Source organism: Cucurbita pepo, chromosome 20 (assembly GCF_057944985.1).
Source record: "Cucurbita pepo subsp. pepo isolate OVF chromosome 20, ASM5794498v1, whole genome shotgun sequence".
Lineage (NCBI taxonomy): Eukaryota > Viridiplantae > Streptophyta > Magnoliopsida > Cucurbitales > Cucurbitaceae > Cucurbita > Cucurbita pepo.
This window is the reverse complement of record NC_141817.1, coordinates 8828175-8881802: the sequence shown is the minus strand read 5'-3', so window position 1 is coordinate 8881802 and position 53628 is coordinate 8828175. Positions and strand designations below refer to the sequence as shown.

General features: G+C 35.5%; 4 protein-coding genes across 7 annotated transcripts; 1 reads left to right on the top strand and 3 right to left on the bottom strand.

The window, feature by feature from the left end:
• Positions 1–5392: 5392 nt before the first annotated feature.
• LOC111782580 (recQ-mediated instability-like protein) lies at positions 5393–9996 on the top strand. 2 transcript variants are annotated; one of them, XR_015414615.1, is made up of 6 exons: positions 5393–5551; positions 5627–5738; positions 5842–5903; positions 7353–7422; positions 7866–8000; positions 9648–9996. XR_015414615.1 is itself a non-coding variant. In XM_023663352.2 (5 exons), the coding sequence occupies exons 1-4, from the start codon at positions 5432–5434 to the stop codon at positions 7977–7979; spliced, it is 408 nt and encodes a 135-aa protein (XP_023519120.1). In that variant the 5' UTR covers positions 5393–5431; the 3' UTR covers positions 7980–8000; positions 9648–9996. The 2 variants fall into 2 exon arrangements, 1 of the variants encoding a protein (XP_023519120.1); XM_023663352.2 differs by lacking the exon at positions 7353–7422.
• Positions 9997–11523: 1527 nt separating this feature from the next.
• MGT10 (magnesium (Mg) transporter 10) lies at positions 11524–32435 on the bottom strand. 3 transcript variants are annotated; one of them, XR_015414660.1, is made up of 15 exons: positions 31984–32435; positions 31053–31125; positions 30710–30780; positions 30469–30554; positions 30284–30374; positions 22742–22810; positions 20416–20496; positions 20100–20265; positions 19954–19999; positions 15388–15468; positions 14876–14958; positions 12405–12448; positions 12178–12291; positions 11940–12003; positions 11524–11869 (listed from the first exon to the last, which is right to left on the bottom strand). XR_015414660.1 is itself a non-coding variant. In XM_087120455.1 (14 exons), the coding sequence occupies exons 1-13, from the start codon at positions 32359–32361 to the stop codon at positions 12196–12198; spliced, it is 1365 nt and encodes a 454-aa protein (XP_086976581.1). In that variant the 5' UTR covers positions 32362–32435; the 3' UTR covers positions 11524–12003; positions 12178–12195. The 3 variants fall into 3 exon arrangements, 1 of the variants encoding a protein (XP_086976581.1); XR_015414661.1 differs by having other exon boundaries at positions 11524–11796; XM_087120455.1 differs by having other exon boundaries at positions 11524–12003.
• A 1603-nt stretch (positions 32436–34038) lies between these two features.
• On the bottom strand, positions 34039–40722 carry AGO5 (Argonaute family protein). Its single transcript, XM_023663675.2, has 22 exons — positions 40147–40722; positions 39350–39564; positions 39107–39256; positions 38878–39011; positions 38699–38805; positions 38503–38606; positions 37818–37956; positions 37590–37706; positions 37387–37494; positions 37230–37301; positions 36496–36618; positions 36240–36402; positions 36022–36143; positions 35802–35939; positions 35587–35729; positions 35418–35480; positions 35266–35329; positions 35059–35182; positions 34894–34967; positions 34710–34804; positions 34596–34627; positions 34039–34503 (listed from the first exon to the last, which is right to left on the bottom strand). Exons 1-22 carry the CDS (start codon positions 40654–40656, stop codon positions 34340–34342), a joined length of 2961 nt encoding a protein of 986 aa, XP_023519443.2. The 5' UTR covers positions 40657–40722; the 3' UTR covers positions 34039–34339.
• Positions 40723–49944: 9222 nt separating this feature from the next.
• Positions 49945–51176, bottom strand: LOC111782651 (large ribosomal subunit protein eL34). The gene is made up of 4 exons (XM_023663444.2): positions 51018–51176; positions 50783–50862; positions 50242–50351; positions 49945–50140 (listed from the first exon to the last, which is right to left on the bottom strand). Exons 1-4 carry the CDS (start codon positions 51094–51096, stop codon positions 50047–50049), a joined length of 363 nt encoding a protein of 120 aa, XP_023519212.1. The 5' UTR covers positions 51097–51176; the 3' UTR covers positions 49945–50046.
• Between the last annotated feature and the right edge of the window lie 2452 nt (positions 51177–53628).

Genomic DNA, 53628 nt, shown 5'->3' with positions numbered 1-53628 from the left:
AAGTTACTAAAAACATAAAAAATACAAAAAAGAAAAAAAAAAAAAAAAACAACCTTAAAATACAAGAATCAAAATGATATTTTCATCATGTCAACATAAGTACAACTCAATTATTGTAAAACACGTACTTTCGATCGAGAGATTAGAGACTTAAATCTTTTCCGCATTAAAAAACATATATTTTAACCATAAATGAGTCGAAAAATAAATGATAAAAAACTATGGAATTAACGAAACTTAGGCTCAAACCACAGTAGTGAGTACTTAATCTCAATTTTTTTACCCGTTAATTGATGATAAGGGTCCTAATCAATTAAACCACGATCAAGTTAACGTTTTAATCTCAAATATAATTTATACCATTTATCGAGATTGAAGTATAACATTTCTTGAACGGTACGAGCGCTATTTTAGGTCTAAGATGGCATAAAATTGAGTGATGGGTGATTAGATGGCCCCAATATGTTTGGCGCCGTTGGTGATTTGGAGCAGAGTGTCATTTCAAGTTTGTGTGTCTTTTCTGGGACATGGGACTTAGGTGCTGCATTGGATACCATTTCAGAGAACACACACTTTTGGGGGCTTTTGTTTTGCATGTCTGAATGTTATTCCCTACACATTCTCAATCGTTGATGAACCCAGAATAAAGTTTGGTACTTCGGGCATCACACTCTCTCCCCCGATCTAGTTTTTCAACTAGATAGTTCATTTAATGTGAGATTCCACGTCGGTTGGGGAGGAGAACCCAAGTATTCTTTATCCGGGTGTGGAAACTTCTTCCTAACAGACATGTTTTAAAAACTTTGAGTACAATATTTGCTAGTGGTGAGCTTGGACGGTTACAAATGGTATTAGGGCCAAACATTGGATGATGTGCCAGTGAGGAGGCTGAGCCCTAAAGGAGGTGGACACGAGGCGGTGTGCCAAGACGATGGGCTTTGAAGGGAGTGGATTGGAGAAGGGAATGAGTGTCAACAAAGATCCTGGGCTCCAAAAAGGGGTGAATTTTGATATCCCACATCAATTGAGGAGAGATGATGTGCCAACGAGGAGACTGAGTCTTGACTAGGGAGGGATGATGTGTCAAAGAGGAGGCTGAGCCTCGACTGGAGAGAGACGATGTGCCAACAAGGAGGCTGAGTCCCGAAGGGAGGTGGACACAAGGTAGTGTGCCAGCAAGGACGCTGGGCTTCAGAGAGGAGTGGATTGGGGTCCCACATTGATTAGAGAAGGGAATGAGTACCAACAAAGACGGTGGGCCCTGAAAAGGGGTGGATTGTGATATCTCACATCGATTAGAGAGGAGAACGAAAGACCTTTTATAAAGGTGTAGAAACCTCTCCCTATCATACGCATTTTAAAATCTTGAGTAAAATTCACCATCGAGTTGGGAGAGAGAGCTCATGTAAGTTCCTTGGGTTTGGGTGGTTGGACAACAATTATAGGTGTGGCAGTTGAAGATAAGTGATGCTACAGGGTTATGGCAACCATTTTTGGAGTGAGCAACACTCTTATGTTACTATATAAAAAGGAACTTGGAGCCCAGGCAAGTCCAAGACAAGGAGCAACACTCTTATGTTGTATACGATGAATTGATATGTTGAAGGTATGCTCGAGATATGTTATGTGACTGTTATGATATATGATATGATATGTGCATTGGACCGTTAAGTCTGAAAGCATGAAAACGTTATGATATGATATATGTGTGACATGAATGATATGATGTGATTGACATGCAAAATGATGAATTATTGTGTGCTCATTCATCGGGGGATACTCCTACTCCTTCACCATAGTACGAACGCGTGCACTACGAGGCAGGTGAATGATCATTATGTTTATCATAATGTTGTCGTGATGGTTGCTATTTCTAACAGGTGTCCGGCATCAATAGCTACCAGAGAATGCTCGCCTGACTGGAAAGGGGCCCAGAAGATGTTGGAACCGACTGGTGGGCATACTCGTACGTGTAGACCATGCGTAGTGAAATTAAGTAAACATCCAAGTTGCCCTTTAGGATAGCCGCCATAGGAAAATAGACTGTTATAATAGGTCTCGTTCATGAAATTCTATGGGTTTGCATTTAACCTTGATAGAGGGTCACTTACTGAGTATTTCTTAAAATACTCACGTCATCTGCTACTTTATTTTTTCAAGTAAAGACGAGACTCCCTTGTCCGGGCGACAGTGACATTGCAACTACGAGACCGTGGCACATGCATACAGTAGTTGTACTTAATTTTAATGCTTATTTATTTCATTTAGTATTTTGTAGTGTCGTTTTAAAAATGTTTTCGGACACTTAAGATCATGACAGTGTTCTAAGATGAAATTTATATTTTATAATGAAGTTTCAAATGATTATTTCCGCACAAAATGATTATGTTATGATGACGGTAAAGACTCAGCTCTATTAAAATTAACTCAAGTTGCAATCAATTTCACATTCAGAAAAATAAATCTCGTGTATGCAACAAGAACTTTAAGATACTTCAAATATGGTTTCATTTATGGTTATGCTTACAAATTTAGGAGTGACGATTAAAATCTAGATTTATGGTTTTTGTATTTTAAGTTTTAAAACTTTTTATTTATTTTTAAGTTACATTAAAACAGGTTTGTGCTTTCTTTAGCCATTGACTAAGTTTCTTTGCCATAACGGGTAGTTTTGGATGTTTAGAATCATTCAATCTGGACATGACCAATCTTGCGATTCGAATCTCAAAAAAGCTTTCTTGCCTTAACGTAACGTTTTAAAAAATAACAATACAATATTTGGTCGCCAAAAAACGTGAGATTAATAGCGAGGCACCAGAGATCGGACTCCGTGACAAAGGACACAACCATCATCCTTGAGGATATAACGGTGAGTTAACAAGTTTTTCGTGTAGTTTCTGAGGTAGTATCGTCGCTGGTGAAGAGGAACTTATTTTTGGATAAAAAAAATAACGTCGTACTTCTCTATTTTAGGCCACGTGAACGTGCTAACCGCCTTGGTGTGAAGGAGAAGTGAACAGAGAATTAAGACGGCAAGATTTGGAAGGAGGAACGACGAAGGATTGTCGAAAGCTCTCGGGAAGAAATCGAAACGAGATTAGAAAATTTGCGTGGAATCAGGCGAAGAAGACGAGATCCATTGAACTCGAATCCGAGTCGAACATCGCCTGCAACAACCCACAACCCAAAGGCCAACGAACCAACTCCGCTCTAACAGCTAAAAACTAGTTATTCGGCTTAGGTTAGACATTTTGACACCGATTCCTATGTTTTGGACTCTCCCAAGCTGAATTTGATATATTTAAGGTAATTAAGGTTAATATAGAACTACTAAGGAAATTAGGTGAATGTTCGAATAGGGCGAACACCTCGACGATACTTGGAACAATTTCAAGGGACGAAATCAAGCATATTTGAGCTGAGGGAGAACGTTGACTAAGGCCGTCCAAGTACTATCGACATGGTTAGAAGTTGTGTTATGTATGATGACACTAGTAACGTGGCTTTGCATGTATCATATGATTGATATGTGAGGTGTTTATGAAATGATATGTCCATCATATGATATGTTTGATGATATGATATATCTAATGAAATGATGCTTGTTATGACATTATATAATTTATGATATGATATGTCCATGACGTGATAGAATATGTTGAAGGATATGTTATGAGCACGATATGATATAATACGATGTACAACCTAAATGATACTCAATAAATATGTTTTGACATGATATAGAACCCCGAAACATGTTTTAAAGGCTATGTTATAAAATGATATGATACGATGGGAAGTGGAAGGGGTTGTCTTACATGAGTTAATTAATGTGAAAAATGTCGGGACCTCATGCATCGGGATATTTTTTTCGGTATGATGTGCATGAACACATACATTATGAGAAGAAAAAACGATTGTCATGTTTAATATGATGGTACGACGGCCACTACTCCTATCAGGTGTCCGGTAATAATACTAGAGAATGCTAGCCCAACTAGAAAGGGACTTAGGAGGTGTGTGAACCGACTGGTGGGTCCATACTCACACGTATGGGTCGTGTGTTTAGTAAATACACATTCAATGACAGCTTACGATAGTCACCTAAGGGAATACAGTTTTAAATGATAGGTCTCATTCATGATTCATGTGTTTGCATCTAACCTCAAGAGTGGGGTCACTTGCTGAGTATTTCTCTAAATACTCCATGTGCTACTTCTATATTTCAAGGAAAGGCAAGACACTTCGATAGTCGCATTTAATTTCGTAGACCTTAGGTTAGTTTAACGACTCTAGATTTCTGCTAATCTAAAGTCGCTATCATCTTCATAATATAACCTCTTATGCCGAATTAATCATTTAAAAACATTTCCATAAAACAATGTCATGGACTTACGTGTTTAATAAGGGTCTTTAAAGTAACACAATATTAAATAAAATAAAATAAATATTAAAAGTAATAACACCCTACACTAACCTAACGTCTAAGAATTTAAAAATACTTAACTACCCCTCAAGACACTGTGTGAGAAATCAAAGTTTTTATGAATGCCAAGTGACAAGATGGTTATAAAAGATTTATGTATGTACCCAATTGTTGAGGACACGTAATCCAAACACAGTGACCTATCCTCTAAACAACATAGCATGACCTTGAGCTCTTTTGTGTCTGAACAGGGTTGGATGTGTGTTACTTCCCTACACATGGCTCCCGTAGGCGCATATGGACCAACCAAGCGAGCTCGTTTACGTACTCCATAGGGGCTGGTCAACAGTTAAACGCGTTGACGCTCTGTCATACACCATAGAGGGAAAGACATGCATGATATCATGGCAAACCTAGATATCGAAAGTACGTATCCGTACTAGCTTGGTTATGATATGAATGAAAGGAAGAACGAAATGATTCTACATATTATACATAACATAACATCATAGGTTATACATATTATACATAACATAGCATAACATTCATAATTATGTAAGCATACCCTATATCGAAATGAGTGAATTTCAGCTTGTATGATTATATTCTTTGCCCCGTTTAGTACGAAATAGGTTATATCAATTAATGTTATTAAGATAAAGTACCTGACCTTATTCATATACTATAAACTTTTTAGGTCTATTATTTGAATAAATTTCGCACATAATATATATTGTTCAATGTTACGTTCAAACCTTTCGACCTTCAGAAATATAGAATGAATATTAGAAGTAAAAATAAAAACTTAATAACTATTTTATAAATAACAAAATATATTATTTATATACAAGTTAAAAAAAAAAAAAAAAAAAAAAAAAAAAAAAAAATTAGCTAAGGACAAGTAAAACGCAGCGTTTCGGCCATCACTTAGCTTCCGGTTCGGTTCAGTTGAAAACCAGGCGGCAAAACCTGGAAGTGAAGAGAGCGAAAGAAAGAAGCGGAGAAATGGATTATAGCTTAGCAGCGTTGAAGCTTCTGTGCAGGCAGCTCAACGACGCCCGCCAAGCTCCGTCCAACAACGCCGCCACACTCGGCGGCATTCTCTTCCAACGCGCCTGGCTTCAGGTCCTCTCTTCCACATCCTTCCCTTCTCTTCCTCTCTCTTTCAATCCTTTTCTCTAATCAGAGCTCTCCCTGCAGGGGATTTTGGTCTTCGTCGACAGAGATAATGGTAAGCTGATTCTCGACGACGGCACCGGCACCGTCGAGCTCTCTCTTTCTGGCGACTTCCGCCAACGCCCTTGGAGCCTCGGTACTTGACCTCCTACTTTCCGTTCTCTCTTTCGTTTTCTTTTCTTTTATTTCTGCTGCCTTTTGATTTGGTTTCTCTCGCTTTCTTTGTTCGTTTTGTACAGGAATGTATGTGATGGTTGTTGGCGCTTATGTCGTCCGGACGAATGAACCGTCCATTATTGCGGTGAGATCGAGACTTCATCCTCTATTCCTTTTTGTTTCCTCCGCTCTCTCTTGCCTTTTTTCCTTGATGATCGTCCTGTGCTTGACATATAGAGAAGACTTCATTGTTTTCTTCTTAAGAGAACATGAAGTACTGAAAATTTGACTCGAACGTCAGCAGTCTACCAATTTTGTTGTGATGAGATCGCTGTGATTCTAATGATTTCTTTTGACTTTAATGTTTTATTTACTAAATCAAATTGTATTTGCTCATGTAGTTCCCTTCATCGTAATGTATTTCCTTGGTTGAACATTCTTGGCTTTCAGTTTTATTTTTATCTACAAAGTCTTTACAAGATACCTTTGCCGGGTGCGGGCGTATTCAGTAAAGAAAGCACTTCTGAAATCGGGCTTTCGTATCCTCGAAAATGAAACTAGTGCCTGGAAATGACGTAATGAAATGAATCTATAAAAATTAGAATACTAGACAAGTTATATCTATAGAAGATTCTCATAGAACATAGAAGAGATCCTTTTGATAAATGCCTACTTTGATTACCAGGCTAAAACAAGGACCATAGAGCAACGCGTCTTGGTTTCTATTCTATTTCTCTCCTTTGAATTCCATTTGTGTTGTGACGAAGACTTGGTTTGTCTTAACTTGGTGCTACACCTCAAAGCATAATCCGATCTGAAATGAATTGGCTTGGCCGCAGGGCCGGGGATATCTTCACCCTCATTTCTTTATTACTTATGAGTCATTCATTCAAAAAGGACAAGCAAATCATTTAGGTTAATCATGTTCGAACTTTCATATTGTATCTTTGGTTTGAGCACAATGGTCGTATCATTACAAATAAGAGTCGTAATATCAACTATTTTATAGAAGCCACCTCTCTTTTTAGCTATTACTTGAAGCAACTCGTTTCCTCCCTCTTGTAATTTTAGCTTATCTACCATCGTGAATCAATTGAAGTGCTGTTTTGTAATTATTGTCTGATAGAATCTTCTTCTGTATTACCTACTTCATCATATCAATGAATGGTTTTTGTTTTTTATCGAAAAGTTTTCGAATGCATAATAAGAGGTTGATGCTTGGTTTTTGGATTATTGAACTGCATTTTTGAAGACACTGTAACATGATGATTCCACTACTTTCGAGAAATTTATTGAATGATTCTTTTGAAGATGTATGCAGCCATTTAAGTTTACAGCCTAATGTCTCTTATTACCTGGTGGAGACTTTTTCGTAATCCACCTTTGGTCGTTGGGAACGACCACCCTCCCCTTTTATAAATCTCATTCAATCAATAAACCTCTGTTACCCTCAAAAAAAAAAAAATAATAATAATTTGATATGTTGCTGTTGTACTTTATGGACATTATATGTGGTCTTTCTGGGTGCATCAGCTAATTTTTGTAGGTTTCTACCTTTTGTAAAGCTTGTTGATTGGTTTCCTATATTCTCCAGGTGGTGCGAGTTTTTAAGCTTTTTCCTATGTTCATGGGTGTAGTAGATAAGCCAACAGCCATAGAAACATGTTGGTGGATAATTCAGTATTTTCAGATGATTCTTTTAGCATTCGATTAAATTTCTATTGCTATCTTTGAGATGGTTGGCTTCTCTTAATTTCAAGCAAGTTTTATCCAAATAAGTTCTACATTTTAGCTGTCTTTGCCTCTCTTTCCATCATTTTCTTTGTACTACACCTTCATTTGCTGGTGTTCAACATGTAGGTGTGATGTTTGTTCCATTGGCATTTAGTGTCCCATGCGCTGGAGATTAACTCTCATAGGGCTTTGTTGTCCCCATAACATGACAACAGCCAACTTTTGTAGATAACACTAAATTCCTTACCATGTCTAATACCGAGGAGGAAAGACAGTGTTCGTAACTTAAAGTTACTTAATAGCATAGAGTTTTGATATCTACCATCAACAAGAACTGATGTTAGTTAGTTTTGTGATTTTATGTTTGCATCAGGTCCACAAGATTGTTGATCTATCAATGTTTCCTGGTCGAGAGGCAATGTGGTACCTTGAAGTCATGGAAGCATACAAAATGTTCTATGAACCTCTGGTTGAAGAATTTTCGTAACTCGTTTTGCTGACTCAACAGGTAATGCTTACTGTATTTTCATGTTAATCCTGTAATGAAAATGCATCAATTTATTGCAAGCTCACAGATGGGTTTTTTTTTTCTCTTATTACATACTTAAACTCCAATTGAAATTCTCAACTCATGTATTGTTAGGATGATCTTTTGATCTCGTAAGATCACAACTATAAGTTAGAGAATCCGAGTATTATCCTTTCGTAGGCGTAATAGAGAAAACATAAATAGATAAGGATAGGCAGATTAGGAGAGCCAACCCTGTTGCTGTCTCTGATGTTATAAAAAGGAATTACCATAGTAGTTGAGGTAATCCTTGGTCTTGTCTTTTAGTTTCTTTTCAACTATTTAAATGCTTGGTTTGTTGTAAATGTGCTATAAATAGAGTGTTTCTCTCTTGTGATCAATAACATTTGGATGATAATAAAGAAACGATTCAGATTCTTGGAGACTTCACCTTGAGGCTAGTTAGGCTACACCATTTTGCCCCATCAGAAACATTTGTAGTGGACATATTAGAAAATTTCTATAACAAAGTTTGATCAAGGAATACATACAGAGTACTCGACCTAAGTTATGGGGTGATGGGTGTCATGGTCCTACCTTTTTCAGTATTCTGCAATTTCTTCTCGCATAGTTAGTAATAAGAATTCTATTGCCTCAATAATCAACAAAACAGTTTCAAACTAGTTGAACTGGGTAAGTTCTTTCTCCACAAAACCAAGCCCACTTATCTTGCATGTTGGATGGCACCCAAATTAACCAAGCTCTCTTTGCTTTTAGATGGCTTAATCTTAAGCTTATAATGACAACTTCCATGGAGCTTGAATGGCCCTTGTCTTCTCTGTGTCTCGAGTTGTCTCACCTCTTCTCCATGCCAAGATTTCCGACTTTAGTCCTACCTCTACTTTAGGCTGTAGGGCTAAGACTTTCTTGAACTTAGCGTCACCTTGCTTACTCAAATATAGCCCACAATGTTCTTTTTCTTGACTATTTGAGACACCAAGATGACTGTTAGTCCCTCTCTGCCTGGCGAAAATATGCATCAATCCTTGCTTAATGATAAAGTATCTTGATGCAATTTCCAGTCTTAAGAAGCACACATATGATATGACATGACATGGACGTGGTGACACCCCATTTTTTTAAACCTAGGACACTGACTCAATAAGGACATGTTTGTTAAACTATAAAATATATATCATTTTTAAAGTTAACAAGTTTTATGCATTTATTTGATTCAGAAATGATTTTAATCTATTTCCTTCTCAAAATTTATTTAAAGTTAAATATTCGACGTGTCTAAAATGTTGGACCTACATTAACTTCATATAATTAGTGTCTAACCCATACATTATGTCAATAGGTGTCAAATGTGTTCAACGAGTATTAGAGTGTTTAAGGGTCTAACATAGTTGGACATGGACATACTAGCCAAACTAAAGTGTTCGTGCTTATTAGTATCCATCAACTTTGAAACCGTTTATAGTGATATAGAATGTCAATCATGTCTCTCATGCATACCTACTGCTAGATGCCTATTTTTGAGACTAGGCCATAGATTGAATTGAACCTCAAGCCAATATCGAGTACAATGTCGAAAGGAATCTTTCACTCCCCTTTGGAGATAATGAATCTTTTTTTTTTGTTCAGGATGTTCACGCATTACATTCCGAAGTTACTCTCCATGGACTGACATACTTTTGTGAAAGATCAAACTTTGTCTACCGAATGGTTCGCTTAGGGAGAGGGACCCCGTTTACCTTACCCAATGATATGCCGAAAGGTCCATGCCATAGAGTTAGAGCCTTCAATTATTATGAATATGTTGGGAGGGGTGATATGGAAAAACATTGTTTGACAATGAATTATTTGAGGTACCTAGTAGATTGGGACATATATAGGAGAATAGGGAACAATTATTTGTTTTACAGGAGCTGGCTAGTGTATTACAGCAATTGTCTACAACAATCATTTTGAAAAACCATCACTTTCTTTCCCATGTTAACTTCAAAACCATCATATTCTTCCTACTCTTCCTCCTCCTTTTCTCTCCTCTCGCATTCCATCATAGTTTGGGCACTCACAATTCAAATGGATGAAATATTAAAGAAAAATATTGTGTAATCCAAATTCTATCAACCTATCCTGAAGCAGAAGGTTTTTTTTTTTTTTTTTTTGGGGGGGGGGGGGGGGGGGGGGGGGGTGGGGTTTGAGATGGGTTAAAAATTTTAAAAATGGGTTGGGTTGAGTTGTTTCGGTTCACTATTTCAAAAACTAAAAATTTTGGTTATTGGTATATGTGTGTATCGGTATTGACTAACCGTAGAGTTTAAGCATAGTTTGTAAAGGAAAGCAATAAAAGAAAATAGTAAAATTTCATTGACAGTCGATCATTTGTTGAAGGAGGAAGGCAAGGTTGTCGACTCGTATTCAAGTTGTCAATTTAATTCTTTTCACAAATCTTTCAAACTTGACTTTCTCTTTTGTCGTGGATTGAGTATGAAGGTTTAAGCAGAGGTTCTTTTGAGTTTGCAATAGCAACTCTCATATTTTATATATGCAATAATCTAAGGGACTATATCTTCTTTAATCGTTCTTAGATTTGACTTTTACAAATTATAGATCTTTAATCTTTCTTAAGGACGCTGGTTTGAATGAGAAAAGTCTTTTACAAACCATCATGACCTTAGAAATTTCTCATTTTACCATTTAGCTTAATCATTTAATAAATCATATACATTTCATAAAATATAATTAATTAATTAATTATAATAAATCAATAGTAATTTATTTAAATATCTATATTTTTATTTTATTTTGACAATAAATGTCAAGTACACACATTGCCCTAAAGACTTGGCTTGATGGAACCAAAAAAAAAAAAAAGAAAAAACTTAAAACTACCTTTCTTGATATATTTTTTTTATAAGTTGTATAACAATTTTTTTATTTAACTATTTTGACTTCTTTTTATAACAATTATTTTACTTATTGACTTACTAAAATAATTGTCTGAATTGATTAAGTATCAACTTTGCCAGATGTTTGACTTTATATATACCAACCCTCATGACAAATATAACTTTAAATACTAAATCATCCCTTAATTCATGATAATTCATACCAAATTACCAAGACAAAAGAATAAATCATCCACCTCCGGGTTGTCATTGCTCAATCACTTCCTTTTCCACTAAGTGAATGCTTAGGGACCTTAGCGTACGATCTGGGTTGTTTCCCTCTCGACTTTAGATCTCAGCACCACAAAAGTTTGTCTATGCAAATGATCTAGGCCTGTATTCGGAGTTTCTTTGGAGTTGGTAAGGTGAAATGGGGCCACCCGCCCATTGAGTGCTCTACCATGGGCCTCAACATCATGCTCTACTGAAATAGTTGCGGAAAACCAACTATATCCGATCTTGGTTGATTTAAGAGAAATGTTTCAATTAATTTTGAGTGATACAAATATATATTACATTCACTTAATTATTTTCTAAACTAAAGCATAAAAACAAAGAGATCTCAATGCACTTCAATCCAATACATTAAACAAATTTAAAAATATAGATATTAAAGATTTTCCAATGTGGATTAGTTTTAACATTTCAAAATGAATGTTGAAGGCCAACCGAGCATACCTAAGTGAATAAGACATTAATCACCATCTTAAGGGTCGATATTTCAATCTCCCACTATGAAACAATACGATGAATGGAACTCCACCCTCTCCCCCATTTCAATTGATTTCAAACTCAGGATGAGCATCCAGGTTAGGAGGCAGATTCAAAGATTTCTCCTCCTTTTGTTTCATAAACCAAACTGAATCAGTATGGGGATGGTACCAATATTGGGCTATAGCCTAATAAATGCAGCTGCCACCATATCATATATATGAGAAAAATGATTATTCATATGATACACATAATGGATATATGGCCATACCCTTAACAATTTGCTTTCCCATCGGTGGGATATAACAGCCCCTCCAATATTGAATGTTGAATAACCTGTGCAAACTTATGAGATTAGATGAATATATTTTGTTGTTTAATACCCAAATATGTAATCTGATTAAAAGCTTAAATTCTATTATACCCTACAAACTTTCATATTTATAGTATGGTAAATGAATGAATAAAAGAGATTTGTGATGAGTATGAAAAATTAGTGGGAAAATGATACCTGAAGAAGTATTTAGCTACAGGATTCTCCTATCTCTGAGATACGAATACATGAGAAAGAATGCCACAACAGCGCCAACAATTATCCCAGCTGTTGTTAACCAGAAGGCAAACTGCATGCATCATGTCAAGTGCATCAAATTTACAACACATACAAAATAGAAACAATTGACGATGTTGCATGAATTTGAACATTGTTTTATAAATTGGCTTTTAGAGAATGTACCACGTGTTCTTCGAGGTACGATCGTAAGTTCATGCCGAATATTCCTGCAAAGTGGACGTAAAAAACAATGGCTAAAGGTAATTTGTTCCCGCCAAGAAAAAAAAAAAGCACGTGCCAGCGCCAATAAATTCACGAGAGATTATTTGTGAAATAGCTTCATTGAGTCTCATATTATAGAATAAATTCCTATAATTATGAAATCTATGAGACGGAGGAATAAGCCATTCTTTTTTTAAAATTGCATCGACTAATTATGCCCTACTATGATCAACCAGGGTGAAAGGGGCGTGGGGTAATAATTTCATATTGATCCGAACCAATCTATATGCTCCTGTATCGAATAAAATTCCGGCTAGAAGCATACACGGGAATAAATTCTTTTGTTGAAGTTATCCATGCAACATGTTTCTTTTCTCTTTTCTTTATTTTACTGCTTATTACAGAAGCAGCTCGACTGCATTTTCATACTCAAAATTTACAAGTGACTCAGCCCAGCCTCAATTAGAAAAAGAAAATCTTGGTTGAATCGGGATCGAAGATACTTGGGTTCTGTTATAGGAATAAACTGCAGCTAACAAAGTTTGATTCTTTTGCTATATTCCTCTTACCCTTTTTGCTAGATTAGGGTAGGTTTTAGGAGGCAATCCTAGGAAGACCAACTTTTTTTATCATTGCTTGTACAAAAGGCCGTCTCATTAGGGTTCAGATGGAGGTCTTTGGAAATCCGCCATTTAGCAGGGTGGCTTTCTTTTTGCAACTCTTAGAAGCCTTTCCATAGAGAGAAACAATAGGACTTTTTTAGAAGCCTTTCCATAGAGAGAAACCGTAGGATTTTTAAAGATTTTGAGAGATTGAGAAAAGGTTTCATTCCTGTATATCACATTTTTATTTGGTCATCAATTTTCATTATTTTCAAGGATTTTTGTAATTGTATGCTTTCAACGGTGTACTTTCAACCGTGCAGTGTCGTGATCTTGACATGCTCGTGACAAGTCTTAAGGGGGACTCAAGCCCCATTCACATTTTTCACATGGCTTCGTCGAACCTTAGGCGGAAATTTATCTTTGCCAACCGAACATCACTTGTGCAGAATCTAAGCTTGTTTGGCCATACACGCCGCCTACGCGTGCATGTTCAATCGTCTGTGACATAGCAACATTGCATCTCATCGTCATCTTAGTTCCCAACAACACGACCCATGCATCGTGATGTCATCCCAGTTCTCGAGACACCTTGCCATCTTGGCTTGCTCAGACACATCCATTGGGAACTGACCCATGTGTGGATCATCTCGACGGGACATCCCGAACATCCATCCATTCAGGTTCTCTCGATCATTGGACTCTACTGTGTCCATGCTAAACTATTTACAGGCACACATTCCAAATAGCAGGTGCCTAATCCAACCTCCGACACATGGGTTGGGGCACAATACCAACACACCCGTGCAACCCTTTTCAAAGGAAGCTGCCCGAGACACTCACCCATGCTATGACATACATACGTGCCACAGGGTAGCTCGCTTAGGCCACAGGCCCAGGGGTGGTGGAGAGTGAACACTATGACTCCCCCTATAGTACATTTTGAGGCATTTCTGTTCCTTCTTGAATAGACGTCATTTTGGCAAGCGAACATACGGCCTCGTGCATAGTCCGGCAAGTATTCGATTGACACCAATTTTGGTGAGCTTTCACCTTCCATATCAACGGACTTAATTCTCGAGTTGCATGTTGAAACTCAAATCGAAACCCCAACTTCTAAGGTTATGGCCTGGGGCTCTACTTAGCCCTCTTCGAGCTTGTTTTCGACACTTGTGTCGCCTCGTTCTCTCAAACTTTGCATATGTCTTGACTTAGCTTCAATGTACACTCTCGATGTTTTGAATGATGCACCATCCTCGATTGCATCATGACATTTCTCAATCTTACCCCTCACACGGCCAGATGAGCGTCAACTGAGGGTCACAACCTACTGAGGATGTGACTCAACGAGGATGTGACTGTGACACTGGCATTTATCTTGTATGGGTGCTTTTTTTTTAAGTTTATCTGTTTAGTTTTGTTCCTTTACTCTTAGGCTACTGCCAAAATTGAAGCTTTTTTTCAGTATAGTTAGTTTGGTTGCCTCTTGTTGTTAGGCTATCTGCCATGTGTATTTTTCCATTTTTGCAGAAGGACTTTTTTGTTTCTCTTTTACATCTTAGTTTTAAAAGTTCTGGTAGATTACTTGAGTATTTTGTAGGTAAATGCAACTGTCACCCTATTTTCTTCCGGCTGCAATTGTAATTTCCTTCATGCCTTATCTGGCTTCTATCAGTTAAGTTGCTTAGGTTAGGTTTGATCTTTGCTTTCATACACTGTTTTTATTCTCAGCATAAAAAGTTCCCTTAATGGTAAATGAGAATATGATTTAGATCACTTCAGCTCAGTACTCCTAATTCGAATATGCACGATATCTCTTAAAGGGCATACCTGCGACCAGAGCGCCAACAGCCACACAAAATGTCCCAACTTGGAGAAGCAATTCTACTCTGCTAACCTCTAGTCGCCGCGAGCTAATTAGAAGAAGAAAAAACAAATAATTACGAGGCTGAAACATACTTGACAAACTTTGAGAGGGGAAAAACAGAAAAATGAAGAATTATTCCTTAAAGGTATCTTCTGCTCCCCTACTTGGTACAGGAAGTGGGAATTTGATTAACCACAAAAAAGATTAAATCTATTTTTTATAGATAAAATAACATATGGAAGTTGTGACGATTAAGCTATGGGATCTATATATTACTGTCAGGCTTTTGAGATGCATGTTCTATCAACCCTATTATTCTAAAATGTGACTAGAAACACAAATCCCTCAAAACTAGAGCAGAAACATCCACAAAAGGAAAATATTATAAAGCCTCAAACAAAAAGGAAATTAAACAATATGAACTTGCAAGCAGAAGAAACCATTTAACAGGGAAATGTAAGAAGGCAGTTCAGACCTCAAATTGACGGCAATAGAATCTTCCATTTCTTTTGCAGAATCCAGAAGCCTTTCCGCCTGACCATGACAAGATTCGCATCTGCAGATGCAGACAGATAAAATTACGTCAATTAGTTTGAAGAGTTTCATAAGTTTGTACCAAACTACAACAATTAGTTTGAAGGGTTTCAAGTTCTTGCAAAAATGGAAGATTCTATTGCTTTAGTTCATAATGATTTAGTTCTTGCACTTTTAATTTTGCATCCATTTAGTCCTTGAACTTTAGTGCTAACTACGTAATAAACAAGACTTCTTACCTATGTAGATCGCTAAACTCATTAAAAATCAAGTGTTCATGAGTATAACCAAATTAGTAAGTCAAATAAATCACAATGCCAATGCAGTGACACAGTAGTAGTTACTACAATTCATTTAGGATATCCAATTCAAGATATAATTTTTCAAAGGAGAAGCTCTTTAGATTTAAACTGCCATGATCCACGGAGGCCCTTCGTCGCTTCAATTTGTTATGATTGATTACCAAGGACTATAGAAAGTGGTATCAATGCATTCGTTCCAAGGGCGTGTCTAGAGGAAGAAAGATGGATAGCCGTCTAGAGGTTGTTAAATCATGAATGGAAGTGTGGCGTAGGATATGCAGAGAAGTTTCATATATTGATTGATGCAAGAGCAACTCCAAAACATTTATCATAGGAACGAACATTACAATGTAGGTGGATGGAATAAAACAGATTAATCATATGTTGTGAGAGCATCTTAATACTACGAGAATGATAAATGGTCTAAAGTAAGGTCAAGAGCAAAACAACGAAAGGGTGGAGCACAGATAAGTGAGTCCACTGCATTAGTGTGTGATGGAGGAAGATATTGAGAATCGAATGTGAGAAAGTTGAACTTACCCGTTACTAATATTTGGAGGTACAGATCAAGACAGATAGACTTCTGAACTGAAGAGATGTTTTTCAGTCAACCAGATGAATGAATGGGAAAAACTAAAGGTGATAGCCTTAAGTATGACCAAAGATGCAATGTCCTAATACCTTCGGCAGAAGGGTGGAGAACCATTCAAGATTTATGCTTGGCAAAAAGTTCAAAAGATACATTGGAAATTCACAGACGACATAGAGAGAAAGATAACCGTTTCTTGGCTCAACATCGATTGTATGAAATGACATATCTAATTAGACGTCCTCAAGGTTATTATCCCCACGATTCAAGGCATCACAAGAAAGGACGTCCTCAAGGTTTTTCTTGTAAATCATACAAGAGGGAAGTCATAGAGTAAAAACTCACCTATATTTTTTCAAGTTTTTCTTTTTTTTTTTTTTCTTTCAAAGATTACTACACGAGAACTGTTAGGTGAGTGGGATGCTTCCACGAGTTGGAGCTTTCCCAATTTATAGTAGAATCCACCAACTATATCTCCAGATTTCGAGGGAGCTTTGGTGACTACAACGTCATACTACCTAAATACAGGAAACTCACTCCCCTAAAATTTAGCATCAAGCTTATGACTTTGCTAAGTCCAAGTTTATCCTATTCTATAAGGATATTTTAACTTGGAAGCTTGCTCTCTATTCCAAGTGCTTTCACTCGAGTTCCTCACTCCATTTCCTTGGCACTTTGACTAATATCCATCCAATAATCTGAGAGCTCATGAACGCCTACACATCGCCCTTGTGCATGCACCCGCCCTGGAAGACACATGCCCCAACTATCATAAGCATCCTACCCTCCTGTTGGTGCCTGCTTGTCATCCATGTTATGCCATCCTCGTGGTCATGGGGATTCTGACCACCCACAAGCGCCACCCCAAGGTATGTAACTACTCTCATACTGTCTTTTTACGGTCTTGGCCTAATGTTTGCTCTCTAGTGTGCTGCCCCACATACCATGCTACTGGCTTATGTAAATCTATCGAGCCCAGTCGCATGTCTTAATACTGAGTCTTACAAACCTCCTCGGCTAGAGCTCTTCAACATCCTCGTCGAATTTCTTCTCGACCAGTACTGTTGTATATGGTCTTCAAATTGCCATAACGCCACCTCTCTTCCTCAAGAAACTTCTTGGTCACCCTCACCTTTCCATTTTATAAGGTAATATGTCCATCAATTCTTTTTGCTCATCCTCATTGTTCAATGGTCCAAGATTTCTGCGACTTCTTGCTCAAATTGTTTCTGGATAATAACTGGGGCTCACTTGGTCTGTCTTCGGTTTCTGTCAATCAAATCTTGTGAAAAAGGCTCGAGGAAACTCATGTGAAATGTTAGGTGGACCTTCAATCATTCAAGTAATTTCAAAAGGTAAGCCACGTTGCCTACTCGTTTGACAACTTTGAAAGGACCATCGCATCTCAACATCAAACCTTTGTGCACATTCTTGCCTCAGCTTCTTCCACATCTAGGGAGTCAGATTTAGCAATACGAGTTCTCCCACTACAAACTCCAACGGTTGTCTTCCCTCATCCACGTACTTCTTCAATCTATGTGCAACTTTTTCCAAGCTGTTTCAAGCTAAGTCCATTTCTTGCTTGTCACAAGAGAAATTATGAGTAGTAAAGCACCTCCCCCCAGTGTGCTATTTCATTACCACATAAGGACAAGGAGGTTTTTCCTTGGTTGTTAATTTTGGCGGATTTAGACCACTAATAGAGGACTTGTTATAATAGAATTGGCCCACATCAAGTAAGCTCCCCCAATTCCATTGACTTGTCATTGCATAGTGTCTATGGTGTACTCTTCCAACAATGTGTTGGTTCTTTTGAGATGCTCATCTATCTATGGTAATTTTTCAAGGAGAACTTCAGTTTTTCTTGAAAAACAACTCCGCAGGTACATCTGTAGGACATGCATGTGGCGCTACCATAAATACTACGTACTTAGCAAACCTTTCAACCTATGAAGATAGAAGCCAATCCAACAATGAAGTCTGTGGAAACCGATCTTCCACAATTTCTATGGAATATAAAGAGGTTTAAGCAAGCTAGCCTCTTTTCCTTCCACCTTGACTAGTTGGCACACTAGACAAGTTTTTACATACGCGTCCAGATCCTCATGCATCTTGGGCTAGAAATATGTCGTGATAGAAAGACTTGCATCCGTTATACTGTGACTAGTCCACTCGGGATCATGCATCTTACACATCAACTCCTTCCTCAGTCCCCCTGACTAGGGACCGAAAGTCGGCTCCCTTAGTACAGATCAGCTTATTCTCAAGTCAATAGCTAATTACAATTCCTTCCCGAATCTCTTCCAAGGTTTTGGCTGGTTGACATACCATGTCAAGAAAACTTGTCAATGGAAGTTAATGCTGCAACATATGTACTTACTTCTTGGCAGCTTCGAGCATCGAGTACCGTGTTCTGGCTTCTTGGTTTGTGCAACCACGTGAAGTCCAACTCCTCGAGGAGCTCTTGCAACCTTGTCTGTTTAGGGGTTATCTCCTTATAGGTTTTGAATGAGTGTTGGCTATGTTGTTCATCACCACAACAAACTTCATGTCGAGCAAATAATGTCTCCAGGTATCAAGACAATGGACCACCATTTTTTTCAAGTGGCAGTAAAAAAGAAGGTTCCAAAGTTAGGCACATTCCACGTCCACGAGGATGGCATAGCAGGCAGGACAAGCAAGCCTCGGCGAGAGGGTCGGACACTATTAACAGCACGGGCATGCTCACAGGCAGCACGCACTCACCAAGGTGCACATATGCATACACAGGCAAGCGCACACACAACAGGGACTGCGAAGGTAGGCTCACACATGGATGGTAAACCGTTCTCTTCTCAGATTTTTGGCAAAAAAAATTAGTCTAAATGCTACGAAAATGGAGTGACGAACTTTAGTGAAAGAAAGTGGAGAGCAAGCTTCCAAGTCAAAGTATCCCTAAAGGGTAGGAGGAAAACTTGGGTTGGACCTAAAATTACCAAAGTCAAGAACTTGATGCTAAAGTTAGGGAAGTGTTTTTACTATATTTAGGTAGCATGACCTGTAGTAACCAAAACTCGCTTGATATGTAGAGATTAGTTGGTGGATAGTACTATAAATTGGGAGAGTTCTAACTTGTGGAACTATATCCCACACACAATTTATAGTTCTCCTGTGTCTTTGAGAGAAAAAGGAAAACTGGGGAATTCTCCCTTTAACCAATTCTGTGGTTGCTCATTAGTGTGCTTGCCTTCTTCTAAGGGATTTGAACAAGCGTAGACATATTGACAATTCTGTGGTTATAATATATATGCGGATAATAGGGAGAACTTTGTGCAAAATGGTTTACTATGATTCCCAACATACGTATGCAAGTTCTTTGTTCCTTCACATGTTACTATGATATCTATAACAGGAAGCATATATATTATAACCATTTATAATATGTTTAACATTAAATTATATATATAATATATATATATATATATGCGCACGTGTGCATGTTTTATAAAAAATCATTAAATAAGTCATTAACATTTATTTATTATATTATAGACTGAAATGAAAATACATGTATGGAAAAATTTGTAGCCTGCTCCCCCGTAAGTGTGGGATGTGGCTTATCTAATATCAAAATTACCTCTGGAGATAATTTTCCAACAGCATTTCTATTTCTTCTTCCTCGTCTGCAGATAGAGTTCAATAAAATATCACAAAAAAGGGTTGCACAGTGAAATCAAGGCTGAAGAAAATAGTGAATGAAGCAGCTGAAAGTGTATAACTTGCCATCAGCAATCTCCTTATCCAAAGGAAGAGAGCACTCCACATCATCATTTCCTTTATTAATCGTGCAATTTCTTCCCATAATACAGATGCGTCGTATTTCTTGCGGGTCCTCCAGAAGATCAAGAAGCATTTGTCTGAGTGCCCCTGCCCTGGAACCTAATTCTACCTGGCAATCAAATTGGCGGTAGAGGGGATCATATTAAAATTACTCATTTTGTTGCATAACATAGCGAGGTATATTTTGAATTTAAGAAAGAATAAATAAAATAAAACAAAATAAAATAACTCTATCCAAAATAAGTTCCAAAAGCTGTACCAAAGTCTGCTTGCTGATGCGAAGTTGTTCCAACACATCTGCAGTTAATTTGTTGGGCAATACCTCAAGTAGAGCTTGAACCTGAAGCCAGACGAACTTAATAAATAAGTTTTCCTTTTTTCTTTCTTTTTCTTTTTAAATAAGGTTTCCTTTGTCACTACAGCTGTGGGAAGATCAGGCATAATAAAGGGAAGAAACATTTATCCTTTATGTTTATATTCCACGAATACATTATTAATTGAAGTTTGGTAATTTTATCATTATTTTATCATTTTATTATTGGAGGGCTTGAGATTGGGAATTGAAGGACTTGTAACAAAGCCCGGTTGGTGAAATGGATTTGGTATTTTCCCCTCGAGTCTAGTTCTTTATGGCTATTGTGGAAGGATACTTATTCTGAGCTCCCTTCTTTTTCTCATCTTGTCCATTGCATTGTGGTTGAGGGGAAGGAAACATATTTCTAGGAGGATCAGTATGTGGGGGATAGACCTCTCTGCACTACGATTTCTCGTCTTTACCACCTTTCCTCCTTGAAAAATCGTTTTGTAGCTGATATCTTAAATTGGTCTGGAAGCTCCCTCTCTTTTTTTCTTTGGGTTATGTCGTCCTTCGTCCGATAGCGAAATGACAGATGTTATGTTTTTCCTGTCTTTGATAGGAGAAGTTTTTAGGAATAGGACAAGGGATGTGCATATCTGGAGTCCTAATTCATTGGGGGTTCTCTTACAGCTCCTTTTGTTGCTTATTAGACCATCTTCCCACTAGAGATTCTGTTTTTCCGGCCCCCTAAACGATCAAGATTCCAAAAATGTTGAAGTTCTTTGTCTGGTACATTATCTATGGTCATGTGAGTACTCTGGATCAGCTCTCAAGAAAGTGGTCTTCGTTGTTGGTATTTTGTTGTATCCTTTGTCAGAGGGGAGAAAACCTGGATCATTTACTTTGGAATAGTGACATTGGGAGTTATTTTCTAGAGGCATTTGGCTTTTGCACATCACAGAGACCTATTTGAGATGATCAAGGAGTTTCTTGAGGTTTGTCGGGGTGTATGTGTTATTTCGGGATCTTTGGAGGGAGATGAACGATAGAGTATATAAAGATTTGGAAAGGAACCCAAATAATGCGGGGCCCTTGCTATATTTCATGTTTCTCTTTGGTTTTAGGTTTTTCTGTTTTTTTTTTTTTTTTTTTTTTTTTGGTGATGGTGGTCCGTGTATTCTTTAATTTTGTAATAAAAATACCACGAGCAATAGAGTGCAATGTCAACTTTATTTTAAGCCAACCAATGGGGAGACGAATCTTTGCCCCATTGAAATTTAATTTGGAAATTTAAGAGCCAAAAAAGGTCGAAGTCTTCCTTAGGTCGCTGTCTCAGAAGTTTGAATACTCACGAAAAACTTCAAAAGGAAATGCCGAAATTGGGTGATGTTTCCCTCTGTTTGTTGTGTATGTTTACAGAAGGAAGAATCCCTAGACCATTTCGTCCTTCACTGCCCCCTTTTTGTGGATAAAGGGTTCCAGGGTTTATTTTAAGAATTTAGCGTTGAGTTTTGGAAGGTTTGTTGGTGATAGGGGAAAAGTCATTTGGCGTTGTGCAACGCGCTCTCTTCCTCGGGGCTTTCAGAGGGAAAGGAACAACCAGGTGTTTGAAAATAAGTTCTCTCCTTTTGATTATTTTTGTTTTTGCTACAACAGAATGCCTCTTGGTGGTGTACAAATCATGCTAAATTCTTTTGTAAATTACAGTCCTTTAATGATTATTAACAATTCGAAAGCTTCCTTTGTTAGTTCTTTAGGGGAGGGATAATCTCTACCCACTGCTCTTAGGCCATCTCTTTTGGTTCTCTAGAGGAATATACGTACTAAAAAAACTTATCATTGTAATTAATACCCAATAATATTGTTTTCGAAACATAGAAGGATCCTAAGGCCAGAAGAATGCACAAAGGAATTGAACCCAACTGAGAACTTCAATTTTTCTTCAAGTTTGTCGCCTAGTCTAAGAAATTTGTCCATTTGTTTCATGTAGCCACAACTCTGTATAAGCATTATAATTTTTCAATCAAGACTAAGAGAATAAATTTCACAAAAACCACAACGTGTAAATTTATTAACATTGAAACAGACATACAAAATCAAGCCTACAATAGCAATTCTAGACTGACGAAGAAGATAAAGCAATGAATACTAAATCTGTCCAGGTCGAACTGGTGGCAGATTGATCAAGTTTATTCTACTCTGATCTTTTCTAGGGGAAAAACAAGACTAAATGGGAGAAACAGAAAACGAATTTTTATATTTATACTCACTATGTTCCCATACTCACACGAGGTTCTACTTTCATTAGTCGCTGCTCCAAACGCTGTGTTCGTGAAAGCAATGCAGCTTCAACAACCTAAAATATATATAAAAAATAATAATAATAATAATAAATAAATAAATAAATAAAACATACTACGGTAATACAACTTAAAGAGGAGAGTGCTTAAGATGAATATCAAGCAAGATTAATGCAAGTTACGAGAACACATGACCATGAACTATTGAAATAAACCACGGATTCAAGAAATACTGGTTCCTCTTCAGTCCGATTTTCTTTTTCATCGTTATGAGAAACTTTCATTTGCAGCCTAGTCATTTTTTTGTCAAGTTTTCTCCTCTTACATAACTCTTTCCTTTCAAATGTATGGTTCTTTACTGTAATAGCTAACTACAATATAGCCCAACAAGAAATATGAAGCTTTTTGACAAGCTGAAAAACTTTCTTGGCCACTCAAAAGTGATGTCCAAATTGCTGGGTTTCTAGATTAGGAGAATAACTTCTAATCATTTCCTGTCCTACTCGAAAGGCTGGCTGGGGGATACAAATGTGGGCTCTCACCTCTTTCAGGTTTGAAAATATGCAGCTTGATCATTAAAAAAATGAAAAATATTAATGTAATAGTCTACCTGGATAAAGCACGTATGCAAGGTTGGGTGGAACATGATTATATGATAAAATTGAAAGCTTTATAATCATCCGTCAAGTTTGGAACAAAGAGGTTGTCGGAGATGCTCACTAGTAAAAAAATGGGTTTCTTTTCGTGATAAAGGGCCTTGGTTGATTTAGAAGACTCTTATCTCCACTTTGATTCTCAAAATGACATTAGGCTCAGCCTAAAGTTCCAGCATTTCGATTTCACAGAAAAAGAAGAAATTTTTTCAGAGATCAAGAACAAAATCTAAATGTCTCCATGATGAGAATCTCTCATCCTTCTATCGTTGGGCTAACTGATAGCACATATAACAAATTTTTAGACTCAGAGACAACTAATTTAAAAGGAGAAAGCCCTTTCTCTAATATAAAATGAGAAAGCCCGTTTAGAAAAGTAAACAAAGGTCTCACATTGTCTAGAAAATGGAAAGATTCGTGATATATAAATGAAGATAATTATCTTCATGGGTAAGAGGTCTTTTGAACAAAACTAAAAACTAGCTTATGCCCAAAATGGACAATATCATACCGAGAGTTCATTGTCTCCAATGGAGATAGGTAGATAATATCATAACCTTGTGCACATTTGTAAAGATATGCAAACAACAAACTCTCTACCTATCTGAGTTAGGATTCAGATAGGATTAATGAACCCTCCACATGTTTCCACTTTGGCATAAACCCTCAAAACATTGTTTTCAGTTTTACACAAAAGTCTCATATCAATGGGGATAATTGTTCTCACTTATATAGCATGGATCTTTCCTATCCTTAGACGATATGGGACTTTATTTGTACTCCTACAATGGTATGATGTTAGCTACTTTAGACATAAACTCTCGCTAGTTTGCTTTTAGTTTTGCCCAAAAAAAACCTTGTATCACTGGAAATAATTGTCTTCCCTTATATACCATAGAATTTACCTTTCACTAACTAATATCAGTAAGAATGTTTGATTAATCCACCACCATTTCTTCTTTATAATCATTTACAGAATACAGAAATATGGTAAATTACAAATAATATGGAAATAGCAATAAAAGGAAAGAATAATAAATGAATACAATATATTTGCCTTTAATAAAAGGACAAATATGGTAACCCGTAATGTAAGGCAAATATCTAGATATTTGTTTTATAATGAACGGTCAACTATCCTTAACACCCCCCCGCAAGCTGAGCGTCGGATTTGAACGAATGTGAAGCTTGGATCTGAAAAATTCAAAGAGAGGTCGAGAAATACTCTTTGTGAAGATGTCAGCAACTTGGAGATGAGAGGGTACATATTGTGTGCGAAATTTGCCAGCGATAACAAGTTCTCGAAGGAAATGATAATCTAGTTCAACATGTTTGGCCCGCTTGTGAGAAACGGGATTAGAGCTAAAAAAAAATAGCATTTTGCTGTCACATAAGAGTAAGGGCTACTGTGAAATAGGGACCTTGAGGTCATGCAAAAGATGCGTAACCCAAAGAAGTTCAGCAGCCGTTGTGGCAAGAGCACAATACTCAGATTCACAGCTGGAGCATGAGACAGTAGGTTGCTTTTTGGCACTCCAAGAAACGAGATTGTTACCAAGATAAATAGAATAGCCGGATGTAGAACGACGAGTATCGGGCCAACCAGCCCAGTCAGCATCCAAGCGACTAGCGTACTAGGAACAGTGGATGTACGAAAGGTAAGACCAAAGTGGAGTGTTCCTTTGACATAGCGAAGAATACGTTTGACAGCAAGAAAGTGATCTGCAGTAGGGGCATGCAAGAATTGACAGACAAAATTGACAGCATAGGCAATATCTGGACGCGTAATAGTCAAGTATTGAAGGGCGCCAACAAGAGATCTGTAGAGAGTAGGATCAGAGAAAGGAGAACCATCAACAGTCAGGTGTTGAGAAACAACCATGGGAGTGTGAACTGGTTTGCTATCGAGCAACTGAGTACGAGTAACAATAGAGAGACCATTAGGAGTGGGTGAAGCTTCAAGACCAAGAAAGTAACTGAGAGAACCCAAATCTTTGGTAGCAAACTCAGAATGAATCTTGCGAGTAAAGCTGTCAATAAGAGATGAGTTGTTGTCGGTAACAATAATGTCATCAACATAAAGAAGCAAATAGATAAGGTTAGATTGCTGATGAAAGATCCTAAGATTAGGGTTTCTGTGAAGGATGAAGGTTGATTGGGAAGAAACTGAGAGAGTCTATATCAGCTAAGGGGAAAACCGATTAGGTTGGAAAAGGTGAGGTTGTATGTACAGAGTATGACGAAAGGTGATTTGGAGGTCAATAGGGTGGAGCCGAAGAGTAATCAATCGGATCTGCATGTAGCAGCCATGACGACTGCCCCTGCGGCGTCAAAGCCAGCAATGGTGGTGGGGAAGAACAGTGGAAGATTTCAAAAGCCATTGAAAAGAAAGGATACGGGTTGCTAAACCAAAATGGCTCTGATACCATAAGAATGTTTGATTAATCCACCATACCTAAATGGTGGTGAGAGTTCTCTTCTTTATAATCATTTACAGAATACAGAAATATGGTAAATTACAAATAATATGGAAATAGCAATAAAATGAAAGAATAATAAATTAATACAATATAGTTGCCTTTAATAAAAGGACAAATATGGTAACCCGTAATGTAAGACAAATATTTAGATATTTGCCTTATAATGAACGGTCTAACTATTCTTAACAATTAGACTTTGTTTACATTCTTAATAATCTTTTCCTCGACAAAATACCACCTGAGTCCCCTAATATAGTCATTCGTTTATCTACTCCCTACTAGCAACAATAGCTTTGCTATTATCAAGGCAGGCAACATGCTTGTATAGAGCCCAACCAAGGATCACGTTATGGGATAAACCATTGTTGACCACTATCACACCCTTAATATGTTAGGTTATGGAACCTTATTTATAGTTTAGTTAGTAAAGCTATATAAAGTAAATTGTTAGTAAATAGCGTATAGTAAAAAGCTATGTATAGTAAAAAGGTATAAGGTAGATAGTTATATATGGTAGATAGTTATATATAGTAGATGGTTATATTTGGTAAAGCTATATATAGTAAGCTGAATCATATATATATATATATATATATATATATATATATATATATATATATATATATATATATATTCCATCCGTCTAAGCTTTGAAAATGTACTTTTATGGATTCTTTGTATTCTCTTACTGAAGTCATCAATACAAATCCTTTTAGCCAGAGTTCTCCTTGCATTTTCTCTCTCCTGTTCTTTGTATTCATCTAGATCAAATGTCTGCGTTGTTGTGTGATCCTAACAACTGGTATCAGAGCTAGGCGAAATTCACCACAATCTGTGAAGATGGAAAGCTTAAAAATTGGAATTGAGAAATTCGATGGATCCGATTTTGGTCTCTGGAAGATGCAGATTGAAGATTATCTGTACCAGAAAGATCTTTACGAATCCTTGTTGGGGGCTATGCCGGATACCATGACCACGGAGCAGTGGAAGCTCAAGGAATGACAAGCGTTAGGGTTGATCCGGTTGACGTTATCCAGAAACGTGGCGTTCAACATCACCAAGGAGAAGACAACGTTATATCTGTTGAAGGTGGCAGATACTCAAGAAACTTCTGAGACTGTTGGAGAGGAACCAGCAGTGGAGCAAGTGACACCTGAATCGATGTTGAGAAGATCATCCAGTACTATCAGAGTACCAGATATGTAAGTACCTTCATTACACTATCTGTTGTTGACAGGGAACTAGAGTCCTTTGATGAGGCCCTACAGTTGGAGGATACAACCAAGTGGGAGCAAATCATGGATGATGGGATGTCAGGCTTCAAAAATGCGTTGTACTGAGGCTGAGTACGTGGCAATAGCTGAAGCTGGAACGGAGACGATATGGATGACTAACTATCTGGAAGAATTGAACATGAAGCAACACGAAAAGGTTCTTTATAGAGTTAGTCAGAGTGTCATACAGTTGGTGAGGAACCCGGTCTATCATTTAAAGAAAAAACACAGAAGGCAATACCATTTCACTCGCAGGTTAGTGGAAGATGGTGATGTGTTTAGAGAAAATAGAGGGTGCAAAGAATCCAGCAAACATGTTGACAAAATGTGTTGATGTTGGAATATTGAGGTTGTGCAAAACCTCAATTGGTATGGTGCAGTGAAGATGTTCATGGTCGTTTGAGAATAAAATTCTTGGTTGACTGGATCAGTCTCCAAGTGGGAGAATTGTTAGGTTATAGAGCTTGTTGCTTATTTATAGCTTTGTCCGCAGTTATATATAGTAAAGCATATATGGTACTCCAAGTGGGAGAATTGTTAGGTTATGGAGCTAGTACTCCAAGTGGGAGAATTGTCAGGTTATGGAGCTTGTTGCTTATTTATAGCTTTGTTCGCGGTTATATATAGTAAAGCATATATGGTAAATGATAAAGTAAATTGTCATAAATAGTAAATAGCTCTGTACAGTAAAAAAACTATATCCGGTAAAACTATGTACGGTAGATAGTTAGCTTATTTATAGCTTAGTCAGTGGTTATAGTAAAGCATATATGGTAAATGACATAAAATAAATTGTCATAAATAGTAAATAGCTTTGTCATAAATAGTAAATAGCTTTGTATAGTTTAGCCAGCCAGCGGTTATAGTAAAGCATATATGGTAAATGACATAAAATAAATTGTCATAAATAGTAAATAGTTTTGTCATAAATAGTAAATAGCTCTGTATAGTAAAAAACTATGTGCTATAGTAGATAGTTATATATAATAAATGGTTATATATGGTAAAGCTATATATAGTAAGCTAAACCATATATATATCCCCTCTTTGTAGCTTTGAAAATATATTTTTCTGTATTCTCTCTTATTGTACATACCTGACGTCATCAATACAAATCCTTTTAGTCAGAGTTCTCCTTGCATTTTCTCTCTCCTGTTCTTTGTGTTCACCTAGATCGAGTATGTGCGTTGTTGTGCGATTCTAACATCTCCCCCATGAACAAAGATACTCTCCTAATCAATCTACCTAACTTGATAGTACTATTCTTTATCTTTCTATCAGTATGCTAAACTTGCTAGAGCTCTACTAGCTCTTCACTCGTTGTTCAATCTAGGGTTTCATCTACAATTTCATATGACTCTAAGGTTCACTAATTTGTTGTGACTATGAGGATTTTACTAACACAGCTAAATTTAGACTACAGTTTTGAACCAAGACAAAGAACCCCCTACAGTTTTGAACCAAGACAAAGAACCCCCCACATACCTCTTTCAAATGGTATGGTACTATCCAATTTGAGCAGTCTCCATGCCTTAATTTTTTAGTTCACCTAAAACATATCGTATCAATGAGACGTTGTCTTTCATTTATATACGGAGATGTTCTCCTTGTCCAACCAATATAGAAGTTTGATCGCATTCCCACAATTCATAAAATGATAGATTAAAGAAGATCGCATTCCCACAACTCTTGAAAGGCATGCAAAGTTTGTAGGTGTAAGGTGTCACGGTCGTACTTTTTCAATCGTGCGGCGTCGTGATGTTGACACGCTCAAGACCAGCCTTGAGGGGAACCCAAGTCCCATATTCATTTTTCACTCGGCTTTGTAGCTTCATCGAATCTTAGGCGAGATTTGTCTTTGCCAACCGAACATCAGGTTGTGCGGGATCCAAGCTTGTTCGGCCACACACGCCGCTTGCGCATGCATGTTCAATCATCTACAACACAATCGACTTGCCTGTACACTAGGCCAAGTCATTCGGCTCAACCTTGCCTTTACTCGGGGCCAAGGTCTCTCGTATGCAACATGGCATCCAACATCATTTTTGTTCCCAATTAACATGATCCATATGTATTGACGTCATCCCAAGTCACGGGGTGTCGTCGGCCATCGCAACTCACTCGGTCATGCCATCGAGAACGGGCCCTTGTGTTGTTCATAACATCAGAACATCCCGAACATCTATCCATCCGAGTTATATTGAGGCATTGGACCTCCCATGCCCATGTCATGTCATTTATGGACTCCGTACCGAATAGCAGGTGCATAATCCAACCTCCGACACATGGGTTGGGGCGCAATACCAACCCACCTGTGTCGTCCGGTACTGTCCTTGAAACACTCATTTCAAAGAGAGTTGCCCGAGACAATCAATGTTCGCCCTCACTGTGATACACATATGTGTAACAAGGTAGTTCTCTTACGCCACAGGGCCCAGGGGTGGTGGAGAGATGACACCATGCCTCCCCCTAAGGTGCATTTTGAGGCATTTTCAATCCTCCTCGGGTAGACGTCATTTTGGCGAACGGTCATACAGTGTCGTAGAGCGTTCGTCTGGTGTCCGATTGCCACCAAATTTGGCGAGCATTCATGTTTCATATGGACGGACTTGACTCTAGAACTGCAGACCCAAATTCCTTTCGGAACCTCGACTTTTGAGATTAAGGCCCAAAGCCCTACCCGGCTTTTCAACAAGTCTATCTTTGACACTTGTGACTACTCGTGGATCATATCTTGCTTATGTCTCATAGAAAAAATTCAATGTAAGCTTCAGAATTGGTAGGAACCTTTCACTGACCTCTCAAGGCCAGATTCTAATTTGAAAACCTTTATGGTCAGAACATATGAACAAATCCCAGAAGCTAATCTCACTTTCATCTGCTGACAATAATTATCAGGTCTCCTAGCAACTTGGATTCACATAATGGTATAAGAATTCTCAAAAGCAGATAGTGGTAATTTTTCATTGCTTCAGGCAGTAAGCTTCATGGGGACCAAATTCTGATTAGGAAACTTCTTACCGTAGATGTACTGAAGTACCGCAGTCCATATGCTAATTTTGCTTGCATCTGCCAACTCTAATTATATGATGTAAATTACTATATTTACAAAAATTACTAACCTCAAGTTCAAATGGCATTGCTGGCACTCCATTCATGCTTTTTGGGTTCAATCGTGGCAACAATGATTCAATAAAAGCCTGTCCTCCTGGACTGAAGATGATCACCATCATGCAAAAAGAATTGCAATGTCAGAAATGTTGTACGAGAGAAAGAATATGGCACCAGTTCCAAGTTAGATGGATACCGGTTATAATCGAATATGAGGACACAGTCCGGCATAGCTATTGCTCGCAGCGATCCCAGATTAAGTAAAATAGCATTTTCACGGACCTGGGATTTGAACCACAAAAAAAATATTGCTAGTATCATTTATCGACTTTAATTTCTTAATTTCATAAGTTTATGCCAAATGCTAACACTTCAACATAAAAAGCTTATAATCTAAAAGATACAATAGGAAACTAAAATGGTGGAAATCAACATACCAGTAATGTAGGCATTGAGTTTGTCAAAAATAAAGATGGATCAACACTCCGGACATCACGTGGACGAAGCCCTGATAGTTAAAAGAATATCCACAAGAGAAAAATAATGAAAGGAAAACATATATAGTTTCTTAACAAAAAGTAGCAAATCACATTATTTGTCATCCCACGGTTATCTATCAGTGAAGGGGTAAAAATCCAACGGTGAGACATCCGGAAGCATTTTACATTCCAGAAAGAAAGTGCAAAGAAGTCAATGAAGACTAAAAGTTTTCAACGGCATATACATATAGAAGCTAAACATCGAAAAGAGAACCAGAAAGTTCTGGTAAGATTTACTCACCACTTGACTTCAACAGCTGACGTCTGTTTATCTTCCTAGTAGATACGGCACCATTGGCTTTAACCTCTAATACCTAAGTTGTCAATAAAGATGAACATCGGGAGTCAGATCTCCCCTTCATCTAAGAAAGAATCCCTCAGATAAATCTCCACAGGAAAAGATTTGGTTGAGGAATCAAATCAAAACAATTACAACCCCCAAACCATTAATTCAAATCAGTGGAAGGATTATAACACGAGGTCTTAACATAAGCTATAGTTTTATAAATATTCTTCCATAAGCTTAAATTTTGTAAATATTCTGCCCTTAAAATATAAGTTTTTTTTTTTTTCTTTAACCTCAAAGAGGAATTAAACTCCTCAAAAGTCATAGTTTTGCATCATGTATTTGATGGGGTATGATTTATGCAGAGCATATGAAATAAGATTTGTCCTCACGTTGGTGTACCTTAGAAACAGGTTAGAAGTTCGAATGATCTCTAAAAAAAGTATAAAACAAAAGGTTGTAGGCCGCTAATGTCTTTAATATTTAAAAAAACATTAAATTACTACAAGATTAGATGCACTTAAAACTGTTTAAAGTTTTAACATTAAACCTATTGCAACATAGCATCATAACTGGAACATCACTTATGGATGCAAGGAAGTCTAACTATTACTACTCAACTTTCTTCAACATCAACAACAAAATTGCACTTATTAGCAACTGACGACGAATAGGCATTAGCAGTCTCACCATTCCCTAGCTAATCTCCCTCATGAACCAATAATTGACTTGATTCAAATTTTCGGTTCGATGTTAAAATTTCCTACTCTAATCCAACAACAAGAAAACAAAGAAACTAGCAGCAAACACATACCAATTCACGTAAAAAAAAAAAAAAAAAAAAAAAAAAAAAAAAAAAAAAAAACAACGTATCGAAGCAACAGACCTCATAAACCGACTCACGAATCGCAAGCGACAGATAATCACTCGGCGACGAGGAAGAAATCCTCTGCGCAGAAGCAGCAGAGACCACAGAGCTTTCTTGCTGAACACCAATATCATCCTCACGATCTCCCCCTTCGTCAACATCGGACATCAACGCTTCCGATTCACTCCACTGATCCTCCTCAGTGGACATGGAGAAACACTTGGTTCTGGAAGATAAAATCATCCTGCACTTCCGCGACGGAGGCAAAGAGGAAAGCCATGGAGATTGGAAGAAGCGCGATACGGAGCCGAGGTCAGAAATGAGAAGGTGGCGAGAGGACGAGGAGAGGGCTTGAGGAGGGAATCGAATGAGTTGTAGGGATGGATAGAGCGCCATTGGAGAGCGATACGAGCTCCCTGGTTGTGAACATTAAATGGGTTTTGAGGTTTTCTCGGAAGAAGAGAAGAAGGAAAAAGAGATGTAGTATTTATATATGGAATTAAATTCGAATGGATAATGTTGAATAAATATTTTAATGAATAAAAAATTAATTAATTAGAAAAAAATTATGATTTGATTTCTCTCATTGGTTAAGGAGAGGTAGTTGCTTGGTTTCTGATTCGTCCAATCTTGGGATCTTCAATTAATTTCTAAATGGATAAAAATACATTTAAATTTTATTATAAAAAATAAAAAAAAATACTCTTGAATTTTCTAAAAATTTCAATAATATTAACTTCAATATATATATATATATATATATATATATATATATATATATATATATATATATTTAAAAATACATTGATAAAATATTTGATTCTTTCTTTGCTTCGGTCGCTCAGTAATAAAAAAATACTTGAGTTTTCAAAAGTTTCTGTGTTTTTTAAAAATTCAAAAATATTCTTACCATTAGTATCACGTTTCAAAAATACTTATGAACTTATTTATATAAGTAACGGTGTTAGCTACTTTTAAAATTTCATGGATATATTTTTTAACTTTTTAAAAAGTTGAAAGGTATTAATGAATTTTTATTTTTTAATTTCAAGGGTAATTTTGAAATAAAGTGCTTATGTTTTTTCAAGGTAATTTTTAGACATTTTTTAAAGTTTATTATTGAAATTTTTTAAAGATTATGTATATTTTTTTAGATAAACTATAAAATGTAGGGTATAACCATTTTATTATTATTAACTCAAATTATTAAAATAAAATTTATTTTATTTTCAAGTACAATAATTCGAACTAAAAAATAATAATTCCTCGTAAGGAAAGGTTGTTAGGCACCTAGGTACTTAAAATATCCTACATCCGTCCTTTGCATCTAGAAAGAAAAAAATATATATGTTAATTGGCTATGCCCACCATTTACGAAGGCTAGAACTAAAAAGAGTATATATCTCGTGTAATACTTTATACTATTCTGATTGAGAAAAAATCTCTTTCGAACAATCAAGTCATAATGAGATTAAAAAACGATGCTTCTTTGGTCACCAGTCATACCTACTCACGCCGGTATGAGAGCCCAAGTTATGCAAATATGGTATAATGAAAGGTGCAATGTCCTATAGAAGCTAGATTAGAGGCATAGAACTTAGTTAATGAATATTTTATACTCACTCATGCAACTACGTAGGTGCCACTAGTGAACATGGGGCAGCTACAAAAAACGGTTTTTTGTTATGGTTTTTTTTTTATATTTTTACCCTACATGACGGTTTGTAATTCAAAGCCTCAAAAAGTGACATTAACGACTCCTAAATATGTTTATTAAAGTTGGATTACTGCACCTTTTTACAATACCATTCTAGCATATATATATATATGCAATGACATGAAAGGAAAGATCTACCAAAAGAATTTCATTTTTTTACCAAATCTTCCGATTCTTTTCACAAATAAGTTGATGATTCATTAAATAACATAATACATTTAGGATTCAGAGTGAATTCTAAAAAATGAACAAAAGTGTCAAGTTTAGATAGAAAAATCATATTACGATAATCATCAGAGGTATAGAAAGTATCGAAAACGTGTAAATGTATAGTGCCACAAACTAGGTAGGCATGGTTTTCCTTAAAATCAGAAAATTTGCATAGTTGATAGTAAAACCTGGGTAGGTATACAAAACTAGTAGTATTTACATGCACATACAGTAACACCCACAGGTAGTAGTATTATATATGTGATATGTACTCCCATTCCCCCCAAAATATAAGCCACAAGAAGCAGAACAGAACAGAGCAGCCAAAACCAAAATCCCAAAAAGAGTATTTTTCTACCAATTTAGGGACTCATATAAGTGCACCAAAATAAGACCCACCCTAAAAAGGAGAGGTGCATCAAAAGCCAGCCACACCCAAAAACACCTTCAGCAGTAAAACATAACATCCTTCACATTCTCCCTTACGTTCGGCATCCGCTGAACCTGAACAATCCCGCCGCCCAAACCCGTGGAACCGCTATCGGATGCATCACCCTCCATGTAGTGACGAGCTCGAAAAGCTGCTAGATGGGCATAGTATGCTGGGGGAACTGCAAACCAAACCAAACCCAAACCAACGTTTTTATAACATTATAACCAATGCTAACTATTATGTTATTAGAAAGTTTAAAACACATCATACCAATGGAAACAGACCGTGTGCACCTTGCATACCTGTAAAACAACAAAAAAACACCAACACTATAATTCATGCATCGCACACATAAAAGTTGATGAGAACAATTTTAATACTTACGTGTAGCATAGATTATTGGTAAGCATTTGCATCGCATCCGCACTGAAATTGTTTTCGTCGAATAGAACGTGATAATGTGTCGGTCTACTCGTTCCCTACACAAAACAAAAAGTCAATTTAGATTTGAACCAACACAGAAAGAACGTGGTGAGTACATATGTAAAAATGGTGAAAGATTCGCAACCTGTATGCCAGCATGGCTGTTTAAATAGAAATCAAATTCAGTTGGATGACAAATTTTGGTATCAACAACAGTACCTATCATCAAATACAAGAACCATAATCTAAATTATAACTCATGAATCAAGAATCATCTTCCAAAAACCACAAATTAGATAAGATTAATAACCCGGAAGGATGTTTCCACTCCGATCAGTATCGCGACTGGTGGGGAAAAGACGAGTATGATGCCTCTTTTGCACGACTATAAAGGTAACCGGAGGTTGGTAATCCGCTTCAAGGGAGGCACATGCCTGACTCAAGAACAAAGACTAGTTTAGTTAGTCCTTTAAAAGGGGACGTGAAGATCAATGGTAATTTTTTACTACTATCGTACCTTCCTGATTGCATCCATCTCATAAAGTAGAACTTGTGAGAATTGTCCTTCACTTACACCATCTCTGTCAATGGAATAACCAATATCATCAAACAAATGGATTAAATCCAGCTTCATTCATTTATTCTCCAAAATACAAAAAAATAACAGACCTGTAGAATATTATTCTGTGCGGTTTCAAATTCGTTGACCTTCTAAATGCAATGAAAAGCTCCCTGGCAACCAAAAAATAAATATAAAAATAGTCGAGAAAAGACCGGAAAAAACGATATCGTTTTCAGTAGTTTTCAAATGTTAGATAACTATTCTGCAGCTGCTTACCTAATCATCCCTGCATGCACCAACCCTCTTTGAGGATCTTCAAATTGTTTGTACAAATCTTGTATAATTTCTTCACGATGAGCTTGGGCTGAAACAATACCCCTATACTTCGTTACCTCAGGCCAGTCCATGGAGGCGACAACCTGAAAGTAACCATGCACGCCTTCACCAAAAGAATCATATAAAAAATAGAAAATTAAGCACGCAGAACTTACAGCTGCTATTGAAGGACTAGAGTCCTCTCCTGGTTGCGGGTGCGTAACATCTGCTCCAAATATTATTGTAGGCTTCTCCGAGACAACAGGAATTTTCCGAAGAATAGCATCAGTTAGGACATTGTTTCTTCCCCCAACCTATAGATTTTTTGTTCGCTTAAAACGATTAATCAAATGAAGTTATAAAGATAATCTCAACTCTAATAGAGAGCACACAAACCTTAACGTTGATTTTAAGAGCCACATTTTCAAAATATTGCTTGTTTAGCTTCTGTGCCTGCCTAGGCTGGCAACATTGTGAAACAATTCCGAGTTCTGTCTCGCAAATCCTTTTAATCTTCCCTGCAGGGACCAACACAATTCAAAGTTGCCTAAGATCACACCCACAGGAATGTATTTAATGAGAATAATATTCTTATGAAGAAAAGATTAGCTCACCATAAGAACCAGTAACATCAGGTAAAATAATTATGAGTAGCTGAAGAGACTTGCCCTTGGGTCCCAAAATGTTTACAGAGTCCTTATGAATACCTCTAAGCGTAGTGTCAATTTGATTTGGATGTGCAGCACGTATGGGAAACAACGGAGCAGGGGCAAAAGCCTTTCAATAGATCTCAAAGCGTATTAACACATTATCAAGAATGAACCAGGACATGTTAACACATTATCAAAAAAGGAAGTTCATAGTTCTTACAATTCCTTTGCTTCTGCACATGTTAACCAACTGCTTGCAAAATTCAGATGGCAAATCTTTATCCAACCGTGAGGAGAAGGTCACACATGCCCAATGTTCTACTGTACCACCATTGATCATTTTCTAATATACCACAAGAATAAGGTTAAAATAGTTGATCAAAACAACATATTTTCACTTCACAGAAAAGGTATATCAAATACTTCCATTAACAGTTGAAAGCTAAGTTGCAAAATTATATCATAACTACAACAAAATGTCTTGAACAGTAACAAAGGGCCATTCAATTTTAAGTTTCACAGAATGCTCATAGGTACCCAAAGAATAAGATGTTTGAGAATAATACTTTTAAGAATCATAGAAAACACAATGGAAAAATTATCAAATTTTTATAGGAACAAATGACGTTTGTATTTTTTAGATCAGATTAATTCATAAATTTTATTTAGCTAAATGACATATCCCTCCTCCATTCCCATCTTCATTCCTATCTCATACCCTTCATCGAAAGGGCCCATAATAGATTATAAACGAATAGAAAACTCAATAAGAATTATACCAAGAGGACGATGGGAAAGGGAAAACAAATAAAATATAATCATGTTCTAAATTCTTAATCAACTCCAAACAAATAAGTGAACTAACAGACTCCAGCAAATTAACAAAATGATAACATTCGTGAAGTGGATGATCATCAACCTATAAACCAGTGGCGAAATAAAAATTTTGGGCACCTTATTAATCATATTCCACTGACCCATCCGTGGATCAACCCTTGATTCTCCACCTGTTTCATGATAACTGAGCTGCAATATTAAGTCACGTCATCAGATTAAAATTAAAAAATAAACTACTCCAGCATCTTTAAACAGTTAAGATTGTTAAAATTACCGATGGGGATGGCAAAACACGAGCATCAACATTACATAACTCTGATCTAACTTCAATGCCAAAATCCTTAACAATGTCATCAGTATTATACCTATTCCCTTCAACCATCTGCCAAATGAATACATTATAATAATAAATAAATAAATTATACATCAAAACCTGCAAAAGAAAAGCGAACAAATGGACAGAAATCATGCTAGTACCGTCTTTATACTCCATTCCCTATTCTCAGGTCTCTGACAAGTCGCTCTTAACAGCTCAGTTACTTGCCGTTCATTCAACTTTTTGGTATATCTCTGCCCATTAACAATTCTACAAAGCTACAATATCAATAATAAATGGTAAGAAAGGCCTCATCAAAAATTATCTTCCGAAATCTGTATGGCAAGAATCCTTTGAATCATACATATAATCATATCAAACATACATACCTCCATAGGCAAATAGATGGGCTTTGCATCATTACCAGCTTGAATAGCAGGTAGAAATGCTGACCTGAGCTTAACACCATATTTTTCAAGAAAGTATTGACTAACAGAGATTCGGGTACTCTGATTATCAAGAGTAAACCTAAAAAAAAAATCAAGTAAAACAATACCTTAAGAAGTCAAAACAAAATGTCGAGAACAATAATTTTATTAGTAACTAGGTAACCACTACTGAACTCAATTTTAATACAAAGAATCTTCATTGCAAATACCGGATTCTTCTAAATACAAAAACATGGAATGCAATAGTTATACAAGAGGAATAAGGCTGGAACCAGAGCAATTTATAACAATGTCCTTTGTTCGCGAGCTACATTCTATTGATCATCCTAAAGCACAAATATCATTCATTCAAACATTTCAATCTAGAAAAAACCTAGTTCCTTCAAACATGCACTAAGAAAATCAATTCATGTTTCTCCCTCATTCTAATGACAGTTATCTAACAAAATCATTTTTGAGCGAATATCAACTTCCACATCAGTGACCATCAGAACATCACGTCCACAAATGTATATACTTAAATATGAAAAGCTAAAAGAAGATGAGGAATTCAAATAATAACAATTCAAATGCATTTTCTATGCTAGGTCCATAATAATATGGAGAAACACAAATATTAACTCACATTAATCTGTCTACAGGCTCTGATGATATCCCAGTAATTTTGTACGTCCTGGCATGCTCCCCACACATTAATGCCACCTTCACACCTCTAAGTACTTTTTTTATCTGACATTAAGCAAAAAAAAACAGCTGCTATATATTATGAAATCTCCACTCCAAAACTCTTAGACATCACATGCGCAGACATTATCAATAACCTTCCGGAAATCCTGATCAGTTGCTGTTCGCAAATTCCTCAAATTGAAATGTTTAGCAATATAATCTGTCACATATATTGGTTCATAAAATGATCTGGCTGACACATCTGCAGTACAGAACTCATGAACGTTAAAAAGAGCAGCAGTGACAGAGTCAATTGATAGTAACAAAGAGTTACCTATATTTAAAGATAGACCCATTTGTACAGGTCGCAGACTTTGATAATATCCTCGCCAATACTCAACACCATTACCAAGTTCACCTGGTTTTCCGAACTCCGTTGAGAAAAATGACCTTCCAACAACTGTGCAACTGAAAAAAAAAAAAAAAAAAAAAAAAAAAAAAAAAGTTATCACTTCCATCCATGTGTAACTAAATAGAGTAATTGGAGTTTCATATAAACTAACTGGATAGATGGTGTAGTTCTCAGAACTACATCAAGAACTTGGATAGTTTCTTGAGGAGCATCTCGCTGCCGTCCATGTAAAAACTGTTGTAGATGATTGAGGTCTGGCTTGGAAGCAAATTTGATAGTTACTTTGAATTCACGTTCTTTCCTGTAGAGTGAATGACAGATAGTGAATGACAGATAAACTCAATATTGATTATTTATTCATGGACAGAAACATGCGAGGTATCGGAAGACATACCTTCTTGGTTGAGAAGACCCGGCATCATCATTACGGACTAATTTAATAAGAAACTCTTTGGACACAAATGGAAGTTCACCAGCAACATAAACACTTTTCCCACCATCATATGCTAGAAATCTTCCACCTAAATGAGATTCTTTGTACATTTTTGCAAGCTGGTGTATTATGTCTCGGCAGACCTTTTTGGATGTAACCTCAGGTGTAATAGAAACCTAAAACCATAAATACAATTATATGTATGAATGTATAGCCATTAAGTTACTAAGAACACTCCCAAACCAGTAGTAAATGGTTATAACAAATTTTAAGATGACGCTTGAAAAGATCAAATGTGGATAACAAAAGTTCAACAGAAAAGATTATATCAAAACTAATTTAATCATGAACTCTTTGGACGAAAATGGATGATGATCAGCAACATAAACAATTTTCCCACCATCATGCGTAATAGAAACCTAAAAGTATAATTATACATCTGAATGCTCTAGCTAATAAATTACTAAGAACACTCGCAAATCAGTGCATATGGTTATCAAGAAGTTCAAGAGGATATTTCAAAGATCAAATGTGAACAAAAAATTCCCAGAATAGATTACGTCCGTATATCAAATACAAACAATACACCAAAAAAGAACCAAGAATGTAACGACTCGGAGGAAATGAAAAAAAAAAAATATAAAGAGCGGGCCTTAATTGCAGTGTATGGAAGATCCTCTCTGTAGCAATGGATTAAATGACAGAGAGTCAACACTCAAAAACATAAGATTAGAGGAAACTAACAAATAGAGGCTTACATCGTAATGGTAGAGATCTTTATCTTCAACTTGTACCAGAAAATGATTAGCCCGAACAACAACTTTGCGCCCAATGGTTCCATATCCCGGTCTCTTAGCCACAGTCATAGCCTTAGATGAAGACGGCGGAACATTCTGCAGTACCAATGTCTTCTCCAACTGTGCCTCGATCCTCGAAGAAGAAGCCTCCGGCTGTGAAAGAGCAGCAGTTGTAGAAGATGAAGAAGATGCTCCCGCAGAAGTCTCGAGTGGAGGACGGGAAGCAACCGGAGTAGGCTGAGGAGTCGGAGAAGGAAACTGCTGTGTAGCCGGATGATCCACCCGACCTCCATCTCTCCCACCGCCGCCTCGACCACCTCTTCCCCCACCGCCTTGACCACCTCTTCCTCCACCGCCTTGACCACCTCTCCCTCCGCCACTTCTACCACCACCACCGCGAGCAATTGCCGGAGACGACTGCCCTCCACGACCTCCGGCACCACGACCACGACCACCGCGCCCACTAGACATTTTACTTGGACGAAGAAATCTGGAGGAAGGAAGGAAGAGAGTAACTTCCGATCGGAGGATTCACAGTTATATATATATCAACAGAGAGAGAGAGAGAGAGAGAGAGAGAGAGAGAGAGAGCGAACAGAACGAGAGAAAAGTAGAGGGAAAATGGAAAACAAAACAGGTGAACTTTTTCTTTTTTCTTTTTTTTTCTTTTTTATTTTTTCTTTTTTTGTTAAAATTTTGAAACCGATTTTAATTAATTACTCAATATAATTAAATGTAATTAATATTTTATTTAGGGCCAATTTAATTTTAATTTTTATTTACGTTTTGGTACTGGATAAAAATACTTTTAAGAATTTCATATAAATATATATTTTATTTTTATTACATTACTTAAATTTTAAATAAATAATTAATTAATCTTAATTATTTTACTTTTATTCAATTATTCAAATTAAATTTTAATATATGTTGAGATTTTGTATTTATTTAACAATCCATCTTAATAATTATTCTCATGCAACTAAATTTAATTAAAGTATATAAACTTCTACTATAATAATTAATTGTACATATTATAATTTTTTTTAATTAAATATAATTAATAAAGTGTATTATTTCACTGTAATATATTTTCATCCACATCTTTATTTTACAAATTTAAATTACTAGTGAACAAGGGTGGGGCCGAAAAATATTTTGGACCAACCAAATTTTTTAAAAAATTTATACTCGAACATCTCGGTTGTGCTACCGGAGGTTTTGGGAAAGTCGGAATAGGAGAGCACTCATCTTGAAGTGGGCTTACTACTTAGATGCTTTCAGCAATTATCCGCTCCGCACTTCGCTACCCAACGTTTACCGTAGGCACGATAACTGATATACCAGAGATGCGTCTTTCCCAGTCCTCTCGTACTAGGTAAAGGTTCTCTCAATGCTCTTGTCGTGACCTCCTCCTGAATTCTCAAAACTTCAGTCCCTATGTTATTAATTTTCGAAATAATCTTAAAAAGTAAAATATAGTTAGATTGTAACTATATTTTTCAGTTAACGGTCGTGATTAGAAGATTCAAAATGGATGTAATTATAACAAATTAAAAGTAATAAAAATTAAAGAAAAAAATTGATTAGATAGGTAACTAAAAAGATTAATTTAACGTTAATTTAGGAAGAAAAGAATCGTGCTACATTCCGACGGTTTTTTTACGACTCTTTTTTACCCTACAGTGCCGGTTAAAACCGACACGTGGAGGTTAATGGTTAGGGAATCCGGTAACTTCTAGATCGTGCCCTTAACTTTTAACAACTCGTAGTTATATTGGGCGTGGCTTGCGAGGGAAGCTTTTCGTTTTCTTTTTTTTTTTTTTTTTCTTCTCTCTCATTAAAAAAATTAATTCCACCTCATCATTAAAAAAATATTTAATTTTTTCATATTTATATTTTATATTTTAAGTTTTATTTTTTTATATACAAAAAAAAAATTAATTTTGACTAATTTTCATCCCTAAATTTTCTAAATTTTACAGTATTCTCAGTCTTAATTAATTAATTAATTAAGGTTAAATTAAAAGTGAAATATATTCAAATTTTAAAAAAATAAAAAATACATTTAATCTATTAATTGAAAGGATTATTATGTAATTATTTTGTAAAATTAATATTAATTTTTTTATTATAATAATTGTGGTGAATTAAAATTAAGTGTATATTTACCTACCGTAAAAATAGGTAAAAATAGGTAGTAAATTTGGGTAGGTTTAAAATTGGTTGGTTAGATATTCTATTTATGGAATTATAAATACTATAAATGAAAACTATATTTTGAAATCACTATTGAAATGGGAATTTGGAATCAACCCCAAAAGAAATAGCCATTTTGAAATTATATTAAAAAAATTATAATGTGATTAACTAATTAAATAAACCCACTTATTAATTTAACTTCAATCAACAAATAAATTAGTGTAATGATTACGAGTATTTGTCGGTTGAGTTGGTGGGGTCGACGAATTTTTTTAGATTCAAACCAATTGTTTCTGTCTTAAATTTCTGTCTTAAATTTTTCTGACTCAAACAACCCTTATTAAACCCAACCATAAATTTTTTAGATTGTGTTGGCTCGAGTTATTTCTTACATTTATTTAAAATTTTGTTTGGTTAAACCCAATTTAGTTTTAGTGGAACCCGGTAGATTAATTTAATTTTTCAACTTCCCCCAAATATAGTTAATTTTTCAACTTCCCCCAAATATAGTTATGTCGGTCGTTGTTGCCTTTTTCTTACATTCTCATATAACACAAATTTCAATTTCTCAAATTTTGCTTTCAAAATTCTGTTTCGAAATCTTTCTACTCCGTTTTTTAAAATTTTCTTCTTGAACTGAGGCCAGAGACTCGAGCATACGTCGCTTGGCCGTAGTTAAGAACGAATAGACTTAACTCACTTGTGATTGTTGGCCGTAATTAACAACGAATAGGCTTAACTCACTTGTGGTTGGAAAGTGAATGTCACACAATTGCAAGTCCGCTGTGATCAGAGTTGTTTTCTTTAGTATATCTATATTTTAATAATATATTAAAAAATTCATACATTTGGTGACGTGTAAAAATGGTAAGTTTAGTTCTAATTTTTAAATATTGACGTTAATTTATTAAAAAAAAAAAGTACATAATTATTAAAAAATATATAAATTTAGTGGTTGTAATATTTTATAATTATTTATAAAATCTATTTAAATATATTAAAAAAAAGAAAAAAAAAACAAATCTAAAAGCTTGAAACTACGAGGAAGCCAGTGGGTGCAAGCGGCACTTATTCCATGGGAGATTGAAAACGACAGCGTTTGGAAAGGATCTGTGTGGACCCCACTCTAGTTGGAGAGTTAGTTTCAATAATAATAATAATAATTTATTTATTCGAGAAAATGAAGGAATAAATGGTGGTCCTGCATTCCGTACAAGTTAGTATGTTTCTCTTGTTAGGAAATTAATTATTTTTTAATTCCATTTCTACTTTATCTAATCCTTAAACTTTTCAAAATATATTTTTTTAATTAAATTGTAGCTATGCCGATCATTGTTGGCCTGAGTCTACGCCCTAACCTAGCTAGCCCATGCATTGCTAGAAATCACGACTCTCCACAATAGTATGATATTGTCCACTTTGAACAACATAAACTCAAAATGTCTCATACTAATGTAGATACTATTCCATACTTATAAACCCATGATCCTTCCTTAAATTAGACAATCCTCAACATGCATACCAGCATTCGCTTTGCCAACCTAGCTCGATCGACATGCGCATACTCAAATCAACCTACTCTTTTGGTGTGCGCACCCGTACCAGCCATCCAGTTGTAGCCCTAATCAGGGGTCGCATATGACTCATTCTAGTCGATTCTCAGTGTTCAGCTCTCGTCTCTACTCGATGACTTTCTCGATTTAAACGAGCCAGTTCAAAATCGTTAACCCATTCTACTATTTTGGTTGTTTTGGATTTTTCAATTGAATTATACAGCGATTGATTGATGAATCTATCTATCTCAGACGTGATCGTGATTAAGATAATAAATAACTATTGAAAAGTATGAAGACTTAAAAAGAAGATATAAGAATACTTTTTGACCAAGTTATGAAGGATTTGAGTGGAAAGTAAGAAACATGATGAACAAAGAATATGATAAAGACATGAAAGGATTGGACAAACAAAAAGGATCATTGGAGAAAGATTCTCAACCCTATTTGCTTCCACACTTCCATAGTCCAAATCAATATTAATTCCCTTTGTCCTTTACTTTACGATCAACCCGGGCTACCTTAAGCTATTGATGTTGGGTTGAGTTAGAGTTTTTTTCGATTTGGGTTGAGTTGGGTTAAAAAATAATAATAATAATTAAAAAGTTTGGGTCGGTTCGTGGGTTGACATTTCTTTTGTCGGGTCAACCCGACTAACTAAAAAACAGGGTTACAATTCAACTCTACTCTACCCTACTTTTAAATTTATTATGAAAATTAAGAATATTTAACCTTTATAACCAATGTCAGTGGTGTGTTGTGACTTATGAATGTTTGATATTTGAACTTTGTGAGATTTTAGTTATTAATATAACATGTATCGTAGATAAGTAAGGGGTTCAGTTGGGTTCAGTTGCGAAATTGATTCCGGTTGCTCAAATTATCAACCCAAAATGTTAGGTTGGTTTAAAAAATTTCTCAAACCAACTCGAATACGTCTAATTAATATGAAATATAAATTTATAAACGTATTTCAAAATTTAATTTCTTTAATTCAACATAGAAAATAAGTATTTAAATATTTGATAATTATGTTAACTAGTAAAAATAGGGTAAATATGCTTGAATTTAAAATGGAGGAAAAGGGTATAAAAATGTACTACAAAAATGCTAAAAACAATGGTAAAGGCATTTTTACGCCACAATTTATCAAAATTATATATTATTCCTTTCTTTCCGAATATTTCTCTAAAAGAATTATTTAAATTTATGTAAATAAAAATTAAATTACAAGTTTAAAAAATTAATAAACACAAAAAATTTCTAGTAAATCTAAAAAAATATTTTATTTTTGTTGAATAAATCCATTTCAATTTTAACAAAAAAAAAAAAAAAATCATAATAAATGGTATTGAAAAAATTGAAAAAATTATTTAATTTTAAATTTAATTGAAAGATTAAAAAGATATTAAAGAATTATTAAAGTTGGTTAAAGATTAAATTGGAGAATAATTTTATCTGTGAAAGGAAGAAAAGAATAAAAATAATAATAATAAAATAAATTAGAAATAAAAGATCAATAAAAATATATTTATTTTAATTAAATATTTAAAAAATAAAATAAAAATAAAAAAAATAGTATTATGAATTGACTCGTTGGAGACTTTGAAAGGGCTGGTGGGGCCCACAGAAGAGAGCGACTGACACGGACTTTTAACTCCTTCTTTTAAGCCACCAGACGCCACGTCATCCGAATGACGAAAGAGTAAGTAAATGACACGTTGGCCCCACCATAGCCCCACGTCAGCATCTCCTGATTGGCCAATCCGCACGCGTTTGGTTTCCTGTTTCTTTCTTCGTCGCCAAGAATTTTGTACCTCACGCTCCCCCACGCTCCCCCATTGACTTTGGTATTAAGTCTTTTATTTTTAGTTTTTTTAGTTTTTTTAATTTTAAATTGTGTTTTATTTACTTTTTAAAAAAATTAATTCTATTATTTAATAAACTTTTGTGACTAAGGAATAAAATAAAGGTATATGAATGAACCGATACCGACTAAAAGATATAAAGAGAATTAAAAGTATTAACCGACTCAATCATAAAAACTTCAAAATTAAGTTACTTTACTTTAAACAATTCTATGACCGGAGACCTTATGAAAATTTTATTAAAAAGCTTGTGAGTACAAAGGGAGATATGTTGGTTCGTGGGATAGGATAATGTTTGGGTCATCAGGTGTCACGTCGAGAATCCAAATTCTAATCCAAATCAGTGTAAGATCTTCATAAACTCGTTAATTATAATAAAAAGTTTTGCAGTTTGACTAAAGTACAAATTAATCCTCGAATAATTTTGCCAAAATCCGTAGATTTTAACAAAAGTTTTAGCTCTAAAGGCCATTTACTTTGAGAAACAAAAACAAGATTGAATAGATGAATGAGTTTCAGAGCTTCATTGAGATCACTAACAACCACTCCTCTAAACATTGAAGAACCTTCTTATTTTCATTAAACTTTCATTTTCCTTACCTAAAATAATCCTTACCTTTGTTACTAACAAATAAATCTTTAAATCAAATATCGTGGTAACTAACTAAGTTATGGGTGTGATTATGAGCTTATAAGTAGGCTACTTACCGAGTATTTTATAGTGACCAGTTATTGTCTTTTTTTTTTTCAAGAATCATTATTCAGTTATGCGACTAGAACAAAACCCCTTATTACCACACAACAAGCTTTTAATAATATGGCAGAGAAAGAAAGAAAAAGAAAGAGGCTTTCTTTGCAACAGCTGATACTAATTCTTAAGAAAATATATAATATGGGGGTTATAGTTGATCTGCTGGTTGAGGAGGGGGCGTTTAGGAGTTGTGCGCCCATAAAGGAGGGTCATTTTATATCATCAGTCTTTTTAATTTTAATTTGTAATTTAGTTGTGTCTCGATCCCTAGTCCCTAGTATTGTATTTAATTCAAATAGTACTTTTGAAATGTAAATGTATTTGTTTATATATATATATATATATATATATATATATATATATATATATATATAAATGTTAACATTTTTTTATCATACTTTTCATTATTTTAAGTCGCAATCTATAATTTGAAGTTTTAGAAAGTAAGTTGTGACCAAATTCCTCGTTTTGGAGATCATTCAGCACTCCAAATTTGCTGCTCAAACTTAACTAAAAGGAATGTTGTTTGATGGTTAAAGAGTGCATTGATTTAGGGCGCAAAATTGCACTCCAAATTGGCAATTTTGATACATCATTCGAGGCAATGTTGGGGCGAATCGCAACCTACTAGCTGGCTTGAGGTATTATTGCAACCGAGTCACATAGCCGAACTATAAGATTTCTTGTGACCATAGAATTATTTAGATATTTTTACCTTTTTCCTTTTGTGTTTAGATCTACCATTATAGACTTTTAAACTTTTAAAAAGGATTTAAAACTTTTCTTTAAACTTTTGATCAATTCTGATAGGTCTAAAATTTTAGAAGGTATTTAATTGGTGTTTATGGTTTAAAGCCAAAATAAGGGAATAGATAAATGGCAAAGAAAAAGAAAAAAAAACATCAACATATGGCAAACCTATAGCTCGAGGTTGCAAAAATGGTGACAACCAAACTAGAACACTACAAGAGATTCTATAAACTATAAGGTGTTGATATTCGTGCAATAACTAAGACATCGAGGTGATACTCCTTTTCATCTTTGACAGCACACTTGTGGAAAAACGATGAAATAAAAAAATATTAATAAATGATGATTCTCGAAGCAACGTATTCCCCTTTTATATAATTTTTCCCCAAAAGAGATTGTTACGGGTCAATTTACTTTTTTTACGTCTTACTAGCATGTTTCGACAGGTTCTTTGACGTATTCCACAACCCGTTCTTAATGGTCCCAATTTCCTTCAATTGAATTTATGTGATGACTCGAACTTGAACTATACGTTGGATATTGTCATTCTTCGGTTCAAAACACTTCCTTATATCCTATAAAATTCATCCAAAATCATTTATTCCATGAATTTTAACGCAAGCATAGCTCACGCTAAACTTGGCAAAATTACACAACAACAAACAACTCATAGTGGAACAATAGATTTTGTATATGATTTTACCTTATAAGACAACTTTAGTTGCTAATTCCGATATTTATATGTTTGAACATCTTAAACCAAATTATAATATATAGTTTTTGGCATTTTAAATAGAAAGTCAATATTTTTCTCCATTTGTTACTACTTCTTATAGGCTTTCAATATTTAAAAACTACATATTGAAGGTGCCCGTCATTGGTTCTTGTTCTTCCCTTATCCATCAAAAGGGCCATGGCAGACATTTTTTCACATTACATTAATTGTTTTGCATTAAGCTTTTTCTTAAAATGAAAGAGTTAGTGAACTATAGAATCCAAGTGAGTTGTCTCTCCCCTAGCCCCTAAGTTGTAATTCATCAATAAATGTCGATATACTGTAAGAATACGTAAGAATACGATTTTACCAATATATCATCGATATATCGATGAATATCAACAATATCTTTATTCCTAGTAAGCAAATAGTAACTGTACACAAAAAGGAGTAAACAAAATCCAACCATCATCATTGAATGCAACTCTGAAACGTTTTTGGACCAAATCGCTGAAATTCATGTCGTAGACTAATATGACTTGGCCAAACCCCAAATGAAACAATTCCTCTCAGAAAAGTTTTCAAAGGAAAACTAGTATGAAGAACCATTAGAACTCTCAATTGATTACCAAATTAGTTCATGAATTACAATATACAAGGACAGTGTACATACTGCTAGAGAAGCTTACTTTGGGATAGAGGTGTGAGATCCCTCATCGGTTAAGGAGAACGGAGCATGCTTTATAAGGATCGGTTAGGGAGGAGAACGAAGCACTCTTTGTAAGGGTCGGTTACGGAGGAGAAAAGCACTCTTTATAAGGGTCGGTTAGGGAGGAGAACAAAGCATTCTTTATAAGGGTTGATTAGGGAGGAGAATGAAGCATTTTCCTAGCAAACGGGTTTTAAAAACCTTGAGGGGAAGCCCAAGAAGGAAAGCCCAAAGAGGACAGTGTCAACTAGCAGTGAAGTTGGGCCGTTACAGCTGGGTTTCTCAAGATGGGGCTCATAGTTGGACAGGCATGAATAGGAATTATATCTACATTTACATAATAAACGGTCAAAATGAATGTATTTTATCTTCAACCTTAAATATGTACGGTTTCTTCCCTAACAAACAGGCCTGGAACATAGAAGAAGGAACTTATAAGAATTTGGAATGTGTCATGAGGGAAAGCAAAGTCACAGACAAAAACTATCTGTTGTCATGACGAATTCCTATTCTGAGCACGATAGCTTTAATCTAAATGGTGAAAATATCAACTCCAATAAGAGGTTTTAGCAAGGCAATCCAAGATGGCACCATTGCGTACCTTGCATTCAATTTTCTAGATGACCAAAGATTTTGATCTCTTCATATTAAATTAAGCTATTTGGCATATAGATATAACTAGGAGATTCATAAGAATACACACAAAAAACCCAACATAGTTTTGTGCATATGACCCAATTTACATGAACAAAATGTAGAAAACAAAATGTTGATGGTTCAAGTGCAATGAGAGAGTTCATCCATAAACAACCTAACCTAAATTCTTCGCATCATAATTAGAATCTAGAGCTCACAGTGAAGGCAGTACGCGCTATAGGATCATCATAGGATCATGAAGTAAGGATTCGAATCTTTAAATAAGATAAGGAAACAACATTGCTACCACGCTACAACAATGCTCAGAATGCTTTAGTTAAAGTTTCTTGTTAGGGTGGTAAGGTTTAGTTTGGGAGCTAGGCCTTGAGGAAATCTCTCTTTTCTGGATTGTCTACTGAAGAAAATATGCCAAAGAATGAGGAAGAATAACCCCAAGACCACATATTCTAGATGTGTGAATGCAAATGAAGCAAAATCAGCATAAACAATGATGATAGACTGAATATTATAGCAGAAGAAACTTCAAAATACTGATGCAACTACAAGAACGAAGCTAATTCCAAAATCATTTAAATTAACAAGTCATTGATCCAAGTCAAAATTTTCATCCAGCATATATAAAATGGAAAAGAGTTCATGCGTTAAAACCAGACATTCTAGCTCTTGGAAGCTAGTTTTTCCTTTGCCTTCTGGATCTTCAATACCTTTTTCACAATCTTTTGCTCTTCAACCAAAAAAGCTCTTATAATCCTACAACATCAAGAGAAGATCTTTAGAAATGCTCAAGCAACCATCAATACTGAGACGAAAACGCAATGCAGTAATGAACATCAAAGAGTAAAGAAACACACCTCTCTCTAACAGCACCGCCAGACAGTACACCACCATAGGCACGGTTTACAGTCCTACGGTTCCTAGCCAGCCTAGACCTCTTGTATTCAGCAGGCCTCAAGTGAGGAATCTGTTAAAGGAAAACAGTATAACATCAGATACAAACAATCAATTAGATTGAAATATTGTGGGAACCAGTTCTAAAATTCACCATAATTTGAACAAAACGAACACCGTGATTGTGAAAAATAAAGGAAATACAAAACAACAATGGCTGACTGTAAGCCAACAAATTAGGGACTAGTTACACATGAAGAAATCAGGCAGAATATCCGCAAAAACTAGATTGACTACGACGAACATCAAATTCCACAAGCAAAAGAGCATTAGCATACGAGGACATCACAAGTCCACCAGCTAAAACTTACAAAAATTACTCGACAAAATACACAATACTCGAAAACGAAACGAAAAAAAGTTGCCAAAATTCAAATCTACAGCTCTGATGCTAACTTATTCAATGAAAACAATAGGCAAAACAAAATAAATACGTATACGCACCCCTTGAATTCTCTTTCCAGTTACAGGACATTTAGGACCACTGGCTCTCTTCTTCGTGGTCTGATACACAAGCTTTCCACCTAAGAATCAAACCACACATCATCGATTAAGCAACTGAAACCAGATCTTGCAAATAAATGCAGAAGCATACGAGAAATTCATCAAAACAACGAACGATAAGAGATGTAATTCATAGAATGCTTCATGATACAGAAGAAGAACAATGTCTATTTACCGGGGGTCTTGACGACGCGGTGCTGGTTGGATTTGGTGGCATAGCTGTGCCGCTTACGGTAAGTGAGCCGCTGGACCATCTTCTCCGCTCGTCGGAACCCTCTAAAGCTGTTGCCGAAGAATTGTAAGAGGGAACAATAGAACCAACACGGGACTGAAGAATATCGGTATATTAGGGTTTTTCAGTCTCCAATGCCCTGGATCTGACGGCTGATATGCGTTTGAATCAACGCTCGCGATCATAAGTTCACAAAAGGGAAAATGATTTTAAAATTAGGTAAATTAAAATTACAGACATAAAATTTAAAATTTTAAACTTTCGATATTTTTTTAAGGCATCAAATTTAAATGTGGGTTTAATAAATAAATTTATTTTTTAATTTTTTAATGGCATATTAGATACCAACTTTAAAGATAAATGCGAATACAAGGTATCTTTAAATTTACCTTAAAAATAAGTAACACACGACCTGAGTATTTAAATAAAATGGTGGGACCTGTTATTGAATCGGTATATCAACTGAATAGGGTTTTAACCATAAAAGTATTTAAACGTGATTAATTTTTCTAATTATCAAACTTTTTACAAATAAGTAAAATATGATAATTACTAGAACAAAATAATAATAAACTAGAACTTACAATAAATCAATCTAATACTTTTGAAATTAAACACGAAGAGTTAGAAAATATGACTATACTAGTTTGGTCAAACTCGACCTACTCCACTTGCCAAGCGCTTCTTGGGAATTTGAATAAAGAACTTTTTTTACTCTTTCTACGGATCAGAGCCAAACTGCTACACCGCTCTATTTACGGTGCAGGATCAAACCGGTACAGGTATTTGAATTTGATAGTAACACACCACAACTCTCTCAAAAATAGATTTACAATTTGGAACACTCAGAACTATTTTCTCACGATACATTAATAATCCTTCTCAAAATAAGATGATGAGAAATAAATTGGAAGCTTCGAGAGAGCAACAAACCATGGAAGCTTTAAACAATTTAGGATTGGAAGCTTGAAGAGAGCAACAAACCATGGAAGCTTTAAACAATTTAGGATTGAAGAATTATAAAAGTTGTCTCTTAAAAAATATGGAGGAGAGGATGAATTTAAATTAGAGAAGAAGAGTGACAAAAAATAGGAATTAATATGAATCATTATATTAAAATATAAAAATAATAAAAATAATGTTAGTAACAAATTTAAAATTTATTATGAATATAATAATATAATAATAATAAAAAAGTTATGTGAGTAACGGTTAAATTAAAATTTTCGAAATTTATTATAAATATAATAATATAATAATAATAAATATGCGAGTAATCACCAAATTTTTTTTAAAATATAATAAGATAATAAAGTACTAATAATGATGTGAATAATTATTAGATTCAAATTTATATTTTGTAAAAATAATTTTATTTAAAAATATAATAATAATAAAAACTCTACCCTTTGTTACTCTTCCAAAATTAAAATTATAAGTGTCATACTTTTATTTGTCCATCATTTTTTAGCTGGCACATCATCACGTATCGGGTATGTTGTCTCGACTGTAATTTCTTCATTTTAGCTCTCATTTGAGTGATTGAAAAGTAGTTGAAATCATTATTTCCAACCTTGTGACAGTTTAAAATACTGAAAATTATATCAAAACATCAATCTTGATTGAAATTACTTAAAATAAGATTAAGGGCCAAAAGGCTAACACCTGTCTTTTCATAAAAAAAACATAATAATCTTGAACTTTACTTTTCGATTCGAGAAAAATTGGATATGTAGTACTTCTCTGCACACGACCCATGCAAGTGCACATGGACTCACTGAGCGAGCTCATATGCGTAGCCTTGAACTTTGCCTTCGACTAGGACACGCTCACGCTGCCGGAGCCACAAAGGGAAATCAGCCCACATAATATCATGATGTATATAATATTGTAATGTACGTATTCGTAATTATCATAACGAAGAAATATCTCGATACACCATACAAAAAAACATGAGGTTTCGTAGTATCAAATCATGACATATACTTATGATGCAAGTCGTACCTTCATTCTTTTCATGTCATAGCATTCCCATGAGACATGTATACGTAGAAGACTTGTCAATGTCTCATAGACATAAAGTGAACATGCTGACATGATACGTGGTGTGACACTTGAAGATTCATGCATAATATAACATTGATATCACGATGTAATTTCGTAGCATAGTATAATCATATCATAGTATAACTTATATATTATCACATAACATAACTCAGGTGATAAAATATAAAACATGACATGTGCAGAGGCCACAGGTCATCATTTCTAAACATACTCTCCCAAAGTAATTAATTAATTAATTTATTTTTTAATATAATAATATAATATAAAAATTTATTAAAAGTAATTAAATTTGTTACTCCCCAAAGTTCTAAGGGTCATACTTTGATTGGTCCATGATGTCAATTTTGTCGACACATCATATCGAATTTGTTACTCTTCCAAAGTTCTAAGTATAATTGGTCCATGACGTTGCGGGTATCTTGTTTCGACTGTAACTCTTTCGTTTTAGCTTTGATTTGGGTGATTGAAAATGTATTGAAATCGTTAT

Bases quoted from the DNA above. Each gene is read 5' to 3' on its own strand.
- LOC111782580 (XM_023663352.2), top strand. From the start codon at position 5,432: ATGGATTATAGCTTAGCAGCGTTGAAGCTTCTGTGCAGGCAGCTCAAC. The intron at 5,739-5,841 runs GTACTTGACCTC...CGTTTTGTACAG, and splicing joins CCAACGCCCTTGGAGCCTCG to GAATGTATGTGATGGTTGTT. The intron at 5,904-7,865 runs GTGAGATCGAGA...TGTTTGCATCAG, and splicing joins ATGAACCGTCCATTATTGCG to GTCCACAAGATTGTTGATCT.
- MGT10 (XM_087120455.1), bottom strand. From the start codon at position 32,361: ATGGCGCTCTATCCATCCCTACAACTCATTCGATTCCCTCCTCAAGCC. The intron at 22,811-30,283 runs GTTAGTAATTTT...TATATATTTTAG, and splicing joins CAATGCCATTTGAACTTGAG to GTTGTTGAAGCTGCATTGCT. The intron at 15,469-19,953 runs GTAATTTTGATA...CTGCATCTGCAG, and splicing joins TTGGAAAATTATCTCCAGAG to ATGCGAATCTTGTCATGGTC.
- AGO5 (XM_023663675.2), bottom strand. From the start codon at position 40,656: ATGTCTAGTGGGCGCGGTGGTCGTGGTCGTGGTGCCGGAGGTCGTGGA. The intron at 39,565-40,146 runs GTAAGCCTCTAT...TTATGGTTTTAG, and splicing joins AAGATCTCTACCATTACGAT to GTTTCTATTACACCTGAGGT. The intron at 37,302-37,386 runs GTAATTTTAACA...TTAATATTGCAG, and splicing joins GTGTTTTGCCATCCCCATCG to CTCAGTTATCATGAAACAGG.
- LOC111782651 (XM_023663444.2), bottom strand. From the start codon at position 51,096: ATGGTCCAGCGGCTCACTTACCGTAAGCGGCACAGCTATGCCACCAAA. The intron at 50,352-50,782 runs GTGCGTATACGT...TTCCTTTAACAG, and splicing joins CTGGAAAGAGAATTCAAGGG to ATTCCTCACTTGAGGCCTGC. The intron at 50,141-50,241 runs GTGTGTTTCTTT...TTGATGTTGTAG, and splicing joins GGCGGTGCTGTTAGAGAGAG to GATTATAAGAGCTTTTTTGG.